This window comes from Vicia villosa, linkage group LG2 (genome assembly GCF_029867415.1).
Source record: "Vicia villosa cultivar HV-30 ecotype Madison, WI linkage group LG2, Vvil1.0, whole genome shotgun sequence".
NCBI lineage: Eukaryota > Viridiplantae > Streptophyta > Magnoliopsida > Fabales > Fabaceae > Vicia > Vicia villosa.
In genome coordinates, this window is record NC_081181.1 from 194,787,534 (window position 1) to 194,859,622 (window position 72,089).

General features: G+C 34.9%; 5 protein-coding genes and 3 pseudogenes across 7 annotated transcripts; 4 read left to right on the plus strand and 4 right to left on the minus strand.

The window, feature by feature from the left end:
• Positions 1–9,519: 9,519 nt before the first annotated feature.
• On the minus strand, positions 9,520–18,469 carry LOC131653432 (increased DNA methylation 1). Of its 2 annotated transcripts, none has more exons than XM_058923567.1 (9): positions 18,026–18,469; positions 14,439–17,209; positions 13,656–13,779; positions 13,265–13,347; positions 11,565–11,806; positions 11,306–11,392; positions 10,939–11,038; positions 10,302–10,494; positions 9,520–10,108 (listed from the first exon to the last, which is right to left on the minus strand). In XM_058923567.1, exons 2-9 carry the CDS (start codon positions 17,073–17,075, stop codon positions 9,534–9,536), a joined length of 4,041 nt encoding a protein of 1,346 aa, XP_058779550.1. In that variant the 5' UTR covers positions 17,076–17,209; positions 18,026–18,469; the 3' UTR covers positions 9,520–9,533. The 2 variants fall into 2 exon arrangements, with proteins under 2 accessions (XP_058779550.1, XP_058779551.1); XM_058923568.1 differs by having other exon boundaries at positions 17,841–18,469.
• A 2,422-nt stretch (positions 18,470–20,891) lies between these two features.
• LOC131650997 (uncharacterized) lies at positions 20,892–26,272 on the minus strand (annotated as a pseudogene).
• A 4,392-nt stretch (positions 26,273–30,664) lies between these two features.
• LOC131647814 (nucleolar GTP-binding protein 1-like) lies at positions 30,665–33,993 on the plus strand. 2 transcript variants are annotated; one of them, XM_058917639.1, is made up of 3 exons: positions 30,665–30,771; positions 30,913–32,961; positions 33,687–33,992. In XM_058917639.1, exon 2 carries the CDS (start codon positions 30,935–30,937, stop codon positions 32,954–32,956), a length of 2,022 nt encoding a protein of 673 aa, XP_058773622.1. In that variant the 5' UTR covers positions 30,665–30,771; positions 30,913–30,934; the 3' UTR covers positions 32,957–32,961; positions 33,687–33,992. The 2 variants fall into 2 exon arrangements, with proteins under 2 accessions (XP_058773622.1, XP_058773623.1); XM_058917640.1 differs by lacking the exon at positions 30,665–30,771 and having other exon boundaries at positions 30,923–32,961; positions 33,687–33,993.
• Positions 33,994–35,550: 1,557 nt separating this feature from the next.
• On the minus strand, positions 35,551–38,071 carry LOC131650998 (uncharacterized; annotated as a pseudogene).
• A 1,165-nt stretch (positions 38,072–39,236) lies between these two features.
• On the plus strand, positions 39,237–42,516 carry LOC131653433 (protein DJ-1 homolog B). The gene is made up of 7 exons (XM_058923569.1): positions 39,237–39,630; positions 40,109–40,258; positions 40,362–40,544; positions 41,176–41,256; positions 41,396–41,596; positions 41,678–41,818; positions 42,158–42,516. The coding sequence occupies exons 1-7, from the start codon at positions 39,277–39,279 to the stop codon at positions 42,362–42,364; spliced, it is 1,317 nt and encodes a 438-aa protein (XP_058779552.1). The 5' UTR covers positions 39,237–39,276; the 3' UTR covers positions 42,365–42,516.
• Positions 42,517–49,505: 6,989 nt separating this feature from the next.
• LOC131653434 (putative disease resistance protein RGA1) lies at positions 49,506–54,224 on the plus strand (annotated as a pseudogene).
• A 170-nt stretch (positions 54,225–54,394) lies between these two features.
• LOC131653435 (ABC transporter G family member 10) lies at positions 54,395–56,522 on the minus strand. The gene has a single exon (XM_058923570.1). The coding sequence runs from the start codon at positions 56,369–56,371 to the stop codon at positions 54,506–54,508; it is 1,866 nt and encodes a 621-aa protein (XP_058779553.1). The 5' UTR covers positions 56,372–56,522; the 3' UTR covers positions 54,395–54,505.
• A 10,679-nt stretch (positions 56,523–67,201) lies between these two features.
• LOC131653436 (multiple organellar RNA editing factor 8, chloroplastic/mitochondrial-like) lies at positions 67,202–69,848 on the plus strand. Its single transcript, XM_058923571.1, has 4 exons — positions 67,202–67,679; positions 68,168–68,265; positions 68,356–68,421; positions 69,007–69,848. The coding sequence occupies exons 1-4, from the start codon at positions 67,273–67,275 to the stop codon at positions 69,633–69,635; spliced, it is 1,200 nt and encodes a 399-aa protein (XP_058779554.1). The 5' UTR covers positions 67,202–67,272; the 3' UTR covers positions 69,636–69,848.
• The last annotated feature ends 2,241 nt before the right edge of the window (positions 69,849–72,089 follow it).

Genomic DNA, 72,089 nt, shown 5'->3' on the forward strand with positions numbered 1-72,089 from the left:
GATGACAACTACAACAAGGATATCATGAAGAACATTTTGAAGATGATGAAGATGCTATTTTATGTCATAATCTGTTTAGTTTTGATTGTTGTAGTGTTGATTTGTATGTTGTTTAAGGAGTGGTGATCATAGTTAATGTTAATGTTATAGTTGTAACACATAGTTTTTGTCCCCTTGATGTAATATTTGATGACAATTGGAGTTTAATGACATCTTCTTGATCTGTGTTGCATATTCCAGTTTTGATACTGCAATTTACTACTTAGTGCAATGTATAAATGAAGGATCTGGTTGTTACAATATAAGAATAAGTAAGACATAGTTGTTACAATTTAAAATCCTAAAGGATTAGTTTGTTACAATTTAAAACGTGATTGATATACATTGTTATACACAAACCAGTTTATAACAGTGTTATACACAAACCAGAATTAGATAGTAAATCAATAAATAACCAAAACATTGCATATTCTATTAATCAAAACGTTGTCATAATAATGAAGATGGTCATAACAGAATCACATAGTAGATAGTTGGGTACTTAACTAATCAAAATTAGATAGTCATAACCAATGAAAACATTAGATCCCAAAATAATCAAAACATTAGATCCCAAAAACCACTCTACAAGGTTACATCCTATTTGGATTTTCTTTTATAAGGCATCTTGGGACTCTGACTTGTTGGTGGCTGAAATGTTGTTGTTGGTCCTTGTCCTTGTCTAGCCCTCCTCATGGCAAGTAGTTGAGCAATTGTGATTGAATGGCGTGTTTGAACTCCTTGTTTTTGGGTCACTGCTGATTGCCTTGTTTGAACTCTACTTGTTGGTCGGCTTTGGATGGTGACATTTTGAGATTGCCTTGTTTGAACTCTATTTGTAAGTTGAGACTGTACAATTGTGGGAGTTTGGGTGGGGACACTTGTGGTACTTTGAAATTGGGCAGTTGTGGATGTTTGAGATTGGACAGTTGTGGGAGTTTGGGTGGGGACACTTGTGGTACTTTGAGATTGGGCAGTGGTTGCATTGTTGGACTGTCTTGGTGCAGATGGACATGATGATTTGTTATGTCCAGATAGACCACATGCTGAGCATTTATTTGGCAATCCCTTTCTGGAAACAGATGTAGTATACTTCCTCTTTTCATCAGCATCTTTATTTCTTCTCTTTTTTGGCCTCCCAGGTGCCCTTCTGGATGGGGGAGGAAGAATGTCAGGATATGGTGTCAATTCCCACAAGTTCTCCCCATTTATTGGATATATCAAAGGTGCATAGCAAGCTTGGTATGTCTCCTTCCTAAACCATGAAGGAATGTACTCAGTAAGATCTTCAGATCTACTGAGGATGCAAGACAATGCATGGTGGCATGGAATCCCAGTCAGCATCCAACTCCTACAAGAGCACTAAAACTTATTGAGGTCAACTGTGAATTTCTCCCCAGTCACACTAGTATGCCTCACTTCATAAATCATGTTGCCTGATAACCTGAAAAAATGAGGAATATATGAGTATAGTGTTTCAGAATTACTGTCATTTACGAAGTGTCATTTGAATTACCTTGCTATAAAAAACCTTGAGAATTCTTGCCTTCTTTCTAGCACTTTCTTAATTCTTAGTAGTACAGACTCACCATACTCTTCAATCTTGGCTCTATTAGTTGCCCATCTATCCATGAGGTACCCTCTGATCTCCTCCATCATTGTTACAATTGGTTTTTGTCTTGGTCCAATAATAACACTATTAAAAGTTTCAGACATATTGTTAACCAACACATCACTTTTTGTTGTATATTTGAATTGTGATTTACTCCAAAATCTAGGAGGAATCTTCAACAAATGCTTGTATGCTTCCTCATTAACCTTTCTCATCTCCCTCATTTCCCTTTCCCATGCTTGGGGATAGGTTGCCTTTGCTTCCCTCCACATTAATTCGTTCAATTGCTTGCCTGGAAACCTTTTTCTAAAGTTGCTATATAGATGTCTAACACAAAATCTCTGGTCAACTCCAGGCAATAACTCCTCTATTGCAGGTAACAGTCCCTAATCCTGTAATGAACAAATAGTGTTACACTTGGAAAGGACTTAATATGTTACATTTTTAAAACACAAAGGATTGAATTGTTACAAAATAAAAAAGTTAAGACAATAATGTTACCTTCTGCTGATCTAAAATGAAAGTAAATTTCTTATAGATTTCTGGTCCTCCCAAGTCTCTAACTAGCAGGTCAAAAAACCATGCCCAAGAATCCTTTGTCTCAGCTTCAACTACAGCCATTGCAATGGGCAACATTTTATCATTGGGGTCTCTCCCAACTGCTGCAAGAATCTGCCCACCATAGTTGCCCTTGAGAAAACATCCGTCTATTCCTATTATTGGTCTACAAACTTGGAAACTTTTCTTGCAAGCTTCAAGGCACATATAAAGTCTATGGAAACTTGGTAGTAATGGCCTGCTAACATAATCTTCTGGTTGTTGTTCAAATTCAGTAGGATCCACATCAGTTGCTTGGACATTGATCTTGATGGTGTTGTTTGGGTTAGACCTCAGTAGCTCATGTGTATAATCATAAAGTCTTCTATATTGTTCCTTGAAAGACCCTTCAACCATATCTAATGCTGCCTTTCGTGCCCTGTAAGCTTTCATCCTATTCATTCCAGCATTCCATTTTTCATGCACTTTGTCACAAATAGCATTCAGTTTTACATTGGGGTTAATTCTAACTGTTGAATACAACTTCTTCCCTAGCCAGTTTGTATTAAACATCCTAACATTATACTCTCTACTACAAGTGTGATTATCATTTAATGTTCTTAATTGCCAAGTATCCTCATGTGGCAATTTAGAACACAAAGCCACCCATCCACAACCTTCCTTGCAACCCACTATGACCCTAGTCTTATCATTCTTCAGGTATCTTAAATCCCTACAATTGTGAACAGCATAACTTGACACAACTTCCTTGAACTCTTCCCTTGTTGAAAACAAGCTTCCTAACACCCACTTATAGTCATTGAACTTCTTAGGAGGAACAAATTATGGATACTTTACCTTCTCACTCTCATCTGAATAATCACTACTCATGTCATCCTCACTTATTAGCTCTTCAGTTTGATAGTCAGAATCTGACAAACCATGACATACCTTCCTACCTATGCTCCTTTTTTTAAATCCAAAATCAAGAACATCTTCCTCACTTGATGTTTCTACACCATCTGCATTTAATCCTTCATCCACTTGTTTTTTCTTTGGACTTCCATTTTTTCCCTTATTTGAGCTTCCTGAACTTGCCTTTTTTGGAGTTCCACTACCACCTTTTTTTCTTTGGTCTTCCGTCAGTCCTATTCATTTTTTTAGATGTCTCCTCCAGCAGTAGTTCATCAAGAGGTTGATCATTTTGGACAGCTATGAACCCTTCTCCCATTAACGATTCTCCAAATCCATCATTTAAAATCTCATAGGCTGAGTCATATAACCCTTATATTATGTCCCTATCAGTTACTTCACCTACTTCAGTTTCAGGTTGGGCCTCATTTGTTTCAGGTTGGACCTCATTTGTTTCAGGTGGGGCCTCATTTGTTTCAGGTTGGGCCTCATTTGTTTCAGGTGGGACCTCAGTTGTTTCAGTTACAACCGCTTCTGGTTGGACCTCATTTGTTTCAGGTTGGGCCTCTATTGGTTCAGTTTCAGGTTAGGCCTCAATTGGTTCACTTTCAGTTTCAGACTGGGGTCCAGGTAGGGTAACTTGTATGCCAGGTTGGGATATAAGGTGAACAATATATATATATATATATATATATATATATATATATATATATCAACTTTTCCATTTGTCTTATACCAGTTCAATGCTTCTATAGCCCCAAAGTCATCTTCTAACGCCTTCAATGTTCCCAGCAAAGTCGTACCAAATTTCAAGCACCCCTGGATAGCCCATCTCATTAACAACCCCCAAAATCTCAAAGTAACTCCATTTATCATCATCACATTTCCAGTTCGATACTTCCCCTTGTTCATACTTATCACCAACGAAAAATCCCCCATAATGGAAATCAACATAAAACTCATCCATGTCCAGATTGACCTAAGAACATCAACAACACACACCCAACAACCTAATGAGTATCAAACCCTAACATTGCTAACGTCAACAACACACACACCCAACAACCTAATGAGTATCAAACCCTAACATTTCTATTATCAACAACAAACACACATTCAGCAACAATCAGTTTAGAATATGGGATGCATACCTCAGCAATGCTCTTGCGTCACCTTCAGCGCCGTCGTCGTCTACGAGCACCTTCACCTTCTGCGTGACCTTCTACTTTCTTCACCTTTTGCGTGACCTTCTAGTTTCTTCATCTTCTGACCTTCTATTTTAGAAGTGGAACGTAAAAGAATGACTTTTAAACATAAAAGAATAGTCAGCATATAGGAGTGGACACATAGGACTGGACACATCAGCTACTTAATGGACACATCATCCTTTTTTAACATGACATTTGACCAAGTCCAACGTTGAGGACGTTAGGTAACTTAAAGGACCATTATGATGCAAAAATAACATAAAGGACCAAGTTGTTACATTTAAATAAGTTAAAGGACCCTAGAGGTAATTTAGCCTATAAAATATAAATGCATATCGAGGGGTGTCACCGGATTTTTAAAAGACTTGTTCCATTCTAGAACAAAAAATGGAGAGAAATGCAGAAGTTGCAACATATTAGAGCTTTTGATGCGATGCAGATGGGGTACACCTGCAAGGATAGCACTTTGACACTCAAGTCAGTATATGAAAGAGTAGAGAGTATTCTCATATATTCGACACCATTCCTTATATAGGGGAGAGAAATAACAGTCTTGTTATCTTTCATGAGGGGAATGCGAAAGAGACTGTTGGTTATGCATGAGGAGTCAATCTCCTGTAGCAAAGTATAGGATAGTCATACATTAAGGAGAATATTTTAGAAACATAACTGCATAGTCGGTCAAGAGGCTCTGACCTGGAATGGGAAATGTCAAGGTGATCGGTCCAGAACAGTTGCCTCCTAAGCCCTTATACTTGAGTAGCAAGGGGAGGTTTGAAAATTTTCACCCTTGGCGACCGATCACCCCTATTTCGTGCTTTCACTATTTAGAACGTCAAATGTCTATTCAAATGATTCATTATTAACATTATTTGAAACTGAAACACTCGAATGTTATGTGCAAGAGATACAATCATTGATAAGACACCTTTCTTTTCATATTTTTCAGAACATAAATCTAGGAAGAACTAGATTCATTTTCACTTGGATCTTTCTTTTCTCCTTTTTTTTAGCGATTTACTTTTGACATTTAGTCTTCCTGTATTTGATAAAGTTAACGCGATATGGCTAAAAAATCATTGAAGAATATAGAAGAAAATCAGAAGAATCCAACATCTACATGGGGAAGGTTCTATGTATTCTTCCATCATGTCTATTTTTGCCAAGGAGGGAACTTGGATAAAGCTTTTCTTAAAGTAGGGGAACTGTCGCATTGGGGTTCGACCACCCCTATTGAGGAAGATAGAATATATAGCGAGTACGGAAGTTGCATCATCCCTCTTTATGAATGTATATTCTCAACCCTAAATGTTTGCTTACTCTTTACTGCTTTTGAGGTTGGCTTTTTTAATAACTTGATGGTGGCTCTTTCGCAACTCCACCCATCAAGTTGGACGTATGTGAGGGTTTACCTATATTGGTGTGAATATTTGAAAGGGAAACCTTCCATCACCATGTTTTTTCATCTTTCCCCTGCCACTGCGGTACCTCGACTTAACCAAGAGAACGGGATTTAATTTCCTTGGTGCAGACGATATGATTCTTTGAAAACCTTCCTAAGTTGTCGCCCTTTGTTGATTGGTTCTTTCTGGTTGCTTCCTTCATCCCCTGGCTCATGATACCATTTGCGGGGCCGAGCCAGGAGTAGAGGGTAAATGTAAGTCGTTGTTTCCTTATTGTTGGTTGGCGAGGCATTTCCCCATGGAGAATGACATATATATTTATAAAGAGGGAGATTTCTCTGATGAAGACTCGAATCAAAAGAAAATACGGGCATGCTTTGTTAACAGTCTGGGTTATCTTAGAGTTAGAGTCCCCTTGAAGAGGCTGATAGAAAACATTTGAAGCGTTTAATTGACGTTTCATTGTTGATTGAGGCCCGCTCTCGCAAGGATCATTGAATTTCCTTCAGTAAGTTTGAAACTTCCTTAATTATTGTGATGTTGATTTGCCCCTTTTTTGTGCTTATCTCGATAACAATCGTGTTTCCGTGTAGATGTGATGATGGAAAAGTGAAGGTCTACCTTTTGAAGAGAAAGATACAGTCACTCGACACAATGGTAGATTCTTTGCATCCTCCGGAATTTCCTCACAATGTTGCTTTTTTGTCTGCCCTTCTAGGTTTGCAAACGAATCCAGGGACTGGTATTGATCCTTCTCGTGAGCGCCAAGATTCAATTTTAGATGAAAATTAGATTTTTTGCCAAGGTTCTCAGGCAAAATTTGGGGGAAGATTTGAAAATTATGGTGTGGCTGCTAAGCGATCTTTTATTTCTCTAACTCTAGGTGGATCTTTTATTGCTCGGGAGCTCTTTGGACAGACCAGACCATGACGAGAAGCATCGGTTGGAGAGGAGTGTTAACAGCTTAACTTTTCAACGAGATACATACTTAAGAAAGTTGCATAAGGTTTTCACCTCTTTGAAAGAGGTAAGAAATTTTTTGGCTCCATTCAATTTCCCTAGCATTATGGGTGGTCAGGTGATGCACCTGGCATGGATGATGGAAAGGAAGACAAAGGCTCTTGATTCTGCCTAGAAGGAGTTAGAGTTTCTAAGTAGTCAAAACACTTCTCTGACTCAAAAGTTGAAAGAATGTACTTCTTCATATCTTGAGGCAGTTACAGAGTCTTTTGAGAATGTGCTGCAACAGGTGGAGTATTTTCACCGTCCACTGGTTATCTTGAGGGAGAAGATTCAGCCGGTCAAATACTCTGAGATAGGAGGATCATCTCTCTTCTTGAGTAGGCCATTGTATCCCACCATTTTTTCTATGCCCAGCATGAAAAGCGTTAAGGCATGGGAAAATGTTATTATATAACTTTTCTTTAAGCTGTTTTTAGCCGCATTCATCTTATTGCCTGTATAAGGTGCGTTCATTTTATGTTATTATAAATGTTGTATTGCTTTCACTCATTTCCTTTGTGTTGTTTGCGAGCCAGAGAAGTGTCAAGGTTTTATCTTATTCCTATAATTCATAAATTTTACATGCCACGAAGAACGTTAAATAATGTTTTTCTTAAATGTAAGGAACATTGAGTACTTTTTGAAGCCATGCTTGACTACTTCATTTACGAGCATGTTGTGTTAAGATGTACGCATTTTATTGGTAAGATTATGTTCCAGCTTGATATAGTTGTGTATTGGATCATATTTATAATTGTACAACCTGAGACCGTCTAGATGCGGCTATGCTTTGAGTCACAGTTATTATAATATGGCATGACACCCGCTGATGAAATTATGCTTTGCATCACGCTTATAATAATATGGCATGAAATTCGCCTCTTATTTTTAGCCATGTTTGGGTGTATTGAGGTTCATACTGATAGGTGAAGAAAGCCACGTTAATTCCATAGCTATGCCTTTTCTTTGGTCCTTCTAGAGTACATGATGTATATTTTTGGCCCCTACGAGTTCGGCGTGCCAAACTGCTGATTCTCCAAGCATGTTAAGGTATTTGATCTTTAAGTGCATGGGCAAGGCTACTACGTCTAACGTTGTTGTGAAGGATCTACCTAAAATGCAGTTGTAGAGGCTTTAGCATGGGATGACTAGAAATTGAGTGTTGATCAATCGGAGGTCTCTTACCTCTCTTACGGATACCATCAGCTCCTCATATCTCCAGGAACGAGTGGCCGTCTTGTTGAATGCTTATCTAGGTCCATTTTTTCAAACAACGACGAATAAAGGATATCACACGAACTTCCTCTGTCGATCAAAATCGAGAGATGTCGAACCGTCTTATGGTAGTCGTGATTACCAGGAAAAATAATTCATTAGAAATGCCCTCATTGGTCATGCTAGTAACTGGCATTTTGAGGCTTTGTCGGCATTGTAGTAATTGAGTTGATCATTGACAAGTTAGACGTGCTCGTCATGGTATCCTTTTCCATCGTATTCTCTTAGTTTATGAGGCTTTTGCATTGACTTAGAGATCTTGCTTTAAAACATACGTACACATAAGGGATGCTTAGGTTGCATCATGGTCGCCTGGTGTTCGCCATCATTTGAGGACGAAGCGTGACTGCCTTGCCTTTTAAACGGTTTTTGATTTTTGATTTTTGCTTCCCCTGGCAGCAGTCGACTCCAGACCGATATAATGCTTTCTTTCATACATGACCTCTTAAACCGTATTGAAATTCTATTTTTCGCAGGATAGATGTTAGACACGGCGTCTGAGACAGCGTATACAACAATTTAAAACAGATCGACAAATACAAGATGATAATCCACTTCGGTGCAACGTCACCTACGTCTAAAGAGTTTCCAACCCAGGAAAAGAAAACCACTCTCAATAGTATTAGTATAATTAGTCTTAGATGAACAAACCTCGTTCAATGCCTACTTCCTAATATTACATGTATAGAACTCCCCCTAAATATAAGAACATTTCTCACTTTCTCTAAACCACTAACCCTAGTGATCTATATTTTCAACAAATTAGAAATATTGAATTACAACTCAACGAACAATCAACCTCTATGCCATGAATATGCAATTAGACTTCTTTAGAGATTTACAATAAACAACAAAAATACAAAGAGCGCACTAGATCATCAATACTTACGTAATTTCTTTCTTTTCTATATATAGCGCTCCATCTGCAGGGTCTTCCACATATTTGATTTCTCCATCTGCAGATTTATTTTTAATGAAGATTTGATTTGCTTATCAAAAAAATATTATTTTAAAATCAATTTAAATTCAATTTAAATCCTCTTAGGTCCCTTTCTTAAATTGATTTCAATTCCCATCAAAAACTATCTTTAAAATATTGAAAAGAGGACATTTAAGTGTCGCATCTTATAAAATCATTTATTCCAAAAAGTCACTTCTAATTTTCAAGCAACTTTAATTCTTACCTTCCAATTATACCCTCTAATTAATTATATTCTCATGCTACATTTATGCAAATTTGAAAACACCAATAGTATTAGTAAGCAAGGATAATTTGATAAAAATACTATTCTCTCTTTCATTTATCACATTTTCTTAATTTGACACTTACTTCAAAATCAAGAAAGTATTAGTTTTCATTCATAATTAACGGTTAGTTTTCTTACTTTATACTAGTAAATTACAAGTTTATTTTCTTAATTTGACACTTATTTTAAAATCAAGAAAGTATTAGTTTTCATTTCGTAATTAACGGTTAGTTTTCTTACTTTATACTAGTAAATTACAAGATTGTTAAGAGCATCACACGCCATTTCTAACTTACTTTCAACTTTCCATTGATTTTGCAGAGTTTGCTAATGTTCCAAAATTAGCTGTTTCATCATACATCACTGAGCATTCAAAATTAGAAACTGTGTCAAAATTGTTGCCGGAAAATGTTTTGCATGACATATTTGAAACATGTTCATGCAAATCATTTTCCTCAACTTTGTCTAATTTGATATTCTTGTCCTCAATAAGTCCTACACCTGATTCAGTACCATCTTTGTCTAATTTGATATTCTTGTCCTCAATAAGTCCTACACCTGATTCAGTACCATCTTTGTTAGCAAAACAGTTCTCAATTTGCATTCTGTTGCTTGTTATCAATTCCTGCACATTGTTTCCTTCAAAGGGGATGATTTCAACTGCTTGATTATTATCAACTTTGTTGGTTTCACTGTCAGTCCTATTGCCTGGTTGATTTTGGCAGTCCACAGGTTCATATTCTGACTTAGCACCAACTTCATTGGTAGTAGTTACATACCCAAAATCTTGAGGCAATGATTCGGCTATGGTCATTCCTTCAGAACAGATTTCTACAAACAATTCATCTGATGCTATTGATTGATCATGCAGTCCTGTTTCAGCAGACAAGGTTTCAATTAACCACAACCATAAAAAATATTTTACTGCAATCATAATTACCATTGAAGTCATAAATAAATGATCCGTGATTGGTGGACTATCTAAAAAATTGTAACAATGCTGGTGTATCAAAACTAATCTCCTATAACAATAGTACACTGACCAAATACACGAAATGAAAAATACCTTCATTTTTCTTCTTGCCATACAAGGATTTTTCAAGTAATACTGTTCCAGGAAAAACCATTAAATTGAGCTTTTTTAATCTCCGCTTTTCAATGTCACCTACAGGTACGAATCCAAAGCCCTTAGTCCATGTCTCCACCAAATCAGGAATGGCTGATACCACAAGCTTTTCTACCTTGACAGATATTAACATCTGCTAATGAAAGAAATAGATTTAGAAACATGAAAAGCCACAAGAGAAGGCCATAAGAAGTGAATACTGAAACATTCCGAACTCATAACTATTATACGCAGACCAATAATTAGCAATATGCTCTGCATTAACAAGCTCTTCCCAACTCATTTTTTTAACATTAAGTGAAATTTTATGTGGGTATCACTAAATCATGCGGACCACCCGCTTCCTGTTTAATGGGACCAGCACGATTTGGCCCGGTAACAGAAAATACACTCATATGACATCATTTCTCTTATATAAAAAGAAAGTCATCGAATTCAAATTCAAATCAAATTTCGAAGAATAATTATTCTGATGGACAAGGGAGTGTTAATCCAAGTCCAACCAGGGTGAAATTGAAACAATATTTTATATCTGTGTTTTTTAATTGAATAAACATGAAATTACAGCCAAATTTACCTCTTCAATTGAGTTCACAAGGAGTCGACACATTCCTTGGCGACGATACCGACTGCAAGTTGCAATTAGAGGCATCTCAGCAGCTGTAGTCCCATGCACTCTGCAACAAAGTAAAAGGCTTAAGAACATTGCAAAAATGCAGAGGTACTATTTGGAATAAAACAAAACTGTAACTATAATCCCAATTCGTTCATAAATCTACTGAAAGTATAAGCTTAAGCATAATTGAAAAACATTTAGATAATTGTCTTTACATAAAAAGAAAAGTAGCAGAAATAGAGCCATTTTACATAGACGTCAAGAGAGAGAATATCTGTACATTTTTATATCATAAATAGCACAAGCCATGTGAGTATTATGTTTTCACCTGATAGATGCTACAGATATTAATACATCTTGTTTCTCCAACACCATGGTGTAAAACCCTTGAAAATTCAGGCGAGCAAAATCAGACCTGAAAATCACATGGAAGTAAAAGCCTTTCAAATCAAGTTGAAATTATAAGAGAAAAAAACAAAAACCTAAAGATGAGGCTTTGAACAAGAGACTGTGTATTATTCAGACTCATTTAAATGATGAAGCATGCAGAAGAGGTGAAAAAATTGTCATTGGGAAGAACCACTAACCCCCAATTGTATAAAACTTGGGGTATCATGTGGATGCCTGTTCTTAGATCTAACATTGACACAAAACATTCCTCCATGATGGTAAGGGCAACAGCTAGTTTTGTATTGCATACTGCCTTTAGGGATAACCACTGAGCAGAATGAACCTTTTGATCATCGTGTATGCATCTTAGAAGCGTCCATGAAAAGCCATTGGCAACTTGATTAACTAGCCCCACTTGAGATTGGAGACTAGAGTATACCTGCACATGCCAGAAAGTCAGGTCCTTGAATAAATAACACCAATGCCATGATGTTTTATTAGGTTACTCGTTTGTCTGAATTTTAGTACTTCAGCTTGCAGCTTTAGTACTAGCACCTAACCTATAGTTTTTAGAAGTATTCTAGGTTAGAATATTTCAATTCTCATCTCAATATTTATAATGTTAAGCCATTAGTAGTTTTCTTGTAACTCCTAACAACTACCCCTGAGAACCGACGTCTCGGCGGATGGTACTCTATCATAATATAGGTCATTTGTTGTTCTCTATTTTCTCTTTCGCCCAACTGTAAACTCTAACAACCACCCATGAGAACCGACATCTTCGCAGATGGCACTACGACGCTTTACTCAGCCTTTCTAGTAAGCCCCTCCCTAGGTTGGCCCTATCCGAGCCACCAACAACGAGCTCTTATGCCGATTAATAAGTATCAAAGGAGTTTGGAAATCCTCCATTATAAGCTAGCTATCAAGGTAGAACAACCAAGTCACTTAAGTACTTCACGGAGTATCTCATAATATTCAATGTGGGACTCAGGCAGGCACCCCATAAATCCTAAGTTCCTATCACATACACTTAACCAAAGTAATACATCACGTAAAAAAAAAATTATTCACAGGTAAATTTATTGACCTGCTCCTTATTCCACCAAGATAAAGGTCTGAATATATAGACAAATATTTCAAGAAGGATAACAGCTAGTGGTGTGTAACAAAAGCAAATGTGCCAAAAGATATAGACAAAAGCAACTGCAACAAATAAGAGACTCTTCCATCCTTAAATAAAACCATTTATGATCCTTCACCTAATGGCAACATGGCCTAATCAATTCACAACACGTTTAGAGATAATTACAATCTTCAAAAATAATGAGAAGAATGGAAACTTCTCCTGTCATGTCTGTAAAAAGGGTTTGATTTATATGGATTGGTGAGCAGGTCAAAAAACAAAAAAATAAACAGCCATAGCAGTATTTACCTAAAAAATAAAGCATTTAATAATTATGAGTAAAATGTGAAAATGAATACGATCTATGGCCATTTTATTTATACCTATTGTTACCGCACACGCACACATTAGTTAAGAATGCTATAACTAGAAATCTTACTCACAATATTCGGTATTTTTTATCCTAATATTGTTTATCTAAGAACACAACACGCTGGAACTATACTTGCCACATTAAAAGAACTTTAATCAGAATATCAACATTTGGCATGCCAGAAACTTACACAAGTAGTTTAAAACATAAAGTAAACATAACCTTCAAAAAGCAATGAATACGATCTTCAATTTATATATAGTAAAATGACTAGCTCATGACAAGCCACTACAGTACATTCTCATATAATGTCACGGACAACAAGCCATCCATTTCTAAACTCAAGAAACTCATTTCAAAATGGAAGTGTGGAAGTTTGAGAAATTGTAGTTTAGTACCTCTTGACAACTCTGACTACAAAACCAAGTGTCTGAAACTGCTCCTTCTTGGTTAGCTCCTTCTCCTATGCATTTCTCATGATCTATTCATTACAATTCCACGATAATCAAATGGTATTGTCATTAAAGCATCAGAAAGGCAAAAAGAGTGCACAAACTTTCAGATCAAAAAAAAATCATTGTCCATAACATAATCAAATTAAGTGATCATTTCTTATAATAAATTACAACTAGTGCAGCTAAGCACAAAAATTGCAGAATTTGAAGAGAGTAAAACATATGCAGCCTTTAGGCAGAAACAACAACATCAACAGCAGCAGCAATAAATAAGAATTGTAGAAGCTGCAATATTTGTCATTTGAACCATACGATCTATATAGGTCAAACTTACATTTTTGTTCGCATTGAGAACATTGTAATGAATCATGTGTATCTGAAGCCTCTTTATCAATGACCAAATTTCCACAAATCCGACAAGTGCAGTTTATGCAGTACCAGTTGCCTTCAGGGATCTCCTGATGTACAGAACAAAACATGTATTATTCTTCTGAGACAGGGTAAGAGAAACCCAACAATAGTCAAATAAAATAAAAAAGACTTATTTTGATATTTAAATGCATGGAATAAAAAGAAGTAGGCGTATTAGATCAACGTGGATAGACATTTGCACGTGTTGGTAACACATAGCAACTCATTCATGTCATCAAATCTATAAAGAGAGAAATTACTCACTGAATCTACTCATTAAATCTCAGCCAAACAGAGCATAAAGTTTAACAGCTCATATGCATTGGCTTGTAAAAAGGAAGTAAAATAGTGCATGCACTGAGAAATTTTACCCTTGATCATGATTCATATTTACAAAAACGATAAGGCCTATGATTGAAAATTTTAATTGTAACAATATTTTCTAGCAATCAGCAAAGTCAAAATAAATATTCTCCATTACGAAGTAGAAAAATCAAACTGTCAGCAGGGTTTCACACATGAAGGGGCAGAACTACGGGTGATTTGCTATTGTAAAGGTATCTATATGTGATAACGGTACAGGAGGATGTAACAATAATCACTCAATAACAGATTTAAACTCCCAAAACAATTTATAAGCAATGATAGGATGAAAAGTAGAAAAACATTAGAACAAAAGAAAAAAGAAAACCCGAGAGCAACAGACCTGAACGGACAAACAAGTCAGGTGAAAAGTAGAAGGGCAGTTATCACAACATATCAGCTCACCTCCCTCACCACACAACCCGCACGAGTCATCATTTCTGTCATTATCAACGACATTTGCAGTTTGATTTTGACTTTTCCTGGTTTTGTATTCAGCTGACCAAGCTTGAAGGAGGCAAAGTGTAAAGGGCTCACCAGATTCCATGAAAAGATTCAAGCAAGGGCGACTCACTGTAAACCCAGCATGATTCTTGAACTCTGATAATGTAAGCACTTTACTGCAACACTTACAAACAATACCGTCTTTAGTGATTTTACCATCCTTAGTGACAGAATTATCTTTAGGGTTTCGATATTGAATGATATCATTTAAAGATATGACCCTATTCTCAATCAACCAGGACAAGAGAGTCCTTTCCCCAAGATAATACTTCTTCCCATCCTTATTGTGCTTCCCTCCATAACAAGGGTTCATTGGTAGCAACCTACAGCGACCTTTATGGCTTTTAAGCTTTCTCAAACCCCTTGACTTGCCAGGTTTAGCTCTAGAATTGCCTCGGATTGTCTTTGGGTTGAAGTCCTTATTCTTGAATATTGCTGACACTAATAGATCATCGTCTTCAATATGGCACCTCTTGGACTTATTTGCTTTCCTAATATGTCGCTGGTTTGCAGTGCCCAATAACTTCTTGCAGTTCCTTTTTTTTCCCATACTGTCAACTACATAATTCTGAACTTCTTTCAAACCAGCTTGAGCGCCACATGCATCACCATTCAATGACTGCACCTGGTCAGTGATAGTTGATCCCAGTATGTCACTATGGTATAACATACTCAGTTTGATTTGAGATATCCTTTTGCACTTCCTCCGCGTTTTCTTTTTAAGAATACCATTAGATGAGGACCATGTACTATCTTTCCCAAATACAGAAGCCACTGAGATTTTCCTCCCCTCTTCACTATATTCAGACCGATTATCTGATGTATACTTATCAATGTTTTTGGAATCTCTATGTTTATCTTGATGAACAGCATTCACTTTAGAATCCAAGTCCAAATTTCCTGAGCTTGGAAGAGCATTGAAAGAGGAAGCATTTGATTGGGTAACAGTGCTGCCCAATGCACAAGCAGGTAAGGACACTAGATCCATGCTACTTTTGCTCACTGACATTTCCCTACATCGATTTTCAATGACGTTAGGTTTGTGTTCTCCAACATGCATATCTTCTTGATTGCCACCAGATTTCTGATTACAAGCATGATTGTTTATCACTAAAGCAGATATTTTAGTGGCTCCAGTTGCTGTTGAAGAGTCACATAAAACGGCTTGGCCGTGCTTTTGATCAGAATGAGCACGAGAACTATCTTCCCATGCTGAATCAACTGGATCATATGCCATTTTACCCTTACTAGAAACTAAACTACTAGATGCTTTTATTACCTCTCCCTTTTTCAGAGCACCGATCTTTCTATCGAAATATATGACTACTACAAAAGGATCCAAAAGCCACCATTGATAAGCCAACATAGCTGTCGTTTCTGACTGGGTTTTTGATTTATCAACATTTTTTAGAGTACTCAATAGATCAGACCAGAAATCACTAATACCCGCCCATTCCTTACGGCCTTCATATGGTACTTTGCATTTTTCAACAGACAAAAGATGGCCACATAATCTCCAAACTTTAGTAAATTCCCTAATAGTTTTTCCCTTTGGTGTCTTGTAGAATGACTCCATCCACCGCCTACAAGGCCGCTGATGTTTCCCAATAGACCAGCCTGACAACGTAAGCAACTGCACAATGTGAAACTGCAGTATGAAACGGGGATCCTCTTTGTCTAGCTTTGACACTGAATTTGAGATAATCATATTAGAAGATTGAAACCCTTCTGCCATTTCCTCAGTTTTTAAAGGAAAGGAAGACTTCTTCACAACAGTGATTGATGAACTCGTTACAGCTAGCCTGTTTGCCGAGCTCTCCTGGGATACAGGAGAAGCAACTACCTTATTTGCAGACATTTCTTTTGTGATGTTCCCATTTGCAGATTCAGATTTACAGTTTGTAACATCTACATCATTATTCGAAGCATGTTTATTCTGTACCAAGTTATGCTTCAACAGACAGCAACTAGATACTACGCCATGTTTAGATGATTCAACTGTCCGAAATGCAATTGAGTCACTATCACAGTCTGTAGCAGCACAAGGCGGGAAGGAAATTACTTCTTTCAGAATTCCCGAAGAACCCAGAACATCTTCTGAATTAGATCTACTACAAGGAAGTTCATGTAGAGAAAACTTCATACGTTTAACATTTACAATCTCATCATTCAGGTCTTCACAAGTTAAACTCTCTGGCATGCACCCCAGGGCAGTCTCATTGGAATGCTGACTTACATTAATGTCCTCCTCATGGTGTGTAAATCTTGATGACGAGGGACGCAATAAGATCGAGTTTTCATTACTAGAGCCAAATGATTTGAATGTGTTGATTGTGGATTCATGTTCAAGGTTGATGGCTCCAGAAACAACACGCCTCTGACTAGACTGAAAAGTGCATTCACCAAAAAAGACCTCTGTAAAAATCTGTCTTTCTTCCTTAGATCCTTCAAAGTTATCATCGCACAAATGATCCATTCTTTTGCTGACTAGCGATGTTTCACTTCAAAACTTCTATTACTGGTCTACATGTTGCCTCCATTATAAATGGCTAGCTTTTGCATAGTAACACGTTTTTACAGCCATATTTCCCTAGTTGATGAACTTCATTTCTGCAAACCCAAGAAACACAAATAAAATCACATGGTAAGGGCTAGAGAATCTATGTAAGAATATAGTTTCCTAACTTCGCCATTTATGCATTTAAACACCTAAATAAGGAAATTTTTTGTTTCAGAATAAGATAACTCCAGGTTTACAAAACAATCATGATTCATCCATGCATTGAACTAAAAGACCATGCAAAGTAATATCATCATACATTGCCCACAACACACGTGTTGTTCGCAAACCTAGTCATGGAGTAAAGAATCAAACATGTATTATTTTACATGCAGAGATGTTTTGATCATAGAAAGGGTTGCAATTACCCCAATCCAGTCTACTAATCTAGGATAAGTGCTACTTTGCACACTTTTCTTCCACATTATCTATCCACAGAAATTTGTAAGGCAACACTAATAAACATTCATGCATTCATTTACCCATAAGCATCAAAAATCACATACCATGCAAATGCTAGCTTAAATCAAAACGCAGAAAGCAATAAACAGCAAATATAATTCACCAAAAATCATTATCATCGAACTTCAAAGGCTAAAAATTGAAATTAAAAAAAGCCACCAGAACTTAAAATTAAAATAAATAAATCAACAAAAAAAATGATAAAACAAAAACACATACCAGTTTATCAAATCACTTCAAATAAACGAAGAAACCCCAAATTCTACAACCGAAGCAAAACACAAAATCCACATGCATGTATGAAGAAACAGCATTGAAACACAAACCAGAAACGGAGGAGAAAACCAAGAAAATTCAAATTCAAAGCAAAAACCGCACTACTTTCACAGATCGAAAATCCTAACCTAACCAGCTCAGATTCTCAAGAAAAAGCAAATCCCAGATTCAACCGCCAAAATTAGGGTTCCTCAAAATTCCTAAGCACAGAACAACCAAAACGCAAACCACCAAACTTCCATTTCCGAAATCTTCTAGCAATGCTACAACACTTTGAACAAATTCCAAAGAGAAAACTCGAAAACCGAAAGAGTTTCTCTCTCTAGAAAAGAGTTTCTCTCTCTAAAAGCATATCCCTTCCCATGTGACAACTTGCCTGTACCCTATTTGAATCACCATTTGGATTTGTCTATTTGTGGCTTACTTTTAAGAACCCTTTTAGATGAAGCAACCATACACTAGTTTAGATTTGTTGCTTTAACTCTCTATTGAAATTGAAAAATGGGACCCACCGGTTAAGGAAATTAAACTTCTACTACCGTCTTCTTTTTTTTCATTTTCTTGTCTCAGTTGAAGAGAGAGATCGTATTTTTATGCGGCAAATTACAGTAAATGTGACTAACTCGAGTTTATGCGGCGGTGTAATTAAAAGAGAAACCAGTTAATAGTTATTTATCTTGTCCGAAAGTATATTAGTTGTCTTCATTAAACACGGGGCTTGTTTTTTTGAAGACGCGTGTGATTTTGTTTTGGATTGAGTTTTTACTTTTAACCAGGGCCGATCCTGACTTTTTAGAGGCCCAGGACAAATATAAAAAATGGACCCTTAAAAAATGTGAGCAATTAATCAAAAGATTTAGTTATAAATAATACTAATATTATTAATCTTTAATATATTATTATAAAATAAATTTAATAATTTATCTTTTAAAAAAACCATCAATAATTTAAATTAAGTTTGTCTATCACTTTCTTCTTTTCTCGGTATTAGAAGAGTGTAAATTGTTAGTAATAATTACGTAGAGATAGTAATTGTTTTTAGTTGTTTTGTCCTTGTTAAATCCTCAAAATTTACGTAGTAGTATGAAAAAAATTGAATTAATTAAAATTTTATAAAATCTTATAAATATTGTTTTAGGTTAGACTAACTTAAATCAAGTTGTTTTAAATTTATTAATTTAATTTATTATTCATATATTCGTAAGAATTAATTAAAAATAATATTAATATTCAACTTTTTTAATTTATTATTGTAAAATAAAATATAACAATATATTTTTTTATAAAACAAAAGCAAACCACTAATAATTATAGAATTATATATTATAGAATTATATGATAATAAAATATATATTAAAAAAGTAAAATCAGAAAGATTAATAAAAATATAGTATATATTATAAAAAGTAGCCATTAACATTGAATTTAGTTGGTAATGTAAGCAAACTTTCAAGTTACAGTGACTTGGTTAAGTAATTTTGACATTTTATCAAAATCAAAAATTTGTTAGCTCCGTGCAAGGCTCGAACCCGGGATGTAAAACCAAAGAGACACCATCACAACCGCTGCTCCACATATACTATACGTTTAGCTTTTCAAAATAAAATATATATAATATTTTTTCAGTACAATTCACAAAACCCATAAATAAATATTTGAGGCCCTATTTTTTTGTCTATTTTTTGAGGCCCTGGGCTGTGGGCCTGCTTGCCCAGGCCCAGGGCCGGCCCTGCTTTTAACCGTGAGTTAATTAATGGCGGTTCCTAAGGTAGAGAAATATTATTATACCCGTGCTTCGCGAAGCACGAGATAAATTTTTTTAAATTAAAAAATATTTTAAAATTATTTATAATTTACAAATAAAGTTAGTAACATTAAAATAAGTTGAAGATTATAAAAAATTTAAGATTAACTAAAATTTCAATTGAATAAATTATCATAACTTAAAAGAATCGAAAAAATTCATACACAATAACTTTGTAGTACGGGTACCATGTTAGCTTCACAAAACACCTAAGCCAAACACCCCATCATCAACAATCAATTTGTTTTCTCACCGTAAAATAACACCCTCCACCCAAATCACCCACTAATTCAACCTTACAAATGGAACAAAGGTTTTTATAGTACAGAAGATGCATGCTAACAGACTACAAAATGCAGTTTCTTCAAGTCTTTTAGCCATCCAAGACCGATGCTTCAACCATCATATATGTGATTGTATTTTATCCATTTTCCTCATTTATATCAATCTTTCTGCATTAGATATTTACGACAAAACAACATCATCAGCATCATTATCATTTGAAATTTAAATAAAATCAATCAAAACATTCAACAATTCAAAAGTCCATAAAAAATAATTAATTTGGCAGAGTTCTAAAAGATTAAGTAGTGTATCCAGTTCTACACAATCACAACATCATTGTTGCATAAACACTTTAACCGCATGCATAAACACCTTCAGTTAACGCTAATCTTTTCATTCAATTTTCTTCAAAACCATGTTTAAATAGCAATGGAACCTGGCAGTAAACATAATATATAGCAGTAGTAAAATCGACATTAGCAATATCAGAAACATGCATTTTAAATCGTACCACAACATTAAGAACAATCATATAAAATTACAATAATCGTATAATTCGGTAGAAAGAAATTTCACAAAAGTGATGTTATTCTAAATGTGGAGACATTATAAGATTGAATAATTGTATCATAGAAAAATATATAACAGACCTATCAAATGCACTGTATATGGCCCAAAAATGCTACCATCATATTCCACATGGTTATTTTTAAGAAAAGAAAATTCATTCCAATACATGAATACGTTACTGTTTCACCAATAGACACAAATCCAATCCAATAATAAGTAATTTGTACAGTAGAAAAGAAAACAATTTCAAATGATTAACCATACAAAACAATTAATACTAACATGACATCATAAAGTTGTGTTATTAAGAACAATGACATACTGACCTCATATGCTTACAAATTGTCGAAAACCTCTCTATAAACAACATTTGTAGTGTCCGCACACGGATTTCCTTTGTCATCTAAAATAAGAATCTTCAACCCTTTTCTAGACTTTACCCTTGAAATGGCGACATAGAATTGCCCATGAGTGAACACAGGGCGTTGTAAATACAAACCAACCTGAGAAAGAGACTGACCTTGGCTTTTATTTATGGTCATTGCAAAACACAACGCAATTGGAAATTGTTTTCTTTGGAACTTAAATGGAAAGCTTGGATCAGAAGGAATCAAATTCATCCTCGGTATGTAAATCTTATCACCAATATTCTTTCCTGTAATGACGGTGGTACCAATAATATTATGACATAGTTCATTTATGAGTAACCTTGTTCCATTGCAAAGGCCATTGGATTGATCTATGTTTCTAAGAAGCATGATCGGAACTCCAATCTTCAGCCTTAATCGGTGATTCGGCATTCCTGAACATTTCATTTCATTCAAAAATTCAGGTGTGAACCAATCCGCACGAACTGCACAATTTTCATCTGAAAGAACAGTTGAGTCAGCACTCAAATATTCCTTTTCATCACCTGGAATTAAGGACAAAACAAAATCATTAACAATATCCACAGAATCATGAGTCGGAGATAGTAACGCCCTCTCTTCACAGTACTTCAAATTATTCATGTTCTGTAAAAGATTTGGAAATGTTAATTCAACCAGACATAATAGAGGATTATGAGAATCCGTAACCAATAAGTCTTCAGGAATATGAAGTGTGCTCTCTCCACTCTCATTTGAGGCTTGTTTACCATTTCCAATATCAAGCATCCAATCTGAAAATTCTTTAACTTCTTTAGATTCTATGTTGGAGTTAGGAGCTGCCAGCCGCATGTTATTTGACAAAGTCAATACCTTGCAAAATTTCCATAATTTAGAAGAGTTTATTGAAGATGACACTATGTCATGCCTACAACCATTTATAACAACAGATAAAATTTGTCTGAAATCTCCACCAAAAACAACCACCTTACCACCAAATGGTTTATATTGGTTAGAGTCGTCTACAGTCCTCGTTATGTCCTTCAAAGAACGATCGACAGCTTCCGCACAAAATCTATTTAGCATTGGAGCTTCATCCCAAATAATAAGCTTAGATTGCAAGATAAGTTCACATCTATCGATCCGTTTTTTGATGCTGCAAGAAGATGTTTTTGTTGTAATTAAAGGAATTCCAAACATTGAATGAGCTGTTTTTCCTCCAGGTAACAATAAAGACGCAATCCCACTCGAAGCAACATTTAAAACAATTAAACCTTGGGATCTAAGAGCAGTCGACACAGTTTTCCAAATAAATATCTTACATGTGCCTCCATATCCATGCAAGAAGTAAAATCCTCCACAATCCATCATCACTGAATTGATAATTTGATCATAGACTGACCTCTGTTCAACAGTTAAGGTTCCTCTGTTCAACAGTTAAGGTTGACATCAATGACATGTGGGTTGCAACCATCTCTTCCTTGTCATAATTTAATTCACCAGCCAATAGAATATTTCTAAACTGTTGCATTTCAGAATTTGAAGGCTGTGGCATCGACTCAATATTATCAAGAGACTTGCCATTCATTGAGAGTAATCTTTCAAACTCAATCAAACAAAGATTTTTCAAATCATCATCCATAATTTGAAGACCTACAACAGAGAGAATATAATTAAACATTTGTGCAAATCCATGAAAAAATTAGATTAAATATATAATTGAATAGCTATGTCGTTTAAAACTATTTGTGGAATTTTTTGAAATTAAAATTGTTTAATAGTTGCACAGTTTATTGTATGAAGTGTTCAAACTACAAATAAGTCATGTTCAAATCACAAGGAGTTATATTTTTTAGTACTACGTAACTTCAAATATGAGAATAAAATAACCTAATTCATAGTTCATCATAGTAGAGTTCATCATAATAGATTTCAGCATAATAAAGTTCAACAAATAAAATATAGGAAGACAAATAATTGTGCGGCATTGTCAATAAAAAAATTCAATCAAGTTTCATAATACTTACCCGTGACATTTCTATACTGTGATATTGCTTAATAAATATAGGTAAGACTAAACACAACCAATTTTTTCTACCTTGGGGCCATAGAAGAAGCATAACAGCATGTTTGAACCTAAACATGCAGTAGGTGTGCAAACTTAAGTAAAACATAATTTAAATATATAATTAAATACCTGGGTTGTAAGCCTCTTCCTTGCGTCATACAAAATTCCATTGCACAAAAGTTTCCATGTTGCTTCCCAAACGACAAAGGGATTTGTCATTGAATCCATAAATAACAACATAACAACAACCTCCTCATCTGATTACCAGAGGCCAAATGACTGGCTTCAATGATAGCATCCACAAATTCTTTGTTGTTTTGCAACAATCCAAGTGCAATGCATGCTTCCTTAAAGGTTTTGTGAATTGTTCCATCTACCGTCTTAATATCATTGTAACTTGTGCATCCCTTTTGTATAGTCAACAGGAGTCTCAAATAAAAAACATTACCATACCCTGGGGGAATATATGTAAGTCTTACAGTAGAGTTACCCCGCTGTCTCGGATGCAACGCTCTAACACTTTTATCATAAATAAACCTTGTGGGAAATTCGCCATAAGTCAAGTCCCTTCCATCTGGAAATTTTTTGTTTGCCTCAAACCAAGCCAAAAACATCGTGTCAATTTCTTCACTACGGTTCAGAACAGACTCAAATGAATTACTTTCTGAAAACATTATTGACTGCTCATTTTCCAGATGAAAAGAAAGCCTTATAACAGGAGGCCACCTCTGATGTATGTCATACTCAAAAATCCTCCAGACAGACTTCCAATGAGCCAAATATCTACACTCATAGTACTGTTTTATTTCATCCAAAACTATGCCATTTTCAGTTTGATTTGAAATTCCAACGGTGGCTCTGTCAGGGCCTTTATTAACATACTTAAAAAGGTACTTTATAGCATTTCCCTTATTGCAATGCTTAACATTGATATGTGCTTGGTATCTAACTAACAATTGTGGATTGTAAGGAACTACATACCTATTGTCCAAAGTTATTCCCTTTTTCACAACCAACAAACCATTATCTCGGCGCCTGTACTTTGGATAGCCTTCGTCACTCACCATAGTGAAGTCCTGGTAATCTTTTGGAAAATACTTTGAGCATTTGCCATCTTTCATGCACTGAGAATTTAAGTTGGCTTTTCCACAGGGACCGTGTAACATAAAACTCGAAACAACATTTGCAAGGTTTGGATAGAGATTATGGTCTGGTAGTTCTGCAAAAATATACTTGTCAATGTCAGCTCCTGTTTTCAGTGAGTTTGATGCTTCAAGCCATAGCAAAATATGTGTGTGTGGCAGACCCCTCTTCTGAAACTCTATAGTATACGTCCCTAATTAAGAAAGAAGTATATATTAATATATATTTTTTAAAAACTATAATGATAATAATTTAAAGCAAATACATTACAATAATTTAAAGTAAAAACATTCAGCTAGTTACGTTACCTGCAACAACTTCTCCGAATATTTTTTCCTTTTTAAAAGCATTCATCATGTGATCGAGTTTTGCCTTAAATATTTTGCAAACAATGTCTGGACGATCGCTAGCTGTAAGGCCTCTTATAGTTACAAAGTTCTTAATTTCTGGCCAATTAGCATTACATGTGATGGTGATGAATAAATCAGGGTACCCAAACTTTTTGCGAATTGCCATCGCATCTTGACAGTTATTAAACATGTACCGCGGTCCTCCAGTAAAAGATGCAGGTAGGACGATACATTTTCCAACTGCAGATGGTTGATTCTCTCCGTTGTGTACGGCTTCCTGCAAACAACTTAATATATCACATCTAATAGTTGCCTGGTTCATGCGATGCCAATATAATCTTTGTGACTCAATCATAGAGAAATCATCGACAACAAATTGTTGGAATAGTCGTCCAACATTTACAATACTTCCATTTTCACATTTTCTCTCCTGTATGCGAAATGCAATAAAATCTCTAAAAGTTACTTGCAATCGCTTCCTTCTTCCTTCTTTGATAACAGACTCTCTATGAGGAATGTTTTCATGATATTGGTCCTCATCGAATGGGAACAACAATGGGTACTGAAGAGCTAAGAATGAAGCATGTGTCTCTCTGATTTGTACCAAATGACCAGAAGTCTTCCTAACAATAATATCTCGACCAGGATCAAGGTTCTGAAAATCTCCAACGATTAATGCAGCAACCTCGTCACATGAGGGCAAATTATGGGTTCTTGGATCCTTAGTTCTATTTCTAAACAACCTTAAACAAAAATTCGATGTGTTGTTTTGTTGTAAGTGGTCCCGAACCTTTCTAAAAGACTTGACCAATACATTATTTTCATCCACCATTTTAGTAATGTCTTCAACTAATGTCCTATCTAGGCCGGATTCTTTATCGCCGGATCTGCATAACATTGCCATTAAAGCATCACGCACAAAAAAAATGCTCCAATAATAGTCATAGAATATAATATACCAATTAAGAACATACCTGAAATGGCTAAACCTATTAGATATAGGGGTGGCAAAACGGGCTCGGCCCACGGGGAAAGCCCGTTTTACCCGCACTTTTTCGCGGGGCGGGGCAAGGTTTTAGGCCCGCTCTCTTTAATGTGCCTGCCCCGCCCCGCCCCGTTTTTTTGTGGGCTTTTACGGGCATTTGTTTTTTATAGAATTTTACTATTTTTAGGCCTAAAAAGCCGAATGCCCGCGGGCTTTCCCTGCCCCGCCCTCACTTTTTGCGGGGCGGGGCAAGGTTTTATACCCGCACTCTTAAAAAAGCCTGCCCCGTCCCGCCCCGTTTTATTGCGGGCTTTTGCGGGGCGGGCCTAAACGGGGCGGGCATGCCCGTTTGCCACCCCTAATTAGATATTTCATTTTGTGTATCATAAATATACAGCTGGGAAAATTTGGGAGTTACTCCTTTATCTGGAACCAGACTACCCATTCTGTGATAATTTTGTCCACCAAGAATAAATTGAGGAGGACCACCACTTTTGTTTGATTGTACCTTCCCACCAATCGAGGTAAAACAAAACATATTGTTATAGGCTCGAATGTTTTCTTTGTAATGTTTACTCCTTGAATCTTGTCCATTCATCAGGTTAATTAGTAATTTCGGAGGCCTAATTTCGTACGGTAGATGAACTATGCCTTTCAAACAGCAAAGTGAAAATCTAAGTTTGTTTTCAGATGGTGTAACATCCGTCTTGACATCATGTAAGACAGATATGCTAGCATGTGCTATGTCTGTACCAGAAATTTCACAATAGAAAATTTCAATTGCCTTGGTTTTTGCTAACCACATCCTTCTATAAGATAGATTATAGTTGTATGTTTTAATGATATGAGAGATTATCGTTTTCACCTTAAATGATGGATCGTTGCTCACAAGAGGTAAGATTTCTCGACGTATAAGATCATAACTTAACTTTCGATGATCTTTGGATAAATTGGTGTTAACACATGTGTTATTGAGTAATAGATCCTATCACCCATGAATCACTTCTCTTCTCGTATGATGCAGACAGCCTGAATCCACAATCAGGGTTTACACACAAAATTTGTACCTCTCTACGTTGGTGTGATCCACTTTAAAATCAACATTTTGTGCCATTTGGAATTTTTTTATGGCTGGCACACATGCCTCCTTTGAACAAAATTTATCTCCAATTATTAAATACTCCATCTGTCCCAAATTATAAGTCACTTTGGCAAAAGTATTTGTCCCAAATAATAAGTCACTACAATTCTAATACATAATTAATGACTTTTTGCCTAATATACCCTCTTCTATTTATTTCTCTTTCTTCTTTCAATTTTTAATTTTGTTTTCCAATGTAATTATTGAAGGGCATTTTTGTAAAGTCGTACATCTTTTCACTTTCCAATAAAGTAATAATTGTGTTTCTTAATTCTCGTAAAATGCTCAAAACATCTTATAATTTGGGTCGGAGGTAGTATTTAATATTATATGAACCAAAAAAAGAAAAAAAAACCACTTGGACATAGGCGCCAGCCATCGCACGTGGCAGCCCTAATTGACCCTACACATATGCGCCACCTGGGGTGGCACATTCACTAAATTTTTAGCCATAGGCGGCATGGGGGTGGATCCTATGTGTAGGGCATCCCCCAAACCTGACTACCCAGGTAAATTTTTTTAAAATATATTTTTTTGTAAAAACCTTGTTGTTTAAATTTTTTTAAAAATTAAAAAAACTTTTGATCCCTATAAAAAAATGGCATGTTTTGGACCTACAAAATTATTATGCACGTAGTTTTAGTCCCTGCTGTTAAATCAATGTGAATTTTTGAATGATTATTTTTCAGACATGTTTAGAATGTTATAATAAGTTTCTTGAAAAAAAAACTCAAAATTTGATTTCTAAGTCGAAATTTCGATTACTTTTATTATTATCTCTTAAAATTTTAAAAATTCATTTTTAATTTTTCTCATTTTAAAAACTTTCAAAATTTAATAAATAAATATTTTACAGTATTCTAAAAATATACGAAAAAAATATTAAAAAGTTTAAAAGTTAAAGGATAATTAAACAACTTTTAAAATTTTAGAAAATAAAAGGGACTAAAAGTGCATATATAAAAAATTTGTAGAGACTAAAATATGTCATTTTTTTAATAGAGACTAAAAATAAAAGTTAAAATATTTATAAGGAACAAAAATATATTTAACCCTAAATAATAAAAAAATTATATTTTTAAAAATACATTATGTTTTATAGTTTAAAACAAAAGTAAAAATTTGAGATTTTGAACTTCACACTTTTATAAAGAAGATTTAAACTTATCGACTAAACATTTTTTAACTATTTTTTATTTATTTGAAGGTGCAGTGGGTTATGGATTGATTGAAAAATGTTTTTCTTAGTTATGAAGATTTTTATGTTTATTTTGTATTTATTTTTTAATTTTTAAGTCGTCGTCATGTCTAATTTGGTCATGAAAAAATTGAAATGTCTAATTCCGCATCACTCATCTTCATCCACGCCATCGACTCCTCCCATCAAAGCCACTAACACTCAACAACTTTTATCCAAGTTTTGTATATTGTTTGTGGCATTTCTGTGACTCAACTGTTGCGCCTTTGCATTGAAGGGGGTTGAATAGCCATCATAATCCTTGAGGATTAATATTTGGTAGAAATTGAATCTTGCAATCATAATCTACACAGAATAATCATTTGGCCAAAAGAAACTACCTCATTACGTGTAGATGTCTTTTGTGACAAATTGTTAGTTTGTTGATAATCAATAGGTAGATGAGACATAACTTACATTGAGAAAGGTTTTTATGAGTTCAATTTCTCTTTAATTGAAGATATTCTGAGTGTTAGATCAATTAAATTATAATTTATAATTGGACATTTTGAAGTTATGTTCTTGGACGCGTGATTTCAATCCTAGCATCCAACAATAAAACATGGTTTAGGTTTAGTTTGAAATCTATGGATTATCTCTAAAAAATATTAGATATCAAAAAAGGCTTAAATGCACCTTTGGTCCTTGTAAGTTAGCGAGTTTTTGATTTTCGTCCCTGTAATTTTTTTTTCTGGGTCTGAGTCCCTACATTTCACTTTCGCGTTTGTTTTAGTCCCTAAAATCAAAATCTATAGGAAAATTCGTAGGAAAACCTGCAGATTTTCCTGCGGATTTTGACTTTAGGGACTAAACTGCAAGGAAAAAGTAAGATATAGGGACTCATACCAACAAAAAAAACTTACAAGGACGAAAATTAAAAACTCGCTAACTTATAGGGACCAACGGTGCATTTAAGCCTATCAAAAAATTATTTTACTATATAGCCTGCAGTATTGGAACCTCAATTTGCATTGATGGTATAACCAATAAGTCTAAATTTGATAGAATTTTTGAACATTTTGTTATAATCCTTGTTGATGCTGGTATTTTCATGCAATTAAGGCATAACGTTCCAGTATAAAGGCAATGGTATGTTTTATTATGGAAATTGATAATGAAAATCTCCTTTGACTTTTATAATAATTGCAAAATGATTTACCGCCACATTGATGATTGTAAGTGAAATTCTGGTATTCAGATCTCATATGTCTTAAGAGATGCCGAGACACTGATCTCTAAACAACACATAATGACAAGCTATACAATATAAACAATGCTGAAACTTAAATGAACACATGAAATTGTTTACAGTTTGGTGTATAACAACACCTACTCCGGGGGCTACAAAGTCAGGGATAAGTCCCTTATGATAGTATCGGTTTGAAGTCCTATGTAAACAATCTCCGATTTACAACCTTCTGACTTAATCACACATAAAATCACAATCACCCTAAGACTTCGTTTAGGTGTGAAATCCTTTTCAATCTCCCTCAGTCACAATCGTGATAATCAGTTTATAAACTTTAGAAGACACACTTCAAAGACACTCATAAAATGATAAAATCATTGTTATTAGTTTTATCATTAACAATCATTGGGTTCAGGAAAAGCTGAAATCCAATTGTCCATCGCCTTTCGTCACTGACAGTTGACGACATAGCTGTATTCAAGATGCAAAAGCATGAGAAGCAACATATGCGGGACACATTAGACATTAGAAAGACGAAGTTAGGAAGTCATCATAATTTGTTTTGTATTTCTATATGTAGTACATTTTTTATTTTATGAATATATTTTACTGGATTATTTATCTCACAAAATTAATGCAAAAAAAAAAAAAAAACAATACCGCAATGTCTACTAACTTCCAAAATTTCCTAAATTTTTCGGTACATACTAGATATTTCAACATTGTCGGTATGGCAATACCGATCTATATCGAAAATTTTAAAAAGCCAGTATTTCTTCTTAGAAAACAGAAATTGCCAGTATTCTCTGTGAAGTTGCCGGTATTTTTGTGCATTTTTACAAAATTTTCGATATAGTTTTGAAATTTTTGATATAGTTTTGAAATTTAAGAAAGACATAACGATAAAAACACATATATTATATAGTGTCGAATATAATTCAGGAGGTGACAGGTTAAATTCTCTCAAAAGACACGCCAATGGACTAGTTCATCAAGATTCAAGTCCACCTATTTTGTCAACTCTAAATCTCGACGATTTAACATGCCACCCCCACATTTGTTTATTCCAACATTACCGTTGAATAAGTTAGTGGGGTGAAGCATGAAATTTCCGGTATATTTTTTGCAAAAAAAAAATTGTACTACCGAAATTTGAAATTTCCGGTAGTACAATTTTTTTTTGCAAAAGTATACCGAAAATTTCGGTAATTTTTTCAAAATTTCTGGTATATTTTTGAAATTTTCGATAAAAACTCACAATTTTTTTTAAAAATCCCGTATTTTTTCAAAATTTTCGATAAAACGCATATTTTTTTTAAAAATTAGTGATTTTATGTAAAAGTATAATGGTAAAAGTATACCCCTTAGAAGCTGCCATGTATAACCGGTGGTGACATGTTAAATGGTCCTAAATCTCACATAAGCAACTCAAGATGAATTCAATGGAATATGGCCTTAGTTATTCGTGAGACGAAAAAAAAAAAAAAAAAAGTTGATGTAATAGTAATAAGTGGGTGCAAATAGTAGTCCCATTTTCGATCCAACACAATCATTGTAATCGGGCTGTACCACCGGGTCGAATTTTTTCAACCCACGAAGTATTTGATTTCTTCATACTTAAACCCCGAAACCACAAAAACCCAAAAAAACAGAGCAGCTCCTACTGCTGCCTCTTCACCTCGATCGGAGTTCGTTATCCTAGCAACTAACGCCGCCGTGAACAGCCAGAAAACTCAGGTATCCTTTTTACGTTTCGTATATCCCCACCTATAACGATGCAGCCATTGTTTTTGTATTGTATCGTATGCTTGTTATTCATTGTTTATTGCTCTGTTTATTTCAATTTTAACCTGGATTTATTTTTCTTCAATTCTCTAGGTTAGGTTGATACAAAACTAAAATGGTGCAGTATAACTTCAAGAAAATCACCGTTGTACCAAATGGAAAAGATTTCATCGACATCACTCTCTCTCGGACCCAACGTCAAACACCTACTGTTGTCCACAAAGGGTACGCAATTACTCGTCTCCGACAATTCTATATGCGAAAAGTGAAATACACTCAGCAGAATTTTCACGAGAAGCTTTCGACGATCATCGAAGAGTTTCCTCGATTAGGCGATATTCATCCTTTTTATGGTGATCTGCTTCATGTGCTGTATAACAAGGATCATTACAAGCTTGCACTTGGTCAGATCAATACTGCTAGGAATCTTATTGGGAAGATTGCTAAGGATTATGTTAAGTTGTTGAAGTATGGTGATTCGTTGTATCGGTGTAAGTGTTTGAAGGTTGCGGCTCTTGGGCGTATGTGTACTGTGGTGAAGAGGATTGGGCCGAGTTTGGCTTATTTGGAACAGGTTAGGCAGCATATGGCTAGGCTTCCTTCGATTGATCCGAATACGAGGACGATTTTGATCTGTGGGTATCCGAATGTGGGGAAGAGTTCTTTTATTAATAAGATTACTAGAGCTGATGTTGATGTGCAGCCGTATGCTTTTACTACGAAGTCTTTGTTTGTGGGTCATACGGATTATAAGTATCTGAGGTACCAGGTGATTGATACGCCGGGGATTTTGGATAGGCCGTTTGAGGATCGGAATATTATTGAGATGTGTAGTATTACTGCTCTTGCGCATTTGAGGGCGGCGATATTGTTCTTTTTGGACATTTCTGGGTCTTGCGGTTACACTATTGCTCAGCAGGCGGCTTTGTTTCAGAGTATTAAGTCGTTGTTCTTGAACAAGCCTTTGATTGTAGTGTGTAACAAGACTGATTTGCAGCCGTTGGATGGATTATCTGAGGAGGATTTGAAGTTGGTGAATGAGATGAAAGCTGAAGCGTTGAAGACTGCAATTGGTCAAGGAGGTGAAGGGACAGAGGCGGATGCGTTGTTGACCATGAGCACATTGACAGAAGAGGGTGTGATTGCGGTGAAAAATGCAGCTTGTGAGAGATTGTTGAATCAGAGAGTGGAGATAAAGATGAAGTCTAAGAAGATCAATGACTGTCTGAACAGGTTTCATGTTGCGCTTCCGAAGCCACGTGATCAGAAGGAAAGGCCAACTTGTATTCCTCCAGCTGTTTTGGAAGCTAAAGCTAAGCAAGCAGCTTCTGAGGAGAAGAGGAAAACCGAGAAGGACCTGGAGGAAGAAAATGGAGGGGCGGGTGTATACTCCATGAACTTAAAAAAACAATATATTTTGGCTGATGATGAATGGAAAGAAGACAATCTGCCAGAAATTTTGGATGGTCACAATGTGTATGATTTTATTGATCCTGATATTCTACATAGGATGGAAGAGTTGGAAAGAGAAGAAGGGTTAAGGCAGGCAGAAGCTGAAGATGATGATTTTGAGTATGATGGAACTGAATTGACACCGGAACAGCAAGAGGCTTTAACCGAGATTAGGAGGAAGAAAAGCTTGTTGATCCAACAACATCGGATTAAAAAGAGCACTGCTGAGAGCCGACCAATTGTTGCGAGGAAATTTGACAAGGACCACCAGTTCACAATGGAAAGAATGGGAAGGCAGCTGTCATCTCTCGGGCTTGATCCTTCTCTGGCTGTTAATAGAATGCGCAGCAAATCTGCCACTAGGAAAGGCCGGAAAAGGGAGAGATCATCCGATGGCAGAAATGATGAAATGGATATTGATGGTGACACACCTAGCAAGAAGCAGCGGCTAAGTAGATCACGGTCACGTTCCAGGTCGGTCTCCCGTCCACCTCATGAAGTTGTTCCTGGAGAAGGCCTCAGGGATTCTGCTCAAAAGATTAAGGCAATTAAAATTGCTAGGAAATCTGTCAAGACGAGAAACAAGAATGCTAAGCGCGGAGAGGCTGATAGAGTCATACCTACCCTTAAACCGAAGCACTTATATTCTGGAAAGAGCTCTAACGGAACGAGGCACAGTCGCTAAGATAGGTAATGATATTTTTCTATTCAACTTGGATAACTTAGTTTCATAACAGCAACTCCAAAAATTTCATTACTGATCTTGTTTTCTCATAACTTGAAACTACCTACATTTTTGTTTATCTTATGTGGTACTTGGCTGATCATTACATTTCCTATCTTTTATTCATGGTTTATCTTATAACTTGAAACCATGAATATTACAGGGTAGTCTTAGGCTTGTGGCAAAGTATTGTTAGTCCCAGATTTTTAAAAAATGTAAATATTTGCATTTAAATTTCTTTTCCTAGTTGTGTTATTTTTTTTTTTCAATTTCTTAAACTTGAAATTACATTCGTTTTTGTTTGTGATCTATGGTACTTACCCTGATTATTACATTTCTTTTCCTAGCTGTGTTGAAAATTTTGTCAATTTCTTAAACTTGAAATCATTTCATTTTTGTTTGTGTTCTGTGGTACATACCTGATTATTACATTTCTTATCTCAACCTTGGATATTTTAGATATTTTAGTGGACCAGTGGCTTAAAATTGATTCTAAGTGAATTGATTATGTAAAACAGGTTTAACACTGATGAAAAAAAGGGTTTAACACTGATATAATCTATTTAAATGATGTTTTCAGAAGCCACTGAATGAATAACTTGTTCTCTTTTCTTTTCATGATGTTTTCAGAAGCCACTGATGTTTTTCTGTAACATACCACCTGTGACTAAAGGAATTATTTTCTTTGCAGGCGATGATGGTGATGGCTTTGTGACTGTCAAGAATTTTGTTAAATCATAGTATTATGTTTTCGCAGACTTATTTTGGATGCGAAGATTTTTTTCTTATACACTTATGCCTTTTATATTATTTTTAATAATCTTTATTTAGATCAATTTTGGATGCCCTATATGAATTATGGGACCTGTTTAAATTTTGAGTTGTTTATGTACCCCAAAATATTGAGCATTTGTTTCAAATTTTACAACTGTGGTTGTTTAATGGAACTTTTTTGTTTCGTTTCAAGTGATGTCTTGTTTCTCTCAAATGGTTTAAATGAAGGGTGGTTTTGTTTCTATTTTCGTTTTCTTCTGATTTTGTTCTAAACACGCATGCATTAATAACTAGTACTATGTCACAATGTTATAACATTATCACATACCTTAGCTCAATGGTATTATTATTTTCCATTTAATTTAGGTCCTGATACTGAGTTAAGACTTTATCATATGGTACCACTACCCCATACAAGCAAGATGAAGTCTTCTAAAATTGGAGTTCTCAATTGAGTTTGAAGCTCCCACTAGAAGGTGTTTTTTTTAATTTTTTATGTAAAAACTAAGTGAGGAATAGAAAAAAGCAATATAAAATGGTGGATTTGGATTCTTTAAAGTCACTAGAAGCCTTTTTATTTTATTTTATTTTAAAATGATGGATTCTTTACCTGGGTTGGAAAGGTCTAATTCCACATGAGTTTGAGGGATGCCACATGCTTGAGTTGGTGGGATGCCATATGCCTCGACATTTCGAATAGAAGTGTAGTTAGTGTATTTCCAATAAAGTGATCATCAAGGTAGCTAAATTTTGATCTTACATAGAATCGTGCATTGTAGTAAGATCGATATAAGATTCTGTATTTGTGTATTTTCAATAAAGTGATTAAGGTAGTCAAAATTTCAATCCTATATAGAATCGTGCATTGTAGCAAGATCGCTCTAATATTTTGTATTTGTGTATTTCCAATAAAGTGATCAAGGTAGCCAAAATTTCGATCTTATAGAATATTTGACCATGGTGTGTTGTTTTCTAGCTAACACCACCAGCAATTGTCAGGACCCCTGAAATTATAATTGATTATTTCAATACCTATGAATAAGATAATATAATTAATACAATTGATACATCTCAATTCTAATTGATTATTGACATTCTATTAGTTCATATATGTATATTTGAAATCTTTTTTAAAATAAATATTAAATTATTTTAAATATGCATATTCAAAAATCTTGAAAATTAAAATATTAAATGCTTTTGAATATGCATATTTATTCATAAAATATTATGCAAATTTTATCAGAGACCAAAAGAATCCATAAGAATATATTAAGAAATTCAATCTCTTCTTTCTTTTAATATGGAGTTGGAGCGTTGGACTATATTTTGTTTGAGATACCACCTTCTAAATTTGAATTTTTGTACTTTATAAAACAAACTACATACTTTTAGTTCATCTTTTATTTTACATTGTTTGAATTTCATTTAGATTTAGATGTAAATGTTATTAATAGCTAGGATTTGAAAAAAGCAGAGTTACACTCGTCTCGGCTTAATTCAATTAGTTATACTTAATTCGTTAATTTTAATTTATTTATTTTATAAATTTAAAAGTCATTTCTTAAAAGTCATAAATCACTATTATCTTATTTCAGACCAAGGCTGGTCCCGATATTTTAGAGGCCCCGGGCAAATAATTAAAATAGGCCCTTGAATAAAAAAATAACATCATTTATTTAAATTATAAATAGCATCAACAACATCAAAAGTAATCATTAATCCATGTAACTAACATAAAAAAAATATATTCTAATCAATATTATCAAAATACCTTCTAGCTACTTAAAAAAAGTCTCCCTTCTAGCATTTTTTGAAGCAAATTCTTCAATCAAGTCTTCATATTGTATATTCTCCAACAAATCATTCTCAATTGCTACCAATGCTAACCCATTAAGCCTTTCTTGTAACATGGTAGACCGCAAATAAGACTTCAACAACTTCAGTTTTGAAAAACTTCTTTCTGCTGAGGCAACAGTCACAGGAATAGTCAATAAAATTCAATAGGCAATGACTGTATTAGGAAAAAAATCCATGTCTTTCAAAAATCTTAATATATCAATAGGTCCAATATTTCCTGCAGGCAACATATCTCTTAGTAACCTTAACTCCACACATAATTCTTTCCCATCAATATCACATTGCTCATTATGTTTCAATGCCTCTTCAAAACGCCTACAATAAGACTCTAAAGTTGCATTGTCTAATGATTGTAAATTTTGAGAAGTAAATAAGAAACCAAAAACACTTTCATATTATTGGTATTGCTCAAATCTCTTATTAAGAGATACAATAGCTTGATCAACAAGATAAAGAAAATAATTAACTCTAAAAGATTCCTCTTCAGATAGCTCAATTGGCGGGGTATTTAAATTCTCATCAAATTGTCTTTTTCTTCGAATTATACGCCTTTGAGGAAATACTGGATCAATATTCAATTCAAGAGCAATTTCTGTAGCATAATTCAAGGCATTTTTAAATCCAGTTTGTCTATATTCCTTAAAAAATGAAAGCAACCCCGCTATTTTTTCCATAGCAACATCAATAACCATATCCCTTGACTGTAAGAGCTTGCTAACCACATTAATTGCAGATAATATTTCAAACCAAATAATTATAAACATTAAAAACTCAAAATCACCAAGCTCATTTGTTGCTAAGGATTTAGCTTCACTTCTTATTTTAGAATCAAGATCATTTTCTGACACTTCAATTAAAGCTTCTCTAAAATCTGACATTTGAGTTTTAATAGCTTTGACACTATCAACATGACTCTCCCAACGAGTGGATGACAATGATTTTGGAGTCAACCATTTTACATTATCTTTCAAAATTTGCCATCTCTTAGTAGAATTAGCAAGAATAGTATAAATGCGTTGAACAACTCCAAAAAAATTCCTAGCTTTAGCACAAGAGTTAGCCATATCACACAATGTCAAATTTAGACTATGACAAGCACAAGGAGTATAAAAGGCTCTTGGGTTTATGTCTAAAAATTTCTTTTGTACACCTTGATGTTTTCCTTTCATATTTGACCCATTATCATAACCTTGTCCCCGCACATCTAATATGTCAAGATCAAGCTTTTTCAATTCATCTTGTAAAACATCAAAAAGCCCTTGACCACTTGTATCATTCACATTTAAAAATCCTAAAAAAGATTCTTCAACACTAACAAAATTTGAAGAAACATCCACATATCGTATTATCAAAGACATTTGCTCTTGGTGACTAACATCAGGAGTACAATCAAGTATCACTGAGAAATACTTCGCTTGTTTAACTTTTCTAATTATTTCATTTTTAATTGAAGAAGCAAGCAAAAGTATTAACTCGTTTTGAATTTTATGTCCAAGAAAGTGAACATGAACATTATCATTTGTAATACGTCTAACATGTTCTTGGACAATTGGATCAAATTCAGCTAACATTTCAATTAAGCCTAAAAAGTTCCCATTGCTATTTTGGTACAATCTCTCATTAGAACCACGAAAGGCCAAAATTATGTTTAGCAAGAAATTTGACTATTGAAATAATTCTTTTTAAAATATTTTTCCAATGTTCCTTTTCTTTCTCAATCAACATTTGAGTTGTCTTATCAATAGTTTGAAAATTTTGCATTCTTTTACGTAACTCATACCAAGTAGCCATATTATGAACATGTTCCATGCCTATCTCATGCTCCTTAAGTCTTTCACCAACATGTTTCCAAGTAGAAAAACCCTCATTTGCTAATTGACCTCTACCAATCCCTCTTTTAAAATTTTTACAACAAAAGCAAAATACTCTATCAAGTTTTTTTGAATAAACAAGCCAATCTCTATCGCATTTCTCTCCATTTGGTAAAACTCTAGTATACAAATTATTCGTAAAACGTCTAGATGATTTATCTTTAGGACCATTCACTATAGACAAATCTCTTTTAGGACCTTTTGTCGCTAATAAATCAATCATTCTAGACTCAAGAGAATCCCATATTATTGGATCAAATATATCTATATCCTCACCATTTTTATTAGCATTATCAACATTTTCAGCATCAACATTTTCACTATCAACATTTTCAGCATCAACATTTTCAGCACCTAAATTAGCATCAACATTTTCACCATTTTCCTCCATATTTTCAATAATTCCAACATCAACATTTTGATTTTCAATAGAAATTTGTGGTTCTTTTATAATAAATTTATCAAGAGCTCCTGATTGAGATTGAGTTAACTCATCAAGTCTTTTCTTTTTCTTACGCTTCTCACATCCAAAATCAAACTTTCTAATTTTAGGAGGCAATTTAGGAGGCATAGAGAGGAATAATGAAAATAAATTTAGAACCTGAAATTGAAGTTAATCATTTCCACAATGTTGAAGTTGAACTGATAAATCCCGTAGCATTGAAGTAGAGCCGGTATTTTTCATAGCGTTGCAATTGAAAAGATAAATAAAAAAGTTAGCTTTTTTACTTTACTAAAAAAAAATAACATTTAAATGTTTAAGTGTTTAACTTACAAATTTCATAGATACAAAAATTTCATAATAAGAGTTTAATTTAGAAATTTTCTTTTTAAAAAACAATATTAAAAAGTTTAAAATAAAAACAATGAACTTTATTTATTTATAAATAAAATAAAAAATTTATATCCTCAAGCAACAAAAACCATCAAGAGACAATCAACACTTTTAATTTCATAATGAAGGAAAAAAATAAACAAAGTTATCAGTAAATAATTTTTTGAAGCAAATCGCAAAGAGCAATAAATGACGACGTTACCTTAGAGACGGGCACGATGGAGCTGTGATGGATTCACTAGTTTTAGTGTGGTGGCGGGTGACGGCGACAAAGCAGCGCTGCGGTGGCCGGTGGTAGAGTAGAGCTAGAGGTGGAGAAGTGAAGAGATAAAACTATTGGACGGTACGGTATCGATGGAAATTGAAAAGTTGCAGAGGAATAAAAACTCAAAGAAGAAAATCTATATTTTTTTTGTTGAGTTGCTATTATTTTTAATGGGTTGCTATTATTTTTGTTGGGCTTATAGTTGATTGAGCCTGTTGATTGTTATTTACACCCTTTGACTGATTCATACAACTACCACAAAAAAAAAAGAGGCCCTTGATTTTTGGAGGCCCTGGGCTGTGGGCCTGCTTGCCCTGGCCCAGGGCCGGCCCTATTTCAGACAAAAGTTAAACTTCAATTTCTTAAAAGTCATAAATCACTATTATCTTATTTCAGACAAAAGTCAAACTTCAATTAAGTTGAATATACAATTGTTTAGTTAACATATTTCAAGTTTAATTTATTTAATTTTTTTCCTTATTTAATCTATAAATTAAGTTTAACAATTTAGTTATCAAATTATACTTTAGTTGATTGGATTCATTATGCAGTTTTTTTATATATGTTGTTCATATTATCTCTATTTATCTTATAAAATTTATATTTAAATGTTATCCCGTGCAATTATTAGTTTCCAACACAGCAAGGAAAGAAGAAAAAAAGGAAAAAGAAACAAATGGCCTCATGTCACATAAGATTCCACCCTCACACACTTGTTTCTACAAACTTCACTCCAAAACTCAAACTCAACCATAACCGATTTCTCTTCTCACCTCCACACTCTTCTTCTTCCACCACCATCACCGCCATGGCTTCAAATGCTCGTAAAGTCTTAGTCCCGATCGCCGACGGCACCGAGCCTATGGAAGCCGTCATCACCATCGACGTCCTCCGTCGATCCGGAGCTGACGTCACCGTCGCCTCAGCCGCTAACAGTCTCTCCGTTCAAGCTCTCCACGGTGTTAAGATAATCGCCGACGCATCTGTTTCCGATGTTGCCAACACTGCTTTCGACCTTGTCGCTCTTCCTGTATGTATTCCTCTCTCTATCGTTGATATCGCTTTTTATATCATTAATTGTTTAGCAATCATGTTTGTAAATTCTAATCGTGTTTATTCTGTTAATCATCTAATTAAGCTCGTTTTCGGATTCAGTGTTTGATTTTAAGTGATTTGTTATCACTCATCCTTGGAGTATCTTAATTTTGATTGAGTGGTTTAGGTTCTATGATTTTTATTTTATTTTATTTTATTAATTATTACTAAAATGTGTCATTTTTTTTTTATATTTTTCAATTTTCACTATTTTCTGTATAAATATTAATTAGAAAGAGTTCACGAAATGTAGCTCGGATTGAAGAGGTGTTTACTGTTTAGTGTAAACAAGTAGTTACATTCAATTATTTCTATTTTCTTAAATTATTATCTGTGTCTGGGTCAGTGTAGCAACTTTTTGTGGATTGATTTTTTATTTATATATGTTGGATTTTTTTGGGGAATGTGTGTAGGGAGGGGTTCCGGGGGTGGACAATCTTCGTGACTCTGCAGTGTTGGAAGGGCTTGTAAAGAAGCATGTTGAGGATGGAAAGCTTTATGCTGCGGTGTGTGCTGCTCCTGCAGTGGTACTTGGACCATGGGGTTTACTGAAAGGATTGAAGGTAAAGTTAGCATCTTGTGTTTATTTTTGTTTCACACTGTAGTTTTGTGTAGCTGGTGATGATGATGGGTGTGTGTGTGGGTGACTCTATGGTTTTTGGGCAGGCAACTTGTCATCCTTCGTTCACGGAAAAATTGGCATCTTATACCACTTCTGTTGAGTCAAGGGTACAGCTGGATGGAAAAGTTGTGACCAGTCGTGCACCTGGTACCACCATGGAGTTTGCCGTGGCAATAGTTGAGCAATTGTTTGGAAAGGAGAAAGCTGATGAAGTTGCAGGCCCATTGGTAAGGAGTAAGAACTTCATTTATGATGATTCTACTAGTTTTTGAGGAGCAAAGAAATGTGAATTATATGTGTGATTGAATAGCTTGGTTTGGAGAAAGAAATAACTGTTTGGAAAATTATATTTCTTTAGCAATAGTCCCAATCAATCTGGCATTATGATACACTAGCGTTTATACATGAATAAAGCTATGTTTATAAAATAATGAAGCTATGTTTATGCACTTGCTGAAAAAGCTTCAAATTTCTTGCAATGCATCTTCATGCTCCATAGGTGTAGTCTAATAGTTGAGACATTATTTGTTTTTAATTATAAGAAGATATGGGGTGTCCACCTTTACACCATTAGTAATTGTGTCACCCCTCCCCTCTTTTTCTTCTTTTTGGAACCTAATGAAAAAAAAGAAAATTCATTTTAATTCATACTTCTTACAGATGAGTGATAGAGCTTATTGGTAATGCATAAGCAGACTGATGCATGTTCTTGTTCTTGTATTGAGCTTTATGGTGTGGAATTTTGACATTGAAAACAAGTTCTATGAAGATATTTTTATGATTGACGATATTTGATTCCCTTTATGACACTGACTACTCTCTATTTCGCATTGGATTCTCTGGTAATTCAACATCCAGCTTATGCGTTCTAATCATAGTGATGAGCATACTTTTTTGGAGCTAAATCCAGTGGAGTGGACATTTGACAATCCACCCAAGGTGCAGTTTAGTCCCGAACATTATCTCAATTAATTTTCTGTATATTGACAAACATATTTGAGAAAGGAAGCAGAATATTGTGATTCTTTGAATTGTCAGAATATAGTTTAAATTTCTTCGATAATCATAATTCTCTCAGATTCTTGTACCAATCGCTAATGGTACAGAAGAAATGGAAGCTGTGATCATTATTGATATCCTGCGACGAGCAAAGGCAAATGTTGTTGTTGCTTCTGTTGAGGACAGACTTGAAGTCGCGGCATCACGTCAAGTTAAACTGGAGGCAAACATACTCCTTGATGAAGCAGCTAAACTTTCATATGACCTGATTGTGTTGCCAGTAAGGGGGCTTTAGTTTCTTTGTAGTAATTAATCAGCGTGTAATAGTTAGTTTGTGTAAATATATTCCAATTATCTACAGGGTGGACTCGGTGGTGCCCAAGCTTTTGCAAACTCGGAAACCTTGGTGAATTTGTTGAAAAAACAACGAGAATCAAACAGATATTATGGAGCAATTTGTGCATCCCCAGCTTTAGTTTTGGAGCCCCATGGTTTGCTAAAGGTATCTGTTTTCTGGATCAATTTATCACAGTGAAATGTCAATCATATGTGTTTCTCTAAAACCTCGTTAAAACCCACATGATTTTGTTTTTATTGTTAAGAACTTACCTACATGGTCTGCATTGCAATTCAACAGAATTCAGAAAAGCACGCATGTCAATCTGTGCTGTAGTGTTCAAAGTTCATTTTCACTGCACACACCTCCGAGCGATACTAAATCCTATTTGGACTCTTCATTCTAATTATTTATGTTGCTGTCAATCAAGTGCTTCATTGTTTATAACCCTCATTTTGCTTTGTGGTGTTAATTCGAGACACTGTTGTATTTTCTTCGATACAGGGTAAAAAGGCTACTTCCTTTCCTGCCTTGTCTAACAAGTTATCAGATCAGAGTGAAGTAGAAAACAGGGTTGTCGTTGACGGCAACCTTATTACCAGCAGAGGCCCAGGAACCACCATCGAGTTTGCATTAGTTATAGTGGAGAAGCTGTTTGGACGCAAATTAGCTCTAGAACTCGCAAATACAACAGTGTTCACAAGCTCATAATGTATTTAAATGAGTAACACTTTGTGCTAATGTATCTGACATTTGTGTATGAATAACCAAGTCTTTGAATAAATTGTAAAGAACGAGAAAGAGAGTTCTTCTTGAACTTTGCTATGAATGTAGTGCATGTAAGATGAGATCATTTTTGCCTAGTTTTTATTTTGTTATCAGCTTATAGGTTTTTATTCATAACTATAATAAAATATTACACTGTTTTTCATTTGTCTTTTAAGAGTTGATGAAGGAAATAGTAGAATTATAAATAAATTGAAAGTTTAAATATGTAATTAGTTATTATAAATATATAAATTTTTGGTTTTAGTTCATTAATTTTTTAGTTTTGGTCTTTAAAAATACTTTTTTATCCTTATTATTTTGTTTTAGTGCCTTTGATCTTACTATAGCTAATGCTTGATTTTAAAAAAGTATGGATTTTAAAAAAGAATGGAGTATCTTATCAGATATAAAAGTGGGGTAACATGTTCTCAAATAGATTTTTTCCTTATTAAGAAGTCGGACAAGAAGATTTGCTTGGAATGTAAAGTATAAGAACGAGACTAAGAAGGTGGGTGAAGCAATAATTCAAGTTTTTGACGGATTATACTAGTCTTTGGGAACTAAGGAGGGAGACAAATTGATATAGAGACTTGCTAAGAAAAAAGAAAGAAAGACAAGAGATTTAGATCAAGTGAAGTGTGTTAAAGATGAAGAAGACAAGGTCTTGGTTCAAGAAAATGATATAAATGATAGGTGGAAGACATATTTCTACAATTTATTTAATGAACGATACAATATCTCTCTAGACTCTGGCAGACTCGACATTAGAGAAGAGGATCAAAATTATAATTACTACCGTCGGATTTAGAAACAAAAGGTAAAAAAAGTTTTGAAAATGATTAGTAACAGTAAGGTGGTTGGGCCACTCAACATACCTATTAAAGTGTGAAAAGTTATTGGAGATAGAGGTATTGAGTGGCTCACCAAATTATTTAACAAAATTATAAGATCAAAGTAGATGTTGGATGAATGGAGAAGAAGCACTTTATTTCCAATCTATAAGAATATGGGGATATGCAGAATTGTGCAAATTATAGGGGATCAAACTTATGGTCATACCATGAAGTTATGGGAAATAATGATTGAATGAAGACTAAGAAAAGAGACTCAAGTCACTAAAAATCAATTTAATTTTATGCCTAGGAGGTCTACTAAGGAAGCAATCTATCTACTACGACGGGTGGTGGAGCAGTATCAGATGGACCAATAAGACTTGCACTTAATTTTTATTAACTTGGAGAATGCATATGATAGAGTTTTTAGAGAGAGCTTATGGAAAGTCTTAGAGAAGAGAATGGTTAGAATTGCATATATTGGAGCTATCCAAGATATGTATGAAGGGGTGCGACTAGTGTGTAGACACGAGGTGGAGAAACAAATGATTTCCCCATTACATTAAGTTTGCACTAAAATTCAACCTTAAGTCCTTACCTTTTTACTTTAATTTGTGATGTACTCGCGAAGCACATTCAAGACCTAGCACTGAAATGCATGCTTTTTGTATATGGTATAATCCTAAGAGAAGAGTCAAAATAGGATTTAAACGAGGGTGAAAACTTGAAGATGAACTTTAAAAACAGATGACTTTTGCTTAAGCAGAAGTTAGACGGAATATATGAAATGTAAGTTTAGGAAAAGGAGAAACGTTTCTAACTTAGAGGTGAAAGTTACTGTATCATTCCACCAGTCACGCGGTTTAAATATCTTGGGTCTGTAATACAAAATGATGGCGAAATAGAAGGGAATGTAAACCATCAAATTCAAGCTGGGTGATTGTAATAGAGGAGAGCTTCAGAGATTTTACATGATGTAAATGTACCACTCAAGTTGAAGGGAAATTTTTGTCGGACTACGGTAAGACCTGCAATGTTGTATGAGACAAAATATTGGATGTTTAAGAATCAACACGAGAATAAAGTAAGTGTAGAAAAGATGATAATGTTGTGTTGGATGTGTGATAAGACTAAACATAGTAAGATTAAAAATGACAATATTAGAGAGAGTGTTGGGTAACACCTATAGTTAAAAAATGAAGGAGAATAAATTTTGATGGTTTGAACATGTAGAGAGAATAACATTAGATTTTGTGGTAAGGAGAGTAGATAAGATCGAGATGAGTCAAATAGCTAAATGTAAAAAAAGACCTAGAAAAACTATAAGAAAAGTTATTAAGAAAGATTTTGAGCTTAACAATTTAAATAAAATCATGGTCTTCGATAGAAGATTATGGCAGAAGTTTATCCATATAGCCGACCCCACTTAGTGAAAAAAAGCTTGATTGTCGTTGTACCCTTATTATTTTGTTTTAGTCCGTGCAAAATTAACATATTGAATTTAGTCTATGTAATATGTATAGCATTTAATTTTTACATGTATAATATTTGATTTTAGTGTTTATGTCAATAATGTTCAAAGGTGTCAAATATTTTTATATTATAAAAATCAAATCTAAGCCAATTCAATTGATAGATGGATAAAAAAATTCGATTTTAGGGATGCATGCTCGAATCTTCGACATCTAACTTATTCCTTTTTAGCATCTAAAATTTCAGTCCCTAAATTATTAAAAAAATAATCAAAGTCAATATAAATTAATTTATGGAGATTAAAATAAAACAATAAGATCTAAAAATAAAATATTACCTTAGAAATAATTGATTGGTTGTTGTTTGTGTAAGAAATGAGAGAGAAACTAAATTAAATATAATTTATATTTAATTATTTTTAGAATTTTTTTTAAAAATAAAATAGTTGAATAAAATAAAGTTGATATGTTTATTTATAATTTATAACAATAAAATATTGTTTTTGCTTATAAATTATATCAGAAGGATTACGTAAGAATATCAACAAAAAAATTAGGAATTACCATATGTCCGATTATTTGAACTAAATTGAGTATTAATATCTAATATTGAGGATTACAGGTTTAGGGTTTGTTTGATTTGATTTTACAAATTTTGTTGGTTTTTAAAATTTGAAAGATGATTTGATTTTATAAAACTATTTTTGAAAAAGTAGACAAAGATAATTGTAACTAAAGTGATTCAACCAACAAGTAAGTAATGCAAAAGAATGAATGACATGGTAATTGTACAAAGTAAAAGTTTCTTAAACATGTTATGCTATAAAAAGCAATAAACGAGTACTTTGAATGATTCAACTTCAAAAACAATATCATTACCGTACATCTGCAAGTTGAAACACTTAATCTTGGACATCACCTCAAAAATATTCGATTTAACGAACCAAAATTTGAGTCCAAACAACCAACAAAAGAAATTAGAAAAATTAATACTATTAACTACTACTAAATAGCCTTGGTGAAAGTGGGAAAACGTCGGGAAACAAGTGGAATAGGAATCCCATTGATACAAAGCAAAAATTCTGAATTTTTCTAGCGAGCTAAACCTCGCTAAGCGATGACAGCAAAAACCAGAAAAACCAGAACTGAATCTGATTTACCAGCCACACTCCACTTCACCTAAATACCTCATAAACATGAAAATAACCAAAACTTAAAACCGTTGGGGTGCCTCCCAACAAGCGCTTGTTTTACATCGTTAACTCGACGCCTTTATTATTTTTGGTGCTTGGAAAGTAGCTTCCTCTCGTCGTGCCATGGTAATATTTTACCAATGCAAACCTAAAGAAAATGTCATAACCAAAACACTTAACAAACATTACGTGTACAAATATATACAACAATTGCACGAACATAAACGAAAAACACAAATATACAAATATGAACAAATACAACTATTAACATACAAAAGGAAAAGTTGGTGAATATTGGATATGCGAGTTGAGAAGTGAAGATTAAGCATTGGTCCAATTTCAACTTGTTTAGCCAACATTCACCAACAATGTATACTATGTAAACATATACAAGTAAACCTATATGGTGAACATAAACCAGTAAGCATGTACAAGTAAATATATATGCAAGTGAAAATATACAGGTGAACATATACAATATTTACGATATATACAAAGCTCAAAACCATGGAAGCTATTGTGATGCAATTCTAAACAAAACTATCCCCGGCAACGACGCCATTTTGTTGATGTGGTATAGCGGCAAGCAACAAAAGATTTGGAAGTATTTATCTGGGAATTTATCTTGTCCACATAGATGGTTGTTAGAATGTCATTAAACGGTTTTGATGCTTTCGAGCTTGGGTTTCAATGGGTTGAAAGTATGAAAGCAGAAAATAAAACATATGAACAGAAAATAAATATTCTTAGGAGATAATAACTTATCAGGCATCCAAATATGCTCACTTGTCTCAAGCTTAAACTTATCGACCAATTATACTCCACCTACAATACTCATCAATGTCATCACGTGTCTCTCAATATCAGTGTCCATCTCTGGAGCATCTACGAGACAACTCACAACCGAGGTTATCTCTAACGCAAAGTTGCGAGAACATCCGTATTCTCGCGTCGGCGATCTCTCGCGTGCAACTCGAACACATAAGCATTAAGCTTCGACACACAAGTGAATGTCATCTCTAAATCTATTTCTAGAGTCTAGAAACTAACAGATAATCATCCTAGATAAGGATTCGAGCAATATATGTCTATCCCAAACCCCATGCACAAAGCAAAAATCTAAGATAACAATTGACAAAGATTTGTAAAGCAAATTAAATATAACGCCATGGGCGACAAATATACACGAGTTCAAAGTAAATACATATACAAAACCCAACTAAAAGAGAATACACAAAGAAGAAGAGAAATGAACCGAAAATCTCCTAGTTTGTCAGCTACGATCGACGATCAATCCTCCTCCAATCATCCAAATGCAAGCTCCATAGTTGTTTTCTAAGCTAATCTACCATAAAAATGGAATTGATGGAGTTGGGATACAAAAACTTCCCCAAAACCATCCCTAGAAATGTTACAAATGAAGAACATATAAACAAAATCTGCGTAGGCTCGCTAAGTGAGCTACACTTTATTACACAAAATATCTAGTACTGTAAAAGAGATCCCTCTTAGTGAGCTAATCGCGCTAAGCGAGCTTATGAAGAATGCTTTGTCTCTATTATTGAATCTCTAAGTGCGCTACAACTTGGCTTAGTGAGCTTCTGCAGAATTTTTTCCTTATTGCTTCAAAACTGCATATTCGAAGTTGTGCCTTCGACACTTTATGGCTCGGGCCTCAAATAAGCATCAATACCTAAAAAAACTGAAGGAAAAACTATCAAACGGTACATAAAATGAATCAAAACTCAAATATACAAATGTTTACACAAAAGTTAAGATTTTATTATGAAAACGAAAAAAAATAGAATCGATAAGTGCCATAAATATACTTAAAATAACGATATTTTGGCACTTATCAATGAGCCATTTGGAGAATTATAGCCACCCTTAACTCCCATTACGGGCATAATTTCCCCAGTAACAAGCGTGGCTTTTTGGATTATGTCATTTCTTTTGATGACTTCTGGCTTTCCCACTCGCTTCTCTTTGTGATTAAGGGACTTTAGTGCTAATTTATGCCATAAGGCATATATATTTGGCTTGTAACTTAGAACAAATAATCCAGTTTTTAGATAACTTATGTTTCAAAGCACTTTTTGCTAATCTATGGTACAGCAGACCAAAGAAGGGGAGTACTTGCATGGTTATCATTCCAACACCCAAGTCAGTTTAGGGTTCAAGATAATTGTATTGAGAGTATAGATTAAAGATTGTGTACCTCAAAATCCATTGAGAAGGTATTTATACCTTAGGCTTAGTGGGGCGGACAAGATCACCGAGTCTTGTCTTATTAGACCTTTGGATGACATAAAATAATTTGTAAAATTATTCATGCCATATGAATACCCAAGTATCGATACCATTATCTATTACTTGCATTTCTAATAAAAATAAGGCTAAATTACAGTTTTGGTCCCCCTATTTTGGTATTTTTACGATTTCAGTCCCTCTATTTTGTTTTTAAACACTTTTAAGTAGCTTTTAGCGTCGATTTTTCCAACGATAAATCCGTCACAATACTTGACATACTTTGACTAACGAAGTAGACGAAAGGGACTCATATGCATCTATTAAAAAGTTAAAGGACCACTTTGGCATGAAAAAAAAGTTAAGGGACCAAACTGAACTTAGGGGTATAGTTAAGGGACCAAAATGGGTATTTTGCGTTTAATAAATTAACCTTATTAATGTGTTGGAAGTTGTGTATAGAGTAATAATTAAGAAACATAAGACTATGTATACTGATTTACATGTTCAACACCCCCAATTTTTACTATTTACACTCCAAGTCATCTTCTCTCACTTTCACCTAATAATTCAACACCCATTCAACTTTTACTCATTACAATGATTTTGTTTAATAAAATTACCAATGATTTTGCAAGTGTTTTATGTGGCCATCACTCCCTCCTCATTCAGCATGTTGAATTTTTTAACACCAATTAACTCACCTCACTTTCAACACCCCGTTACAACCATTCAATTATTTAATATTATTTTCAACAACCCCATTGTAAAAGGTCTAATTAGAAAAATAACAATCATTTCTATCTTAAAAAAGTAAGAATAACATTCATTTTATAACAAATATTTTTTCTAAAACGACAGTGTGAAATAGATGGAGTATTAAATTATACGCCTTAATCCCTAAATAAGTGTCTTTCTAGTTAAAAAAGATTTATCTCAAAATAATAGTGTCTTTACTTTTCTGATGCAACATTAATTAACTTTTATCAATTTTACCTCTAATAAATATAAATATGTATAACAACCAATAGTAATTAAAAATAATATTATAAAAATATTTTTTCATTGATTCAATAATTACCTTTTTTTTTAATATTATTTTTTTAATAATAGTGTAACAATTATAAACTACTTTTATTTTGAGAAAAGAATATATTTATTTTAATAGATAATTATCCAAATTTTTATGGAATTTTGATACTATTAAACAACCAATATATGTCAAATTATCATCCTAAATCCAAATCCCTGCGATCTTTCTGATCTCATGCATAACTATCCAAAAAAAGGTAGAGTTTTTTAATTGAAAACCCTACTTAAAAAGTAACATAGGCCATTTATGTTGACTTCTGAGTCAAATGAAGAAAAAAAATGTTAATGTTGACTTCACTTTGAACGTTAGTTGACTGCATTTTTCCTTTATGAGCCACTTTGATCTCATTTCTGTCCATTCGACTCAATCATGGCTGAACAAATCCCATACAGTGTTATTGTAACCATCATAAACAAATTAGCTTCTTCTACCTTCCACGACCCCACAATCCTTCACTGGATCACAAGATTCAAACAAGTACTTCACGATGCCGACGATTTCCTCGATTACTTAACAATCCATGATACAACCCTCAAACTCAATAATCATGGAAAATTGTTGAATAAGGTTAGGGATTTGTTTTCGTTTTCATTCGAGAAAAATCCACTCGCATTTCGTGTTAAATTAGTCCGTGAGATTGATAATGTTAGGAAGAAATTCAGTAATGTTGCAGAAGATATGTCTAAGTTGAAATTGAATTCTAGTTTGGTGGTAGGTTTTAAACAAAAGGAAGGTTCCTGGAGGGAAACAAGTTCTTTTGTTTCGGAATCGAGGATAGTTGGTAGAGAAGAAAACAAAAATGAGATTATTGAGTTGTTGAAAGGAGAGGCAAATAGTGTTTCTTTTATAGCTGTTGTTGGTATGGGAGGTTTGGGGAAGACGGCGCTTGCTCAATTGGTTTACAATGATGCTCAGGTGGAGAAGGTTTTTGATAAACGGATTTGGGTTTGTGTTTCTCAGGAGTTTGAAGTTAAATCGATTTTGAGTAAAATGTTGAAATCGTTGAAGAACGGGGAAGTTGGTGACTTGGAATTGGATATCTTGCAAAGGAAGATTCGAGAAGAGTTGAGTGGGCAAAGGTATATGCTTGTCCTTGACGATTTGTGGAATGAGAATCAGCTATTGTGGGATGAGTTGAGAATTTGATGTGTGGAGGTCAAGGTAGTAAGATATTAGCGACAACTCGTAGTAGATTGGTCTCGCAAATAATGGGTGTAAACAACCCGTATGTTTTGAAGGGTTTGACCAAAGAGAAATCGTGGGATTTGTTGAAGAAGTTGACCTTTGGTGAAGTTGCCAATAGCATGAGCCCGAATCTTGAATCAGTTGGTCAAAGGATTGCAGAGAAGTGTGGTGGGGTTCCTTTAGCAATCAGAACTGTGGGAGGTTTCTTGCAGACTATAAATGAAAAAGAAGATCAATGGTTAACGGTTTTAAACAGTGATGTTTGGAGGCTGTGCGAAGAAAGACAGAGTATTATGCCGGTGCTAAAATTGAGTTATCAAAACTTGCCACTAGGGTTAAGGCAATGTTTTGCCTATTGTTGTTTATACCCTAAAGATTGGGAAATTCAGAAGGATGGTTTGATTCAACTATGGATGGCTCAAGGATACCTTGAAACTTCAATTGAAACACAATCCATGGAAGATGCGGGCAATCAATATATAAGGATTTTGTTGATGAGATCGTTTTTTCAAGATGCGTCATTAAGCAAATACAACGATATAATTTCTTTCAAAATGCATGATTTGATGCATGACCTTGCAAAATTGGTAGCAGGAAATGATTGTTGCTTGCATTCTGAGGGGAAAGGATTTATTGGAAGCCCCATGCACATCTCTTTTCTATCTAGTACCGCTTCTTCACTAGATCTTTTAGATGCTAGTGAGCTGCGCACCGTTCTTTGGGCCAAAGCCAAAGCGGGAAGTATTTCGGATGCCAAATTATCTATCCCCAAGAACTTGACATATCTGCGGGCTATGGATTTGTCATATTATCCTATAACGGAGCTGCCGCAGTCAATAGATAAATGCAGGCATTTAAGATATCTGAACTTGTCTAATTGTAAAGAGCTGATTAGTTTGCCCAAGTCTATTGGTAGCTTGGTTTGTTTGCAATCTTTGAAATTGAGTGGGTGCCGGAAACTTGTATTTTGTACTGAAGTTATCACAAAGTTGATTAATCTGAGACACCTTGAAATTGCAGGCTGCAAAGCCTTTGCAGACAAGATGCCTCTTGGATTAGGACAATTGACTTCATTGCAGTCGTTATCAAGTTTTGTAGTGGGGGATGGTGAGGTGAGGGACTGTGCCAAGCTAAATGAATTGAAGGAGCTAAATAACCTAAGAGGTCATATGAGAATCAATAATCTCGGCTCTGAAAGATGTGGCATTAGAGTCACAAGAAGCAAATCTGAAAACAAAGAAGTACATCCAAGTCCTGGAGCTGAATTGGGGAAAAAGTCGATATGATGGGGTAATAGAAGGAAAAAACAGTGAGACCAACTTGCAGTTATTGAATAACCTTTGTCCTAATCAGAATTTGAGAAAATTGAGAGTGAGTGGTTATCCAGGATTGAGGTTTTCAAGTTGGCTTCCTTCCCTAACTAATATTGTTCAAATCAACTTCTACCGCCTTTCCAATTGTCAATATCTCCAACCATTGGAAAGACTTCCACAGCTAAGGAGGCTTCACATTAGTGAAATGAATGAACTAAAGTACATTCATTATGATGATATCTCTGATTTGTTCTTTCCGTCTTTGGAGAAATTCATCCTCTTTGGTTGCAATAACCTAAGGGGATGGCAAAAGTTGGGAAATGATGTTGATAACCATCATTTACTCCCTCCTTTTCCTCGTCTTTCGTATTTGGAAATTTGGGACTGTCCAAATCTGACTTGCATGCCTACTTATCCTTACCTCGCCGAGTTGAAGTTAATTTCTTGTAACGTAATGCCAATGATCGAGATTCGAGACATGTTCGGTTCAGCTTCTGTCTTCCTCCTTCAACCCTCTTTCCGGCCTCAAGCATTTGTACCTCACAGAAATAGACCTTGAAGCAATGCCAGAGCAGTGGATGAAAAATCTCAAATCTCTTGAGCGCCTCTCTCTTTCGGGATTTCCTGTTATTGTGCCTATGTCACAACACTTGCAGCATCTTTCTGCTGAACTTCAGGAACTAAGAATATGTCAAGTCGACAAGTTTGATCTATGGAGAGATGAGGGTAACGCCAGCATTCAATGCCAAGTCCCTCATGGTCTCAGATCTCTGCAGAAAATATCCATAGAATTTTGTGAGAACTTGAAGGCCTTGCCAGAGCAAATTCTTGACCTCCAATCACTTAGAGTGCGTTTGGATGAGGTAATTAGAAACTTTAAGGAAATTTAAAATTCAAAGCAATTCAAATGATTCAATTGAAATCCATTCATTTTAAATTATTTTGTTTGGATGAAGTATTAAGGTAATTCATTGTTAAATTTTTTGGGTATTTTTTTATAGAATATAAATTTTTTGGACCAAATTAAAAAATTGAAAAGTAGGGACCAAATTGCAATTTTTAAAAATTTGAAGGACCAAATTGTAAATTTTAAAAATTATTAAGGGCCAATTTGCAATTTTTAAAAAAATTTTGGGGTCAATTTTATAATTTTGGAAAATATGAGGACCAATTTGTAAAATTTGAAGAAATAATAATAACTAATACATTCTATGGAACATGAGAGGAATTTCAAATTCTTTGGTTTTTGGTGTCATTTCAAAATGATTAAATTTAACTTGGATGAAATACTCCATAAATTTCCATCATTTTAACAATTCTTCATTTTTGTATCCAAACAATGGATTTTGGTCAAATCATTTTAAATTCCCTCAAAACATTACTTTCCCTCGTTAAAATGCTCCATCCAAACACACTCTTAGGCATATTAAGATCCTTCATTGCAATGATTTAGAGTCACTTCCTGAAGGCTTGTGTTGCCTTACAGATTTACAGAGACTTTATATTATTCACTGTCACCTCCTTCGCAAGAGATGTCAAATTAAAATTGGAGAAGATTGGCCAAGCATTGCTCACATCCCAGACATAATTGTTGGTTGATTCTTTTTTAAGGTAGCAGAGGCTATAACTACACCGCGTTTCTCCAATTTTAACTGTAGGACATGGATTTAAACAATAGCAGGGCATTTTCACAGTGTTTTACAAATATTTCATTGACAGATAAAATGCGAAGATTCTCTCTTGTGTCTCTTCAAATATATTTATCACTTCAAGTTCAATCCTTTTTGAAAAGTGACAATTTAAAGATTGTCAAAACCTGTATAAATTCTGAATTATTGTGCATAAATTATTCAGGTATAATTGGTTTCTTGTATTTTGGTTTTAGTTAAGTTTCCCATGCACTCTAGTGTAAATGATTTGCTAGAATAGAACAATACAAAGTTGTCCATCATCTTCAAACTTTTTTTTTCTTTATTACTGGTTTAATTGTTCTAAAGCCCAATAATCCTCGGGTTTAATATGGAGTTACCAAATAATTGTTAATTACGTTATCTCGGTGTCTTGCAGACAATTAAGAATGCCACAAGTTGAAGACAAGATAATTTATACAGAATTGGGGCTCACAGAATAACTCAAGTGAAGAAACCGTAGCCTCTAGGAGCCTGCTCTGCTGTTAGACTGGTCATTTTTCACAATGCATCCGTGATCTGTTGATTGGTAGGTGGGCTGCTTTCTATGATGTAAGAGCATTGTCGTCAATTATGGATCACGTGAAATTGAGGTTTGTTTTAATTCCACTACGTTACGATGCTATAGCTGCTGTATCACAACACTTTGTATTAACTCTCTTATTGCGGAACAATAGCCATTTGTTAAAGTTTTGTTGTATACTATAGCTGTTATTTGACAATACTATGTAAGAGGGAAAGATACTTATCAATGCATAATCCTTTTTTACAGTTTCTCCCATCCTTGATCTGAAGTTAGTAGTAAACTAAATATGCATCATAAATTTTTATATTTCACACAATTGTCTTTGAACAAAATGAGCAGTGAGCATTACATTACATGTTAGTAGTTATACAGGATGAAGCCATGAAGTAAACCATGGCAGTTACAAATGGATGAAGAATGAGAACAATGTCAATATTTTTTTGTATAAATCAATAATAGTATTTTCTCTGCTTGTAAACAAGAATTATGCATTATCATAGATGAATAAAAATTAAATTAAAATACGTAGCTGATTTATTTTCTGCTTCTGTAACATCTAAGCCAAAGAATTATAAAGTTAAGCACTCTATACCCTATTATGAAGCTTAACATTAAACCCAAATTGGACCATTTCTGTGACTCTTTCAGACCTTGTTGACTTAAGAACTCAACTCCATATAATATGCATTCCCCATTGTTGTTAACTTCTATGCATCTCTTTTTCCCTTGCTCGCCTCCATACTCATTTATCATAAGGCACTCAAATGGATACTTGAATAGACTTATATAGTGCATAAAAATCCAGTAACTAGGTATTTTTTCCTTTGATATGAAATAGCCTGAGAATAGAAAGAAAGACCCCATTAGACCAGCAATTAACGAGCTTCCGAGAATGAAATTCGGGACTAGGGCGCTGAAACAAGCTACTAGAGAATTCGACATTAATAGGACCAACCAAACCACTAAGGAGAAGTAAAGGAAACCGTCGATGTCTTTTCTTAATCCTACCAGCCAATAAACAGGAGTTGTGTACAGAAGACCAACCATTAGAAGAAAAGGAAGAAACACAAGTGTATTTGCTAAAACATATGAAGAAACACGATAAGCTCCTCTTGAGGTCTCTCTCATGAATGTTGTTCTCTCCTCTAAGAAAATAGGCAGACCTTCTGTTGTTGATGATAACAAAAAGGTAAGGCTGAAAGCGAAGAAGCCGCTTCGCGTTTGTAATGCTATTTTAGTTTGTTTGTTGCTAACGTTCAAGAATATGGTCCCCAATACAAATCCAGCTACTAAGGCTTGTATGACCCTTGTAACAAAGAGTTGCTTGGTTCTGAAAATGTTGCTGCAAAATCTTTGACCTAGGATTAAAATCTCCTCCATTGGAGAATTTGAGTACAGCATAGCCTTTTCTTTGACAATCATAGAGCACTGCAATCTCATCTTGTGATCTTGGTTCTCCTTTTCATCATTGAGAAGAAATTGATTGTTCCGGCCGGATTCTGAAGTACGTATAACCAAGGTTTGCATGACATCAAGAACAAATTCTAGGACATTGACATGGTGAGGAATGCGATGACCGGATAAACTGAGCCTTGCCTCGAGAAGATTCAGTGAACCACTATGTGTGACAAATCCATCAGATAGCAAAATGAGGCTATCAAGTTGCTCTAAGATTCGAAAACCGGGTTGGTGGATAGTTAAAACAACTGTCTTGCCTTGATTAAACGCCATTAGTCTAAGCATCGAGATTACATTAAGAGCTGATGCTGAATCCAAACCTGAAGTTGGTTCATCAATCAAAATAATTGCAGGGTCGTGAACTAAGTCGACACCAATGGAAACTCTACGCCTTTCCCCGCCCGATATACCATGGTCTGATCCATTGCCGATTCTTGAATCTGCAATAGGATCCAACCCGAGCTCCTTCATCAACTCTGCAACTCTCGTTGCAGCCACTTTTCGCCCGCCGGGAAGCCTCAACAAAGCACTATACATGAGCGTCTCCCTAACCGTAAGCAACGGAAACAAAGCATCTTCTTGCGCGACGTGCCCGGATTCTCGTCTGAATCTGTTCACATCCATAGGCATGTGATTGACAAGTACTTGTCCAGAAACTTTACACGAGGGTATTCTCCCAGCAAGAATCTCAAGCAGTGTAGTTTTTCCAGCTCCACTAGGACCAGCAATAGCAGTAATCTCCGCCGGCCTTGCTTCACAGTTAACATCCTTCAAAATAAACTTCGAACCTCTCGTAGGATTCAAACCGAAACAAAGAGTTCTAAATTCATCAAATTTGCTGCACAATTTGTATGATAAGTTTCTGGTTTCTAATTTATACGAACCTTTTCTAGTGCATGTGATGGACTTGAATGATGGTTCCATTGTTGTGTTTGTGTGCATGCAAAGTGAGAGAAGAAAAACATGTATTGTTTATGTTATGTGAAGAAAACACAAAGCAAGAGAAGGAAGATGAGCTAACACACCAAACTTTGAGCTAGTTATAAGCTAAGAAGCCAAAATATATTATGTAAATATGTAATGAATGGAGCTTGACATTTTGCACGAGATTTGACTTCATCTACTTTTATATTTTCTATTGAAGTGTAGGACTTGAAAAGTGTTTGGCTAGCTCAAATTGTTTGAGAAACTGAAAAAAAGAAAAGAAGAACATTAGAGTGTATGCATAAGCAGCTTTTCTGGTGAGCTGAATATTGACTGTGCAATGTTGGTGTTTGGTTGCCCCACTATCTTCCCAATGCATCATAGATTGAAACAGCTCAAAGTTTGGTTGGTGGAAGATAAAAAGTATCAAATATTCTAGAGTTAATAGTATATATTTTCTTTTAGTCGAATTAGCAAGTTCTACCTTATATTAATTATTTTTAATTCTAGAGTACTTGGATGAGATGTCGGTGGTCTCTTCTCTTCTAGTTTAACCAAAAGTCGAATTTAGTTATAGACACGCAATAGTGTTAAATCTTTTAAAAGAGAGTTCACCGTCTATTACAGTCTTACAAGGCTCGAGAGATTAGTCTTTCTAATTGCGCATGGTTTATAAAAAAAAAATATTATTTTTGTTTCCATTTAAGATTTTTTTAGTTTGGACGGTTGTGTATTTCTCTTTTGTTTTTCAATATATTTTAATTTTACTTGGCAAATTTTTAAGATATCAATTTAAATTGGAGAGTCAAATGACACAACAAAACAAGAGAATCTTTCTATTACCAGTATAAAATCTGATTTTTTTTTTATAGGATTAAAAAATGTGTTAATATGGTAGATGAGAAATATGTTATTATCTCAATATTCTAATCCAATGTTACTAACTACGATGATACTAACTAGGATGAGATACTTTTCAAATGAGATTAACAAATCTATGTTAACGTTTTTTTTTTCTTCTCAATCTCTGCACATTTTTATTCAACTATATAATTCACAATATTGTAAGTTTCTCATATAACGGAATGATATTCCCATGGGTAAACCACCGAGGAAAATTGTTAATTTAGTGAGCTAAATTTTTTATTTGTTTTGATAAAAATAAACGGGCTAAGAAATGAAGATTCGAAAAATATCTGAGTTTAATTTTTGACAAAAAATTTTAAGCAGTGTTATGACATCTCTACACCAGTTTTAGATTACTAGGATTTCATTTTTTTAAGAATCAGAGTGTATTAAAAAAATTAAACATATAAAAAAAAAGTTTTAGATTACTAGGATTTATTTTTTTAAGAATCAAAGTGTATTAAAAAAAATTAAACGTAAAAAAAAAACAAAATTGACCTACAATTTATAATTGGATTGAAATTTATAGTTGTTTCAAATTATATTGTCGAGAATGTGATAGTAAAAAAGCAAGTATGGTTTTTTAGTTTTAAAAATTATTTTTAAATATTTTTTATTCTTAAGAATTTTATTTATATATCATTTATATCATACATGGTTATTTTCATTATTAAAGAGTGATATGTTAACTTTTTTTTATGAGAATAAAGGTCAATTAATTATAATTTTTTATTATTATTCACATTTAATTTTATTTTTTATTTTATAATGTTCAAATTAAAAAAGTTTATAAACATTTTTAAAAAATTTATTTTTTTGTCAAACACACAAGTAATAAGAGTATTATTTCTTAAATTATAATTTTGAGGAATGATATTTCTTATCTTAAAACACGCTTTTAAGATGATTCATAATAATTCTTTAGAGATGATTGGAAATTGAAAGTAAACTAATAATATTTGTATGATAAATGAGCCAAGATGATTCAGAATATGGTTCTATCCTTCCTCAAATGTATAATTTTAAAATTGATTTAAGTTTTTAACAAATAAAAATATTGCATAATGTTGGTGCACAATGAATAAAGATGATGACAGAGAGAATAATAGAATAACGGCGCAAAAGAGATGAGAGAATAAATGTTGTATTCTACTATTAATGATAGCTATTACAAGGCTATTTATAGAAAAAGAAAATCTTGCCACATAAGCCATAAAACAGTAAACTTAGTGAACAAGTCTAAGGTACAAACAGTACAGTACTACAAAATACTAAAGTACCCTTACTACTAAACAGCAAAGCTAATGGGACCCAGATAACATCTTTTAGTCAATACTATCTTCTGAGTAACCATCAGAAGATCAGCCCACATCAGAACTTCTGATGAACATCTTCTGAATATTGAATTACTCTTCAATACCATCCCTTAATTCATATTCTTCACTCAAAGCTGATAACGCCAATTCCATCCCTTAAGAGCAGAAATTGATCCGTCTTGATCGCCTTCGTCAGAACATCTGCCATCTGCTTCGGAGTGCTACAGTGCACAACTTCTAATGTTCCATTCTGGACTTGGCTTCTCAAGAAATGATACTTAGTCTCAATATGCTTGCTTCTTCCGTGTAACACCGGATTCTTGGCAAGATTGATTGCAGACTTGTTATCAATCATCAGCTTCAGAGGCTTCTTCACTTTAATCTTCAGATCTTCTAATAGATTCAGAAGCCACACAGCTTGACATGCAGCTACAACGCCTGCGATGTACTCAGCTTCACAGGTTGATAGAGCAACAACAGGTTGCTTCTTGGAACTCCAAGAAATAGGACCTCCCAGAAACATGAACAAATATCCAGAAGTACTCCTTCTATCAACTCTGTCTCCACACCAATCAAAATCAGAATAACTCAATAATTCTGATTCTTCCTTTCTCCCAGAAGGAAACAATATGCCATACTTCAGAGTTCCCTTGACATATCTCAAGACTCTGACAGCAGCTTGGTAATGGGACCACTTAGGTTTGCTCATGAACCTACTAACTAATCCAACTGCGTAGCATATATCAGGTCTGGTATTACACAAATACCTCAGAGAACCCACCAGCTGTTTGAAGATCGTAGCATCAACATCTTCACCTTCAGAATCAGAGTCCAACTTCTGATTCGTTTCTGACGGTGTAACAGCAGCTTTGCAATTCTCCAGCTTGAATTTCTTCAGAAGTTCTAACTCATACTTCAGCTGATGTAGAATGATACCATCTTCTGAGTACATAATCTCCATCCCTAGAAAATATGACATTTTCCCAAGGTCTGTAATCTCAAACTCATTCATCAGCACCTTCTTGAACTTCATCAGATCTTCTGTACAACTCCCCGTAAGCAATATGTCATCAACATACAGACACAACAGAATCATATTGCTTCCAGAATGTTGCACATAGACTCCATATTCCATCTCACACTTCTGAAACCCTTGCTTCTTGAAAAATGAATCAATTTTCAAATTCTAAGCTCTGGGTGCTTGCTTTAGTCCATACAGAGCTTTATGTAATTTTTACACCATCCCTATCTTATTCTTTTTCACAAAGTCAGGGGGTTGTGACACATATACCTCCTCTTGTAATGGACCGTTCAGAAATGCAGACTTTACATCCCGATGCATCAAGGACCAACCTCTGTTCGCAGCTAACGCAATCACCAGTCTGATTGTTTTATGTCTAGCTACAGGAGCAAACACCTCAAAGTAATCTAGTCCAGGTTTCTGAAGGAAACCTCTCGCCACTAGCCTCACTTTGTGTTTACCAACTGATCCATCTGGCTTCAGCTTTACCTTGAAAACCCATCTGACACTAATGGCTTTCTTCTTCTTTGGAAGTTCTGTCAGCTTCCAAGTCTTGTTTCTTTCTATAGCCTCAAGTTCTTCTTTCATGGCATTCAGCCAGACCTTCTTCTTGAGCGCTTCTTCTATACTCACTGGTTCAGAATCTACTAACATGGCACACTGAATGACCTCTCCTTCTGAGTCAACTTCTGTGTCTTGCAACATGTCAAAATCTGCAAACCTTCTTGGTATAGTTCTGACTCTTTGTGGTCGCTGAGCTACTTCAGAGTCAGCTACTCCAGAGTCACCGCCTCCATGATCATCTCCAGAAGCTTGTCCTCCAGACCCTATGTCTTCAGAGTTTTCCCTTCCAGAATCATGACTGCCACCAGACTCTTGATCATCATCAGAATCTGGATCAGAATCAGATTCTCCATCTGACTCATCTTCAGAAGATTCTTCATCTTCTGACTCTAACTTTTCTTCAAAATTTATCTCTACATCAGAAGTTGGTTGAGACTCTCTCCAATCCCAAACTTCTGATTCCTTCACAATGACGTCATGGCTGACTTCAACTTTGTTAGTTTCTGGACAATAGAGCTTGTATGCACTTGTACTGTGGTACCAATAACATCACTTTGCTCCTATCATCCAGCTTCTTCCTTCTAGCTTCTGGAACGTGTTTGTAACACACAGAACCAAAAACCTTCAGATGGCTAACACTCTGCTTCTCCTTAGTCCACTTCTCTAAAGGAACAATTTCCTTCAGCCTCTTCGTTGGACACCTGTTGAGCACATATGCTGCAGTAGCAACAGCTTCTCCCCATAGATTATGAAGAAGCTTCTTCTCTTTTAGCATACTTCTCGTCATATCAAGCAAAGTACGGTTTCTACGTTCAGCAAGACCATTGTGTTAAGGAGTATAGGGAGCAGTAACCTCATGCTCAATTCCATTATCATCACAGAACTTCTGGAATTCTGTAGAGTTATACTCACCTCCACCATCCGTTCTGAGAATCTTTATCTTCTGACCACTCTGCTTCTCAGCCTTCACCTTGAACTTTTGGAATTCTGTGAACACCTCAGTCTTAAACTTGATAAGTGTTACCCACGTCATTCTTGTGAACTCATCCACAAAAGACACAAAATACCTATTTCCTCCAAGTGAAGGTTCTGGAAATGGTCCACACATATCAGAGTGCACTACTCCCAGAGCATGCTTTGCTCTTGGAGCAACTTCTGATACAAATGGCAATCTGGGTTGTTTGCCTTTCATGCATACCTCACATGACTTCTCAGGCTTCACAATCTTTGGAATGCCATGTACAAGCTTCTTAGAACTTAGATGCCCCAGGCTTCTATAGTTCAAGTGCCCCAACCTCTTGTGCCACAGCTTACTATCTCCTTCTGAGCCTTCAGCACTCAGACATTCTATTTCAGCTGTTTCTACATTCACCTTGAATGTTCCGTTGCTTCCTTGTTCAGATTGCATAATCAACTTCTGATTGGAATCATACAACTTCAAGAGGTTGTTCTTCATAACAACTGAGAAACCTTTCTCAATGAGCTGACCCACACTCATCAAATTGCTTCTGATTCCAGGAACATACCAAACGTCTTTGATCAGAACATTCTTCCCATTCTTCACTTTGACTTTGACATTTCCCATACCTTTTACATAAAGATACTTATCATCAGCACATCTGATTTTTGTCCTCCTTTTAGAGTCAAAATCTATCAGCCATTATTTGTTTCCAGTCAAGTGATTTGAACACCCAGTGTCCATATACCACCACTCTGACAAACATCTTTCGTCAGACTCTAAAGCCATCAATAGCACAGGTTCATCATCTGAACCTCCTCTCGCTATATTTGTTTCTTTTGATCTCCTTCCTTTGTTTGCCAAACAGTCTCTAGCAAAATGGCCAAACTGTTTGCAATAATAACATTGAACTTTCTTCTTATCCTTTCCCTTCTGATATCTCTTCTCATCAGAAGTTGAGGCTTCCTTCTGGAATCTATCACCACGTCTATGCTTCTGGTCCTTCTTGACAAAAGAAGCCTTTAGAGCTTGCTCAACTTCTCTCTCAGAAGTTCTCTCAGTCAGACGCAATTCTTGTGCTTCTAAACTGCTTTGCAACTCTTCTATTCTCATGGTTTCCAGATCTTTAGAATGTTCAATAGATACAACAATATAATCAAATTGAGGAGTAAGCGACCTCAATATCTTCTCTATGATTACTTGTTCAGAAAGGGTTTCTCCACAAGCCTTCATCTTATTAGTGATCACAATCACTCTAGAGATATACTCAGAGACTTTCTCATTGTTCTTCATGTTGAGATTATCATGTTGCTTTCTCAGGGATTGAAACTTCACCTTCTTCACTGATACGTCACCAGCGTAACACCTGACCAGTATATCCCACGCCTCCTTAGACGTCATAGCATCAGAAATCTTCTCAAACACATTCACATCCACACACTGATGGATGAAGAACAACGCCTTTTGATCTCTCTTGTTGGTTTCTCTCTGCGCTTCTCTTTGTTCTTCCGTTGCATCCGCTGCAATCAGAACATATCCTCTAGTGACAATATCTAGAACATCTTGAGCACCAAATAATACACGCATTTGAATCATCCATCTATTCCAGTTTTTACGATCAAGAATTGGAAGTTTGGTATTCAAGTTGCTTCCACTCATCTTTAAACTTGTGCAGAAAAATCAGATTTCACTCACACTCACACAGTGTTTCCCAACCCACAAACTACCAAGAGAAAAATGTGATTCAACACAACTTTGTTTCCCAGAAACAAAATCAATCACACAGTCACACAAACTCACGTTCACTCGTGTTTCCCTGTGTTTGGAACCGGGGCTCTAGATACCAATTGTTGGTGCACGATGAATAAAGATGATGACAGAGAGAATAATAGAATAACGACGCAAAAGAGATGAGAGAATAAATGTTGTATTCTACTATTAATGATAGCTATTACAAGGCTATTTATAGAAAAAGAAAATCTTGCCACATAAGCCCTAAAATAGTAAACTTAGTGAACAAGTCTAAGGTACAAACAGTACAGTACTACAAAATACTAAAGTACCCTTACTACTAAACAACTAAGCTAATGGGACCCAGATAACATCTTCTGGTCAATACTATCTTCTGAGTAACCATCAGAAGATCAGCCCACATCAGAACTTCTGATGAACATCTTCTGAATATTGAATTACTCTTCAATACATAACAATATAAACATCTTAACTATGATTTTTTACCGAACATCTTATATGTTTAGACTCCAAAGCCATCACACATAAAAAAGAATATGAACAATGCTATATTAGCATGAACAATCCACCAATAAATTTCGGCAACACAATAATCTACAGGTGAAATAAAATATATGGGGAGAGAAAATACGAAAGCGGTGTTAGCATATGGTATATTTCATCCTATGTTTTTTCTGTTGTGAAGAAAATGTTCATCAATAATCTTAGTTTAGTTTTTTTAGTTTTGATGAAGACAAAATTTTATAAAATAAAGAAAAACAATGAAGACAAAATTTAAAATAAAAAAAAAAGAATGTATAAGTTTATAGATATTCTAGAAAAAAAAAAGGAAATGACCCTTGATAATAAGATATTCAATTGCAATTCATTATATATAAATTTTTAGATATTTAGAAAAACTCTAATTCATTCCTCTTTAAATTTATAAAAAATTCATGCATCAAGACATTTAATGCTTAGTCTTTTAAAAAGCAAAAAAAATTATTTTGCAAATAATGACATGTGAAATGGTCATAACCACACTTACAGAACTACCATAATTTTATTGCTTTTGTGTAATCGGTTACACTGTATATGTAATGGATTACATGTTTATTCTGCGAGATTTTTTATTGTTTTTAAAGGTGATAATCTATTATAGGGGTATTCGCGGTTCAGTTTGGATCGGTTTTGAGGTAAAAATTCATATGGTCAAAAGATAAATTTACTTGCGGTTCGGTTTGATTTTGGATGATTGATTAAAAAAATACTATTCGATCCGATTCAATTTCATGCGACTTATTTTGGATCGGTTTTTGAATATCCAAATTACAAAATGTTTTTTATTAAGATTATAAAAATGCTAATAAATAATAAATTTGATATAATATATAACATATAGTATATTAAAAGTTAAATGAATAGCCTATTAAATCTTAGTGGTTAAATGAAAAAGACCTGTTCCTAAACTAACCCATTTAAGATTGCTAACTTGACTCTAAGTGGAACATAAATCATCCCCTTAAATTTTCTATGGCTATCACGAGCCTTAATGTCATAGTTCTAGATACAAGGGGCATAAACCTATGAATAGTCTAGACCTTGTCTCTGTAGAAAACCTATAGTAACTAATATGGCCTTGTGTTTTGCATTTGATCCATCTGGATTGTATTTAAACTTGAACATCCATTTTACTTCAATAACCTTCTTTTCAAAAGAAAGTTCTATTAGATCTCATGTATCATCCTTTTCAATTGCAGCTAACTCTTCTTTCATATCATTTTTACATGCCTTGCTCATCTTACTCATGATGGTTGATGGGCTCAACATTTTCCATTAGTGTCATATGAACCGTATCACCTTATTTGTTCACTTTGTTTTCATTATTCAGTTCACATTCTTGCAGCATTCTTGGAATATTCTCTGTTCTTTGAGGTCTCTTATTCACCTCAATATTTGGAACTTCCACGTCTTTTTTAGATGATTCATCACTATCATAACTATTATTGAGTAATGAAATCACTTGAGACTTGCTTGAACTTCTACCTAATATCCCATCCAACAAGCTTCCCCCATCCATCACTATATCTATGCTGATAAACATCCCTTGTGTGAAATTATCACACATTTCATAGGCATCAATTGCATGATAATCAACTAAAATCATTGATTTCCTCTTATCATCTAACTTCATTCTCTTGGTATCAGATACATAGTGCATAAAATAGTGAAATAACGCACACTAGGCTTGTTTCCACTCCAAACCTCCCTAGGTACTTTGTTCTTTAACCTTCTTGTTGGACATTTGTTCAGTGTTGATTGTTTCTCTCCAAAAATAATTTGGGCATACCTCTTTGCTTTATCATACATATGGCCATATCCAAGATAATTTTGTTTCTTCTTTCAGCTAAGATATTATGTTATAGTGAGAAGTTGTAACTTCATATGTTATATACCATGATAATCAAAAAATGACTTAAACGCCTTTGACGTGTATTCATCACCACCATCAATTCTAAGAACCTTAATTCTTCTGATGCTTTGGTTTTCAACCTGATCCTTGAACTTTTAAAATATATCAACCACTTTATCTTTAAATTGAACTAAAAAGATTCACACCTTTCTGCTATGCTCATCAACAAATGAGGTGAAATATCTATTGCCTCATAGAGACTTCTCCTCCAAAAACCCACACACATCTGAGAGGACAACTTCTAACACATTTTTTTGACCTCATTAATAAGCTGACCTTAAATGAGTTCTTAAACTGCTTACCAACCAAGCACCCATCACACATTTTGACATACATTTTAAAACTTGGCAAATTTAGCACTATACCTTGAGTGACTAATTGATTCAGAGATCTAAAGTTAAGGTAACCAAACCTTAAATGCCATAACCAACTTTTTTTTGTCCTCAACCACAACTTTCAAGCATTTTACCTCTAAGATATTAATCAATTTCTTGAAGTTTCTTTTCTTTACATGTGATAACCTCAATACAAGGATGATGGTAGCAGCGTATAGTTTAGAGACACCATTCTTCACAATTACAAATAAACCTCTTTATAAGATGACCAATTCTTAATACAAACAACAATGATTAACTAGTTTTTGTGATATAATAATAGTAATAATAATAATACTACCAATAATAATAATAATAATAATAATAATAATAATAATAATACTATTATTCAAGCACATAGATACTTTAATGCAGTCTGCTACATGGCATGCTTTTCAAACGAATGGGGTATATACAACCAAAAAAGTGTATAAGATGTTTAGAGGAGATAGGACCAAAGTTACATGGAGATTTCTTATGTATGTTAACAGAGCTAGGCCGTTAGCCGTTTTTACTTTGTGGATGGTGTGTCAGAACCGCCTGCCCACAAAGGACAGATTGAATCGTTTTGGAATCACAACTGATGGAAAATGTGTCTATTGTGATCAGATGGAAACTTGTCTGCATATGTTTTTTGATTGTGCAGGGACTAAGAAAATTTGGAAACAAATTCTTTCCTGGATGAAGGTGAGGCATAATCCTGTGAATTGGAATGATGAACTTAAATGGCTCGACTCCTGAAATTAGCAGCCACAGAGATGATTTATGCTATATGGCATCATCGAAACAAGATTATCTTCAAGAATGGAAGAAAGGAGGATTTAAGGAGCAAAGATATCATGGAAGTCATCAATTAGAGGGCTGAGTTAGACTATAAATTGAATACCTATTATAAATTGAATCGTTTTGGAATCACAACTGATGGAAAATGTGTCTATTGTGATCAGATGGAAACTTGTCTGCATATGTTTTTTGATTGCGCAGGGACTAAGAAAATTTGGAAACAAATTCTTTCCTGGATGAAGGTGAGGCATAATCCTGTGAATTGGAATGATGAACTTAAATGGCTCGACTCCTGAAATTAGCAGCCACAGAGATGATTTATGCTATATGGCATCATCGAAACAAGATTATCTTCAAGAATGGAAGAAAGGAGGATTTAAGGAGCAAAGATATCATGGAAGTCATCAATTAGAAGGCTGAGTTAGACTATAAATTGAATACCTATTATAATAGGTTCTAGTATTATGATGTATTAGTTTCTTTGTTTTGATTTGTCATGAAGAAGCCTGGATCAGGAATGGGCTTATGTACTTAACCTGTTTTGGAATAAAAATTTCTTTTTGCTCAAAAAAAAAAATATTATTATTATTATTATATAATAATAATAATAATAATAATAATAATAATAATAATAATAATTATTATTATTATTATTATTATTATTATTAAAAGAAAAAACCGAGATATATTCGTAGATATTTTACACTGAAGCATAGCTTATAAGAAATCCGAAACCCCTAAACCCTAACTCATTTCCAATATCACATTTTCTGAACTCACTCCATTCGCAACGATGGCGACACAGATCTTCTCTCGAGTCATTCCCAAAACCCAAACCCTAACTTCCCTCTTCTCTCGCTCACTCTCCACCACCACCACCACCACCACAACCACCGTCCCCTCTTCCTCCGCCATCTCTCTCCTTCGCCGCCTCCGTCCTCTTTCCACCGCTTCCCTCACCCCCCGCCGTGTCCTCCTTCTCCCTAACTCCTTCCGCTCTTTCTCCACACGCGCTACCACCTCCTCACTCAACGACCCTAACCCTAACTGGTCTAACCGTCCCCCAAAGGAAACCATCTTGCTCGATGGATGCGATTTTGAGCACTGGCTTGTGGTTATGGAGAAACCTGAAGGTGATCCCACTAGAGATGAAATCATTGACAGTTACATCAAAACACTGGCACAGGTTATCGGTGGAAGGTAATCATCGCAAAAAAAATTCTCAATTTTTATTCATTTTTATTTATAATTCCAAAATTAATTTACGATTTCTCTATTGATTTATTCATTTTGATTACGTTTTAGCTTTATATAGTTAGTTAGGTTATAAATTGTGTTTTTCTGTATAAAGAAATTAAAGAAAATTGTAGACATATACGGATTATAATCCCTTATGTGCTGTTAACAGCTTAATCTGCAGCTTGTGCTTATCTTTATAAGCACTTAGATGTAAGCTATTTCTATAACGAAATATTAAATAAAGTTAAAATGTTATGAATAAGCTAAAAGCTGTTTTTCACATGAAATCTTGGAAAGCTTATAAAAAAAAAAAGCTAAAAATATGAAAATGTTACAAGTTGTTTTCATAAATTCTCGGAAACCATCTCACTGGTGATTATGTCAGTAGATAAGATCAAATGAACTAATTCAAACAGATCTTTAGTGTGAGTGGTTTGTTTTGTTGACAGTGAGGATGAAGCAAGGATGAAGATATATTCTGTTTCCACGAGACACTACTTTGCTTTTGGAGCTCTTGTGTCTGAAGAGCTTTCCTACAAACTTAAAGGTATGGTTCATAGTTCCAACTTCCAAGACTTTTTCTTTTGAATTTTGTTTTTCTTTTATATTAAGGGTTTTTGTACTTTCCGAATTGCAGAGCTTCCCAAAGTTCGATGGGTTCTACCTGATTCATATTTGAATGTGAAGGAGAAAGATTATGGAGGTAAATTCTATTTTCCCAGTCTCATGGTTTTTAATTATATTCATTCAGTCTAAGGTGTACTGTATAGGGACTAGCTTGCATAGGATCCCTAGAGTGAAATGTAATAAAATAGAAAGATAAAATAGAATGACCCATTAAAAAAAAATGTTATGTTGGTATTTGAGACTTTGGTGTTGGCATTCTACCTTGTAGAAATAGCATAACTGTTTACTCAATTATTATAATGAATCAGTGTTGACACGTGTGCTTAATCTATATTTATCTTTCACATAACCTTTTAACTCACCCTACTTAAAAATGATTTGTTGCTTATATAGATGAAAACAATGGATATTTAGTAACCTTTTGTGGTGCATTAAGTGCTTAAGTACCAGAGAATAGTCATTTGTTATTAACTTTTGGCTTGCACATTAGTCTTATTGATTTTTATTGTGATTTACTTGAGCTGGTATATACTTGAGTTTAGTAATATCAGGTGGTACAATCAGTATACTGTATATAGTCTTTCCATAGCATATCATATTTCTTGATGTAAAATGGCTGCAATTTTGATTTGATGCCCAATTTTTGTTTTCCTCTCATCAGGTGAGCCCTTTATTAATGGGCAAGCTGTTCCTTATGATCCCAAGTACCATGAGGAGTGGGTTAGGAACAATGCCCGTGCAAATGAAAGGAACAGGCGCAATGACAGACCTCGTAATGCTGACAGGTCAAGAAACTTTGACAGGAGAAGGGAAAATGTGGTGAACAGAGATATGCAGACTAGGCCTCCAATGCAGAATGCTGGGCCTAATATGGCTGGTCCACCTCACAATGCAGGTGGATTTCCTCCCAACAATGCAGGTGGATATCCTCCCAACAATGCTGGACCATTTCCTCCCAACAATGCAGGTGGTTTCCCTCCCAATAATGCAGGCGGGTACCCTCCTAACAATGCTGGCGGATATGCTCCACCCCCTCCTAGCAACCAAGGTGGGTACGCCCCTCCAAATGCTGGTGGATACGCTCCTCCAAATGCGGGCGGATATGCTCCTAACAACACAACAGGCGGTTACCCTCCCCCCAATATGGGTGGCCCTCCTTCTAACATGGGCAGACCCCCTCCTCCTCCTAACAGTGGATATGGTAACTACCCTGGCAACAATGGAGGTGTGCAACAAAACCAGAACATGGGAGGGTTGCCTCCAAATGCAGGATGGGCAAATAATCAGTAGACTCTCATCAAATAAATCCGATTCTCTGATGTGTTCTGGTTAGTCCTCTCCTTCAACCCTCTCAGCTTGGTACACACCAAACTGTGAGCTAGTTATAAGTTTCTTAGCCAGCATAGATTATGTAAAAATATAACAAATAGGCCTTGACATTTTGTACAAGAGTCTTGATTTGATCCACTTTTCTATTTTCTATTGAAGTATGTGACTTGGAAAGTGTTTGGCTTGCTCAATTTTTTAAAGAAAATAGAATTTAATATTGCAAATGTCTACTTAAGAAACTTTTCTGGTGAGATGGATACAAACTGTGCAGTGTTTGTGTCTGGTGAGATGTAAACATTTCATTCTACGGTAATTCAGTATATTGGAATTCTTAATATATCGGTTTGATACTTATATACAAGTTCAAATTTATAAATTAATAACCGCTGAAGAAACTTGTTTAATTAGTGGCCCAATACTTCCTCATGTGATCAGTATTAATGATAAAAATGAATTGTGCTTACGATGCTTAATAATAGACCGGATATGTTGCTAAGGGTTAAAACTACGCCAAACACCATTTAAGCATGCTTTTTAAATTATGAAAGAGTCAGGAATTTTTTTTTTTAAATAGCCATGTATTAAAAAAAAAATTACGCAAATAACCGTGTTTTAAAGAAAATTACGCAAATAATCATGTTTCAGAAATTGCTAAAGTGATCAGTCATATGGAATGACGCTTCCATTGTAGTTTTTAGAGGAGGCGCCATCCTACGTGCATAATTTTGCACTAAGCTATTTAAAATGGTGCCTAAGTGCATTTAATTTAATAAATGACACATGAGAAATGAGACAACGATTTTCATTAAGATAAAACGATTACATCATAGGAATAAAGTTACATAGAATTTAACTGTCGTTCGAATTTTGAAAATGACTAGTGCGAGATCACCTAGTTTGTTGTTGCACTCTAGGACATTCTTGTTGTGGTTGGGTCGAGGGCCCTGCGAAATCAATGCGTTTAGCGTCTATGAAATCCGTCAGATCAAAATCTTCCGAAGTCCCACTTGTAAATAATCGTTGACCCATGTTGTCAAAATTTGGTCGCATCGGTGGGGGGTGGGGTCCACGCGAACTCGATAGCATTGCTCATCCGAAAAAGTGGGGTAGGTAGGAATTGGATTTTGTGGAGTTTGGTACACATATGTTTGTTGGCTGCTACAGTGTGATGGTTGGCTGTATGTTGGGTCGGTTAGGGAATATTGTTCATGTATGCCCATGTCTGGGCTAAGGTGAGATGATGAAGGGCCCACATCGGGATGTCGAAAGTATTGTCTTTGTTCTTGGTATTGTGGTTGTGTGTGGGGCATGCGGGTGTATTGGTTTTGATATTGGCTTTGGGGTTGGGTGCTCATGGATCTCCGTCGTCGTTGTGTTTGATGGGAGGTTGTTGCGTGTTGGGTTTGGTGTTGGTATTGTTGTTGGGTGGTGTACGTTTGTTGGTATTGGGTGGTGTACGGTTGTTGGTATTCTTGTTAGGTGGTGTACGGTGGTTGGTATTGTTGTTGTTGATTTGATGTCGATGCCTAACGTGTGCGTGGGTCGACCAAAAACTTCGACTGAGCCACAGACATTTCAGGGTTGGTAACCGATCTGTACCATATGATATATTGACGTGTGTGTTGCATACGATGCTCATCGGGGAAAATAGGAAACAACAACACATGTCAGGCACGTCTCCTTTACATCCTACACTACTCTGGTGCGAAATCTTGCCAATTACCAATATTCCGCTAGTCGTCGACCCTTTTTTGATGCCAAGGATCCAAGCAAGTTGGGTCAGACAGAATATCTTGAAGCATGCCGAACTGCATTTTAACTCGGTCGCTATGGTGTATCTCCATAACGTTGAACTGTATGATTGCAGTTTTTGCAGTCCAAATTTCTACATCCTCTTGGTTGGGTTGATGCTCCAAACTCAAATATGGTTTCCAAATAAATTGTAGATAAACTTAAATTAATGATAAATATGGTCTCGAAATACCGTGAATCCCGGAGTCTAGCTCGTCACCGAGGGGACCGGGTTCCTGCTCAAGATGGTCGACAGGCAGATAGTCGCTCCATCCGATTTTGGTAATGATGGCGAGAAGGGAGACTCCAATGATAAAGGGGAGCACGAGTAGGTTTAGTCTTCGCTTGTTTTGTTAGTATTTATTTGTTCGGGCCTGAGCGCCATTGTTGTAACATTATGACATCCTCGACCATAGTGGTCATTTATATTCATCACACTTTAATTTATTAACGTTTGTATATCTTATTTGCTAAGTAATTATTTTTCTCCGATAGGTGTTCTGGGTGCTCATCGATTTTAGCCACTCGTAGGGAGATATCTGTTTGCGATTTATTTTCGCTAAGTATTTTTGGGCATGAGCCTGACCTTTTTGAAGGTCTGGTTGACCTGCTAGCCTACTTAAA

What these genes read in the sequence shown, in the direction of transcription:
- LOC131653432 (XM_058923567.1), bottom strand. Translation starts at nt 17,075, where the DNA reads ATGGATCATTTGTGCGATGATAACTTTGAAGGATCTAAGGAAGAAAGA. An exon ending in TGACTTGTTTGTCCGTTCAG is followed by an intron (nt 13,780 to 14,438) that starts GTCTGTTGCTCT and finishes TCTGTACATCAG; the next exon opens with GAGATCCCTGAAGGCAACTG. An exon ending in TTGTGAACTCAATTGAAGAG is followed by an intron (nt 10,495 to 10,938) that starts GTAAATTTGGCT and finishes TTTCATTAGCAG; the next exon opens with ATGTTAATATCTGTCAAGGT.
- LOC131647814 (XM_058917639.1), top strand. Translation starts at nt 30,935, where the DNA reads ATGGTGCAGTATAACTTCAAGAAAATCACCGTTGTACCAAATGGAAAA.
- LOC131653433 (XM_058923569.1), top strand. Translation starts at nt 39,277, where the DNA reads ATGGCCTCATGTCACATAAGATTCCACCCTCACACACTTGTTTCTACA. An exon ending in GTTTACTGAAAGGATTGAAG is followed by an intron (nt 40,259 to 40,361) that starts GTAAAGTTAGCA and finishes GTTTTTGGGCAG; the next exon opens with GCAACTTGTCATCCTTCGTT. An exon ending in AGCCCCATGGTTTGCTAAAG is followed by an intron (nt 41,819 to 42,157) that starts GTATCTGTTTTC and finishes TCTTCGATACAG; the next exon opens with GGTAAAAAGGCTACTTCCTT.
- LOC131653435 (XM_058923570.1), bottom strand. Translation starts at nt 56,371, where the DNA reads ATGCACACAAACACAACAATGGAACCATCATTCAAGTCCATCACATGC.
- LOC131653436 (XM_058923571.1), top strand. Translation starts at nt 67,273, where the DNA reads ATGGCGACACAGATCTTCTCTCGAGTCATTCCCAAAACCCAAACCCTA. An exon ending in GCACAGGTTATCGGTGGAAG is followed by an intron (nt 67,680 to 68,167) that starts GTAATCATCGCA and finishes TTTTGTTGACAG; the next exon opens with TGAGGATGAAGCAAGGATGA. An exon ending in GAAGGAGAAAGATTATGGAG is followed by an intron (nt 68,422 to 69,006) that starts GTAAATTCTATT and finishes TCCTCTCATCAG; the next exon opens with GTGAGCCCTTTATTAATGGG.